General features: G+C 38.4%; 1 protein-coding gene across 1 annotated transcript; it reads right to left on the minus strand.

Moving 5' to 3' along the window:
• Positions 1-21,696: 21,696 nt before the first annotated feature.
• Positions 21,697-52,903, minus strand: LOC139712833 (dual specificity protein phosphatase 6-like). The gene is made up of 3 exons (XM_071624624.1): positions 51,815-52,903; positions 43,925-44,299; positions 21,697-24,219 (listed from the first exon to the last, which is right to left on the minus strand). The coding sequence occupies exons 1-3, from the start codon at positions 52,209-52,211 to the stop codon at positions 23,810-23,812; spliced, it is 1,182 nt and encodes a 393-aa protein (XP_071480725.1). The 5' UTR covers positions 52,212-52,903; the 3' UTR covers positions 21,697-23,809.
• Between the last annotated feature and the right edge of the window lie 8,045 nt (positions 52,904-60,948).

The raw sequence follows: 60,948 nt of genomic DNA on the forward strand, positions 1-60,948 counted from the left end.
TAAAAAGAGACATCGTGGTCATGGTGGTACAGAGCTAAAAAGGTATTGAAAGCCTATATGCGGTGGACTTGACCTTTTGTGCTGTTTTCCTGTTTGAAGTTTTGCATATAGCATTCTGCCGCATTTACCTGATGCTCGTTACAACAGCAACGGTTCGTTCCTTATTTTGTGTGTCGTATTTTCGCGCGCGAAGCAGCGTGAACCCGTTTATAAATCTTGGAGCGTTTCCTTTTCAATGCGCCGTCTGACTTACGTCCGCCGTGGCTGCACGTTACCGTGGCAACCAAGCAACGAATGAGAGGTTTTCGTCAAAAAGAAACAGAAGGAATATCTATGACAGGAAAAGAGAGGGGTGAATGAGAGTGAGAGTGAAAGGGAGAGGGAGAGGGAGAAAAAATAGAAAGAGAGGGAGATGAAGAATGCATCCGAGAGATAGTGCAAGAGAAGCCCTGTTTATAAATGTCACTAAAAATGTATAGAATCACGTTTGCGCGCTGTTGAGCGAAATGAACAGGATATAAATTATTGATTTGCGGCCCAGTCTATATAGATGTGGTCATCCTATATAATCCGAGCGGATCAAAATATAGAGAGGATACAATTCCTATGTAAAGTACGAGACGACGAAATATCTATGAAGCTCCCGGCAATTTAACAGCAATAAGGCATGAATCACAGAAGGCTACTATTACCTCGCCTTCCAAAGCACTTTCAACTATCTATCTATCTATCTATCTATCTATCTACCTATATCTATATCTTTCTCTTTACATATACATGTATATACTGTATATATTATATATAGCCAAATAGTTGTAGTTGAAATGTATTTACTCGCGCCTCCACCTTAGTCATCCTGCCTTGTTTCAAGCCGTATCACAGTCCGTAATTTGTCGCTTGACTATGATGCTTAATTGGCGTCCGCAATAAAAAAGAATGAACGAAAACTACTAGTAATCATTCAAAGCAAAGTGCAGATATTCAAGGTATACAATAGAGATGGGAGAGCCACTGCGATCAAGTTCCCCTGAATTTGGTGCACATCAGAATCACTGACATCAATCCTTTAACCAAACTGCTTCCTTAACCATACTGCTTCCGATTTTGCAAATGGAGGACGGTCGGTGAAGTCCCGATTTATTTACGGTTTTTCTTTCGGTCGTCCTTTCCATCAGCAGCTGCTATGAATAGGATAGAGAATATTTACACGTTCCCTATGTACGCGATTCTGTATTCTCTGTATTCTTTGTGTAGAAGTTCAGAGAGATTCCCGTACATTTATTTTTTCAAAACAAATGTTTTACCCTGACCATGCATGAATATATATTTTTTTTTCATGGTGTTGTTTACTTTATAGAGTCATCAATGGACTGTTTTCCTCTGAACCCCCTATATAATCATATAGATCTGATTAACACCAACACAGGCTATTGTGTATAAGCTTGCTGCCTCTATTTCCCTGTTTGCAATCATCAGTGATTAGCATGTTGACCATGAGTGTGACATGATACGTGAATGGAGAAAGGAAACAAATTCCTAGAATAGGTCATCGAACGTAATCAGGCGATATCGGATAGACTTACTTTGTTTAGCAATTCAGGGATGCTACCATGGCAACGTAGAATCGATACAGCCCTCTCACGAAGAAGTCGACTTGATGCAGGACAGCCGTTGTCACGCACACACACACACACACACACACACACACACACACACACACACACACACACACACACACACACACACACACACTAATTAATTATCTCTTTGAATGGATTTCCATCATTTAACATAACAAAACATTCATCTTGAATGTATGCAAACAATATACAATAAAAAATTATTGATCAAACCCAAAACATAATCAGTGGGGTGACCCGACAATCATAACATACATCTTAAAGTTATACACACACAGAAATACCCTCTTTACCTACTCCCTTACCCCCCCCCCCCCATGCAGTTCCAGAGTTTATACTTACATCCCAATCCTACACTTCAATAAATCATATTAAATGATATACAATTCCATGATGTATTCATGCCCAATTATATAAAATTATATGATATGAAAATTAAATAATGTGATCACAAATCATAGGTGTTGGCAGTAAGCGACAGGAAAAAAAAAAAATAGGTAAATTTGAACCACTATAAAAACTAATGTATCTCCTTAAAGGCCCCACCGCGCACTTCATTCACTAAACTATTCAAATATTCAATTGATTAACATACAATGTACTCCCACTTCATTAAATGCAAACTTAATTTCCCTCTCATGACTGCCAGCTTCTTTTCCTCTTCAATATTTTCTACTTTTCTTTTCTGAATTGTGTCACAGAATGGTGAAGTACCTGTACTTCTTGACTTCAAAATAGTATTTCAGCAAAATAATGAAAGAATTCACAAACTTCATTCTCACTGAACTACCGGACAGTGCTACACAAAAAACAACAACAACAAAACAACAACAACAACAACAACAACAAGAACAACAACAACAACAACAACAACAACAACAACGCTGTCTGCCCAGTGCATATCTCGAATTTTCACAAGATCGCTATATATCATAACTTTCCTTGTATCTTTAACTGTCTGACATTGCAAAAATACATGTTCACAAGTTTCTGTTTCTTGGTTACAAACTGAGCTCAAACTATTTGATACAAAACAAAATTCTAACAATTGTTATTTAGTATAACTCCATGTAATAATTGAAATTGAAATTCTCTGTGTTTACGGAGGGGGGGGGGGGAATGTTCATCCTTAACGAAAAGTGTAAATAATCATCTGCATAAAGAACTTGTTTCATCATGTTTCATGTTTCTCAAATATAAATCCTTTAACACACACAAACACAAACACAAACACACACACACACACACAAATACACACACAAACACACGCACACACACAAATTGCAGATAAATCATTAATCTCTGCAGCGTCAATTCTGTATATGATTATCAATCAATACACTCTTATTTTGTTTGTGTTGTTTTTTTTTTTCTCTCTCTGTCCATCGTCCTTGAATTCCTTGAGATGCCATCGGTGTGGAGAAGCTTCCGTTGTCTGTCCGGTCGAGCCAGACGTTTCCGACGGGAGCCGAGTTTTGAGGTCCATAATTACTGGTAGTGGTATTCGGGGCTATCTTTCGATTGATCTTCCGGCAAGAGAGGTTTTCAAATGGAAGAGGAAGAAAGGTTGTGACGACGAGTTCAAATATTTGGGTAAGATTTCTGATATAAACGGCGATGTTTTCATTTAGCTGAAAAAAAAAAACAATAACAACAACAACAAAACAAAACAAAAACGTGGTTCCAGGTCATGTATACTCCATTTATTTTCCCCACCAGCACTGATCCAAAGAATATCAAAATATGGCAGTGGTGTGTCAAGCTATATCTCCTCATCCTGCAAAGTGCGAAACACGCTTAATAATTTGCATATGTTCAGTTTAAAATGCTAATTTTTTTTTTCTGCATGCATGCACTGTTAAACTCTTTTCTCCCTTCTCTCTATGTCAGATATTCCCTTCTGACCTTCGTGTATATTCGTCTTGGTATAGTCCAATGTTTAACGTGATGTATTCCATCCACTGCACATGTAAAACTAGAAGGTGAAGTGTGTTCTTTTTTTGGTCGTTCCTACTTCAGTTCTGATTAGAACTTCTATTTTTCTTACCATGTTATCCGAAGCCGTCATCCAGTCAAGCACATTGCTTATAGATGACGGTTTCCTCAACTTGTACCTCGAAATACGTTAATTCTTACACATAATATGTCATTTCCTTTTGTGTAACTATATGTGTTACGAGAAGGATTAGAAGTCTCTGTTTTTTGTCATTTCCATTGTGTATTTGTGTGTATTTTTTTTTGTACAAGTGGACAAAAGAAAAATCAAACTGAAACTGAAACTAAAAACTTATAATCATTATGCGTTACAGCGCTGTGTAACTGGTGATGAAAACGAATTTCAGAAATAATCGCGTTCTATTATGAGGTCATACGTCCCTGATGATCTTGGATGAATGCGTATATAGCTACCAAGTGTTAATTCTTTCCAGTTGAAAATAATCTACAAATTCTATATAGCTGGTCTGACCACGGAGCTACAGTTCCATTGTCTGACTTAAAGGCATAATTTACCATTTGCAGATGAAACAAAAACCCAGCATTAGTGCTTTAAAATAGTTCTTAAATGTGAGTTAGGGATAGAAACAACCACTATAAAAATTTGAATCCGTATAATCGATATTAAGTATTGTTAAATACACAAAATGTAAACAATAGCTACAATTAAAATGTTTTCAGACTAAACCGTCTACAGTTATGGTTTATTGAAAAAAAATACTGATATCTCCTTATATTTTAGGCTTTATTGCAAATTTTATCATATGGCAGGACGTTCTGTGATACAACAGACCTACACATTTACATCAAATGTGATGTCTTGAACATTTTTAAATCACTGCTCCCAAAGGTAAATAGAACCTTTAAACTGGGTGTTAATTCTTATCCACAAGGTCAGCCGTTATTATAAGTCACAACGTGTCAAGCTCTTTCAGAATGTGTGTGTGTGTGTGTGTGTGTGTGTGTGTGTGTGTGTGTGTGTGTGTTTAAAGAGTAGATTACGTCTTTCACCTTTTATTTCTCAGATCTGGGAGAAGTTCAAACCACTGCGAACGTAAACAGCTCGGTATTTATAGGAAAGTTCATCGCTGCGTGTTTAATGAGTCTGTTGCGCCACGAACTTGATTTAAACATGACCAAATAGCATAAATTCTGTCATTCAAGTATATAGAGGATGCGAGCGTACCAACCTGTACCATAACGAAGATCCCTATTTTTCACCGTACAGAGGTCGATCAACTTTTACCATATTTTGTTCTGTGCTTGGTGTCTCGCCGACCAATAAAATTTGATGGACTATCCTTACTGCCGTAAAATTATGACAATTGTCTTTTTTGTTGATTTGAGCCATATTAAATATTTCTATGATGATTTTGTTATTTTTTTTTGAAAGTTGCTTGTTTTACTATTGACTTTTTTTTCGAATGAGATGATTAGATCCGATAAGAAGTTGGGAAAATTAAAACAACAGGTCAGGCCTATTACTAGCAACCTATCTAAACGCACAAAAGGACTTATGGATTGTCCTGTATGAGTAAATAATATTTCAGGGATAGAAATAAATTCCCTGTGCCTTGATAGGATTTGCCCACCATGCCTGCTGTCTTGGACAACTTGTCTATTATATACCTTGAAAGATAATCATGATATACACTTGCATTCCATGCGCAAAAGAAAAAAAATAATATACCATAATGACATCATAATCAAATGGCATGTAGACGGCAATAGAGGTCCCTGTTGTACAATGAAGAAAGATAATATTCACTGATATTCAAACAATCGTAGTTTTCTTTATTTAATCCAGTTCACTGTTTATTATTTTTTTACAATCACCGATCTGTTGCAATCAGCACACTGAAATGTTGGCTTGTTTTTGTTTGTTTGTTTGTTTACATGTAATTGTTTATGCGTCTTCCCTAAAAGCGATACTGCATCATCTATTTCTAACTGTTTTTTGCTACCCCCCCCCCCCAAAAAAAAAAAGGGAAGAAAATAGCCATGCATCAGCAAGTACAGTGTATATGCCTACATGATTATTAAGTCTATTTAGTTGAAACGCAAAACCATTTGGTATTTTGAATCTGTTCGTTTTAGTTCTTCACTAATTTGTCTTTCCCATTTTTTTTTTGTCTTGTGGGGGGTCCTTTAGCATTATTCTTCCCTTTCCCTCTCTTTTAGCTTTTTTTTCCCCGTTTTCCATCAATACCTTTCCTCGGATTGTCCTCATTGATCATGCAGCCAGCACACGGGAGTCTAGCGACCATCGTTGAATGTCACCAAGTGAATTTTATGTCAAAAATATCCTATAACCTCTCCGCAATGCGCACAAAATCAAGCATTTTACTTGCTTTGTTTTTGTTTTTGGTTTGTTTTGTGTTTTCTTCGTCGGATCTCTACATACGGCCGATGCATCCTAAAGCCAGGATTTATCAATAGCTAACTCTATATTTGAGGAAGATATTTTATTGCCCGCGTTCCTCGGCGGTTTCACACACGAGCAGACGGATGGCAATATTTTGGGCAAATGAAATATCAAAATTTTTTATACAAACATGGCTTTAGTTGCGTCATACGCGGAGCAGACAATCACTTCGGTGATATATTCGGTGAGATCCACTTATATCCGGGAAGTGAGGGGAAAGCGATGAATTCTCCGGTAATCAAAACAGGCCTCCGTCGAAAAAAAAAAGAAGAGGATAAAACCAAAATGGCAGTACATTGAACCGTTTTCTCGATACTTTCAATATCGCATTCCAATATTTTTTCAGACAGAGGAAAGAGAAAGAGGTTGAAAAAGAGGGAGAGGGATAGAGAGAAATGGAGAGAGAAGGGATGAGATGGAAGAAAAAAGAGTTTGTGCATAATAATATGATTGTACATAGGTACATTAGCGTCTGTATATAGAAGGTATTGAGTGTATGCCAATGCGTGTGTGGATCCCGGTGTGGAAAAAAGAGACTTATATGTTCTTGAAAAAACCATCTACTCTGAATTGGCCACAATGATTTTGATGATGATGATGATGACGATAATGTCGACAAAGGAGACGGTGCCGATGATGACGACAGCGATGATTATGATAACAATCATAATCATAATTAAGCTGATCGTGGACAACAGAAAATCAATACTAACTGCGCCTGGCTGAGTATAATTTTCTGCTCAAGGTGTGATTCCTTCGTTTTGGATATATTCGAAATAGTGACATTTTGTAAACATATTTTGTATCCGATTTTTATTTTTTTGGCTTACATAATCGATCTTTCAGATCATAACATAGTAGATGATGTCTCTTAAAAACAGATTTTGCTAAGAAATCGTTTTCACGGTAAACGCAGATATTTAAAACTCGTGTAGAACACTATACGTGTGTACAAATCAACGTGAACAACGAAATAAGACTGGGATACCTTATTGTAGTGAACTGCCCTCTCTTCCACCCTACCCAAGCAAAACACAACAGCAATGATACAAACCATAAAAAAAAAAACTAAATGGCGTCTATAGCAGTAAAGCAACGACCTCTCCATAACCGTCATTGCTGATATATTTATCATGCCGAGATCAGTGACTTATGGCGGCTGTCTAGTCGAGACTAATCTGTGAGCCCTGAGCTCGAAGGCTGGGATCGTAGAAACGGGCGATGATATCGTCCGAGGCTTGCTCGATGAATAGCGACTGACGTCACATGACGTCAGCGCGAGGAGGCAGTTCTTCCAACCTGAAATTTGGAGGGTGAAATTAAACCGCTGAGGAGGAGTCGGTTGGGACATTGAGGGGACTAAAAGGCCTGGATGAACACCGTTCAAGGAATGGCTCTCCGAACTCGGTGAGCTGGGACACGGGGCATCTCTTTCTCTTCCTTAGCATTATTGGCCGGGGTCATGAATTTAGTCCATGGATGTCCTGCCGGCAAAGTCTCATTTTATTTAATGTCATCACTCTTGCGATAGCGCTGCAAACCGAGCTTAAAAGATGATGAGTTCAGCTTAACATCAATAGATAACGAAGACATTTGGTTAAGTCGAACACAGAATGCATTTTTGTGTGTGTGTGTATGTGTGTGCGTGTATGTGTGTGTGTATGTGTGTATGTGTTTTTGCTGCTGTTGTTGAGCAATTTTTGGCGACGTTTCTTTCCAGTTCGTCACTGTAGGGCATCTTGTGTAAAAGGATCACGTAGAATAAGGAGCTGGATAGGTTCGCAAACAACACGGGATTGGGGGAAATACCTTCTTATTTATTTACGAGCATTTTCAGGTCGGAGGTGTCATGTTTTAGGACGAAGACACCGCATTCTCCCTTCCGAAGCGAAGTGAGGAGGCGGTCATGCACCGAAGCGTTTACAACCATGGCAGCCAATATCTCATCGTAATGCCGTATTCGCCAAGTATCTCACTTACCAACCCATTCCAGTGAAATTAACCAACAAACAATTACTTAAAGCTACTCTTAATCATTTGCAGACTAAAAAAAGAAGCTTTAGTGCTTCAAAATAGTTATAGAATGTGAGTTAGGGATAGAAATAACCAGTGTAAAAATATTAATCGGTATAATCAATCTTAAGTATTGTTAAATGTACAAAATGTGAACAATAGTTTTATTAAAATCATTTCTAGAATAAACTGTCTACAGTTATGGTTTATTGAGAAAATGAGTGATATCTCCTTGTTATTGCAAAATTTGTACAGGACTTTTTTGATACAACTGAACGATACATAATATGAATCAAAATGTGATAAATCAAAAATTTAAATTCACTGCTCCCAATGGCAGGTAAACCCGCCGACAACAACATTACTCTACAGGTTCAAGGATGCTCTAACTGGAGATAGACAAATTTGGATAAAATAAAATGATTTTGACATTTTGTTTTTTTCCAGTTATCTATGCTTTAGGAGCTCCGCTTTTCAGTAGATCACACTTTCCATTGCTATATTCACTTTTTTCACCATTGCAAAGTATGCATTGTTTCTATGATTCATTCGTTCAATTCATTATTTTGCTTTATGATCTGGTTTGCTTACAAAAATTGTTAACACTATGATTTATCTGATGTATATGCCTACTTGTTTACTTTTATACTTAATCGAATTACTTTTTTTGTTGAATGGGAATAAAACGCAGTTGAATTGCATTGAATTTATTGAATACATTCCTTTCCAATACATTGATTTGCTTTACTCCGGAAGTCCCATAAAGAAAATGAAAAAGAGTAAGAGAGAGGATGGGGAGAAAGGTCCCTCCAGCTTTCTACGATTATGCACTAGACTATAGCACTGTATAGAGTGGGACTGACAAAACGTATTTTCATTTTTTCTTCTTTTTAGTTTCTTGCTCGCTAACTATATATAGAGCGAGTGCATTCATTTAAGCATAAAATGTGAATAGTGTATCTATATCACGACCCAGCTTTAGATATATGCTTGTTTTTTCATCAATCATTTTCAAGACGTTTCGAATATGATAGTACAGTATCCAAAATAAAACAGGGAAAATGCAATTATATTTTCATTAATATATCAGGAGGCCTTTCGTTTTCTGACTTTAAACATCCCAATACCTACTTTGGGGCTCATTTACACAGGACTATACCAATACTGAACAGTGACTATGGAAGAAAATAATCAGATAAATAAAATCAGAGGAAGGACAAACATTTAATGGAAGGAAACCTGAAAATGCAATGCAAAACTGTTGCACAACCTCCTCCCTATAGGTCAGACATCACAATGAATGTCTGTTAGATTCCATTAGGAATATAGAGACTGAAAAAGGGACAGATAGCCGAATGTACAGAATACTTTAATGGTGGGAGAGTAAAATGAAGCTTATGAGTACAAACAAAAACACTAACACACGGACAAAACAGAACTAATGATCTATTCCACATGCGTGATCATTTTATCTGAAATGGAGAAGCCACTGCTGACTCGTTCACGTGAAACGCCATTTTGTTTTTAAATGATTCTTTTAAAATAATAGGATCAAACAAACAACATCACAAAAGTTTCATTTAAAAAAAGATAAAAAGAATAGCAGTTTTTAGGCGAAGACATCTTTATAACAACATCTTTTACTATGAGTAGATGCCACCGATAGTACAGTTTATGCGAAGACACATGTCAATTTGTATACTTTGTTTACAATCATATCATTCCATAACTTTCTCGGTGATGAGTGCGATTTGAATGGAACTTGTTATGTTCTCTTCATAATTTGATTTTACGCCTTTTCCCAAATATCTCTCCAAGTATTGAAGTGGCGTTTTATCTCAAACAACAGATATATATCTTAACCTGGTGGTCATTTACCATGATACTAGATACACATTCGTTACACAATATGAAATAATATTATGTCCAAACAACAATTAAACAAAAAGAAAGATTTCGAGGCACCCACACATACACCCCACACAACAACAACAACAACAACAACAGCAACAACAACAACAACAACAACAACAACAACAACAACAACAACAGAAACTGTATCAACTAAATGCTGAATGGACAAGTGTCACAACCGATAGAGGATTAGGAAGAGTATATTTCTCCCTTCTCTCTCTCTCTCTCTCTCTCTCTCTTCTTAAAATCACATAATGGAAATATGGGAACAGTGACAATAATGTATACAGTAGCCCAAGAAGATTCACCATGTGTCATGCACAAGATTGGTAAATCAAGCTTCTGAGTGATTTCATCTCTACGTCTATAGACAGATGTTACTCTATAAAGACTGATATTAAACACACGGTACTTTATAGGACCCTTATTTTATATCAAATTCTTAAAAAAAAAAACACACACACACTATACAGGACTCCAAACTTGAATAGATAATATTATTTAAAAAGAACTAGACATAAATCGAAGATCGTTTTGATTTCTGAACATAGTCGAGTGGTGGTCACTACATTTCAATTTCTTGCCTGTGGAACCCAGTATTTCTTGATTTATGGAGTGTAGTGTATGCCGCAGAAGCGAAAGTTAATAAAAGCATCGATATTTACTATAACTAAGAGAACAACGACGACGACGACAACTATATAGCCGAAACACGGCGAAGCTTCCTTATCAAATCACCCTCCTTCCTAGCTCACTTTTCCGTCTTCCTCAAATACAATAATTTCCCCCGTTTCTAAGACAAAATGATTAGATTATGTTTGTCTGTATCTTGCAATACAAACGTAAACCTCATTGGTTCGACCTTTTCAGATGGCATTGTACAAGATTTTTCATCGCTGGGAAACTTACATTTTATTTCAATATTTACATCTCTTTTCTCTCTTTCTCTCTCTGAGGACGAATAAGCGATGTCCCAGAAATACCCTCGATCGTAGAACATTATTATAAACCTTGATTTATTTTTTGCCCCCATTTTGCCCTGCTGTTTTACTATAACGTTGTCTTTACTGTTGTTGTTTTTTTTTAACCAGAAATGTTTGAACAAAATAATCTCTTATACATCTATAATCTCTTGGTAGGAAAAGATAAGAAGAAAAAAAAGAAAATAAAGGAGGAAAGGACAATTAAACGACATCATAATGAAAAAAAAATCATTACAGTCAGATCACAAAAGAGGGCATATCCTATAAAATCATTCTTTGTCATTGTTCTGTTATGATATCATTACTTGTCAGATTGTTTCTCATTTTTCTCCTCCTCCTCCTCCTCCCAATTCTTCTTTCCTTCTTCTTCTTCTCCGTCTTCTTTTGTTCTCTCTCCCCTTTCTATCGCTTCCTCTCCATCTCTCTTGTTCTGACCAGTACCCCTTTGCTATGGAAACTCTGATAATAATTGTGATAAAATGTAACTTTATATTAAGATTATGTGGAAGTAGGCCTATATCGCCCGCAAGCTGGGTTCGATTTGGGGGATTTGCGATTGATTGTTCGGGTTGAGGTTTTATGTTCACTATATATATCTGTACTTGTATATAAAACCTCTCTGGTTTAAACGGAGAGTTTCTAGAAACGGGCCCCCATTACTTATATTCATATCCGTGTGTGTACCTGTGCGTTTATCATTGTGCATGGGCGTGTGACACAGCCGTCTATACGCGCGTACAATGTACACAAAATCATGTATTATGATTGTATCAATATCCGTGAGATTCCAATTAAATTGATATGCGAGTATACCGGTAATGATAATATGTGTGACTGCGTCTGAATTAACAATCTAATTGATATGACATTGTTTCAGTTCCAGGGACCCATGCGTGTCACGTCTTTATGTTTCTTTTGGGTTCTTGCACGATGTTATTCTTTGCGATATGTTTCAATGAGCGGAAGCAATATCAGATTCCGAAGAGGTTGTCATGGTGCGTTTGGCTATTACTCTTTTGTTTGCTTTGTTTTCACTGCAGTTCATGTATCATCCAATGATAATAAATAACAGGTATCGCAATACTTAAAGGGATCGTATAGTTTTAGTTGAGACCTAACTTCAGATTTCTAACATTTTTGGTGAAATAATGAGATACCTCTTATGAAATATGAAAGAGCATGTAACTCCTAGAGAGATTCAAGGTTTATTTGATGAAAATCGGTTTTCAAATGGCTGAAATATCCAAAACAGAGGAATCCTATGAAAGGTGGGACCCACCTTTTATCAGGATTGCTTTGTTTTACTTTATTTTTGGATGTCTGAGCCATTCCAAATCGATTTTCATCTGGTAAACTTTGAAGTCCTTTATTTCCTAAGTGGTTTCTTTGGTATGTACCTCGCAAAAATTTAAAAGCCCAATCCTCATCTCTTCCAAATATTATGTATCATCCCTTTAACTGCTCTGTTTGGAAACACTCGATAACCATCCGCGCGATTGTCCGCAGCAGACAAGTAGTTTCACTACGTCATTAAAGTATTCAAGTAGCTGCAGTTATACCTTCCTGTTACATGAAGATTGTAATCTCAACCTCACTCGACTTCGTGTCATTTGCACTGCTGGCGCGCTCAAATGAATTGCCGGTTACCATGGAAATGACAATAAAAAGCGCATCGACAAGATTGCAGAGGAAGGATGATAATATCTGAGAAACAGCAACAAACAGACACAATATTGCTGGGAGCGATGAATATTATACACTCACTTTAAAGTAATTGAGAAAAAATGTTCTGTATAATAGTGATATACTACAGTATAAACGATAGAATGAAGTGAGAACGGGACACAAACACTACCTTAAGTTTATCAAACCGCTCCTGTATAGCAAGGGGTTTTTATCATTTTGCTTACAAGTGAGCGCCACGTCAGTGAAGGCCTGAAAGGGCAGTTCGACAACATATTCAAGTTGACATTAGAAAAACAAACAATAGTAAAATAATAACTACTATAGCGTGGTGTCTGGGAGTTTCATCAAAACCCGACGTGAAATAAGGAAGTAATGTATTATCAAAGTTTCGTATGTTGATATTGAGCACTGATTGGTCGCATAATAATGGCACAGTTATATTCCATGCAAATTCATAAGCTCACATTGACTTGTGCACAAGTAATATTGCCCCTGAATATTGCCATGGTTGATGATCATGCTTTGGGTTGATGACAGAAATTATACGTTCCTTCCCCCCCCCCCCCCCTAAAAGACACCATTGCTATAGATTATTGCCATAATCATATAATAGCAATTTGAAAGGAGGGCAGCAAGGGTTCTATTTTGATTTCATTTCAAAAGAGGAAATTGAGCTTACATTTACGTTTTGTTTGTCTGTTTCTTTCTTTTGTCAATAGGAGATAACCGTGAAAATGTGAAGTATCACGAGTCTCCACAAATAATAGTTACATCGGTCACGATCGTAATTTAGCCACCCCCCCCCCCCATTTTTGCTCCTCAAAGCAAAGAAAATAATAATAAAAAAACAACAACAACAACAAACTTCCAGTCGAGGTGGGGGGGGGGGGGGGGGGGGAGGGGGAGAAGGAATTGAGGGGGGGGGGGGATCCGCGGCCCCTGACCTGTAGTATTATCATTATTATATCACCGTCTCACTGTTGGATGCTTAGTAAATTAATATCTTTGTATTTTCCAAGACATGTCATAATGATATGATAGAAAATACTGATGACAATATTGATATTCATAATCAGCAGCATGCAGTCAAAATACCAAAAAAAAAAAAAATGCAGGAGTAGCATTCCCTTGTGCGAAGAGGTTCTTTTTTTTTATTTGAATATATTATAATACAGTGTATATGTATTCATGTTATTAAGGAGGCATAAATACCATCTTGATGCTATGAATTTGCACAGTTCACCGCAAAATTTACTGCACTGCTCAAAGTTGAAGGGCTCAAACGACACATCTATTCAAGTATAGAGTTGAGCCTGGTTTATCAACAACAAACCTATTTACATGAATGCATGAATACATAACGTACATATTATTTTCATGAGCATGCGAGTATGACAATCATGAATACAACACACAAAGATCTGTACAGATATATACGTGCATCTATACATCATACACGTACATAATCACGTTTCCTTGATTGTTTTGATGAAACTTCATTTTGACAAGACGGAAATCACATCGAATAAACTAACATTATTACGCACGGTATAATTTTGAAATGAGACCCAAAACATTAACTTTGCTTGATGGGGACCCTCCTGCATGGTGATTTGATTTTCTTCGTATTTCACTGTAGCTGTATTTTGTCACGATTATGTTATAATCTATATCATTTATTTATTTGATGTGCAAAGTTAGCCACGATAAATGATAAACATTAATATGCATCTTTTCTCGAGTGATTCTTTCATTTGCGCCATGCAAAAAAAAAAATGAAATGAAATGAAATGAAATGAAAAATGAAAAAAAAAAATGTTCAAATGACAACCAAAAGTTAGAGCACGTTAGAGCAAGTCGAGAATGGTTCTCCCATAATTTCTGATATAGAAAAAATATCGGAACAAAGTACAAACTGCATAATCATGTAGTTCATAATAGACTTATACTTTGTCATTAACCTTTGGTAACAAATTAAATTTTAGATTCTTATGAAATGAAAACATTGTTCTTTCCTCTGGATATATGAGCAACCTAGAATGAGACAGATCGTTCTCAGATATAGAACTTAATACAAACCTGTGCTGTTGTCGTTGTTTGTTGGGAGGGGAAACACAAGAAGAGGATATGTTTTCGCCGTATTTGGACTCTCACATTGTGAAATAAACTATGAAGAGCCGCAAGCCTGTCTGTACTGTCCGCTGTGTGAGATAAGCGCTCGCCACCGGAAGGTCAGCCAACATCCGATGAGTCATAAGTGTACCCACATCCACCGGGTTTAAGTGCCACCATCTCAGTCACGTTATCTGGACGGACTATTTTTAAGGGCGGTTCACCCTGAACCGAAATGAGAGGAAAAAATTGTTTTGACTGGACTCGGTGACATTAAAGACGCACATCAGTGATGGGTGTGGCCAACGTATAGAAAGATGTGAGATGAGGCACGTCACTGGCCCATGTATCCTGCCATTGGAGGGAGAGTCTATGGAATCTCGAACCAGCTGAAAAGAAATATATGTTTTTTTCCTTTACTTTGTGAATGGGTATCTTCGTTTGCCTTGATGATAAAGGACATAGCATATTATAATCCTTCATAAAAATATGAAGATTCGCCAAAGAAAATTGATAATCACTCATGTCCATCCTTTAATGTGACACACCCTCCCCTAAAACAACAACAACAACAGCAACAAACTAAACAAATAACAAGGAGTAATCCGTATCGATGCCGCAATAAGGAACTCCTACACGTTGTACTTTGAACATCATGTCAAATAACTTCTAAAGTGTTTTTCGTCATGACTTTCTTTCTTGCTGAAATTAAATGGCAAAGCTAAAGTTGACACCGAACCCTGATTACATGCTGCTATCATTCATCCCATATTGCGGTGCATAAATTTCGGCATGAAGTGCATTTTCTTGCGACGATGGGACAGCTTGTAGAAATCGACGGGGACTCAAGCCCCCATTCGAATAGATTCAGATAGGATTTGTTTTTTAAAATGGTATCGTAGATGATATAACTATACTGTAACACTGAAGCGCATCTTTTCAGAAGATAGTCAGTACTCGATCATTTCAGCTTGGAATGTAATATTAATTAGGCTAGGATTTTAGCGCTTGGAAATTTAAATGAAATTTAGGAAGCGTTCCATGCGTGAAAGCTAAATGTTCGAATAGACCTATATATCATAGGCGGTTATGAATTTACATAATCATTGTCAGGCCTACAGTGAATGATTCGTGTAAACACGTATGAATCAATAACATTCCATGACTCTCTCAGTATTTGTGCGATTGCGGTCAAACTTTTACTGTCCTGTTTGTTTGTTGCCCTGTCATCTTTGGACTAGGTAAAAGTTAGCCCGATATATAAGAAAGAAAATGGAAACTGATCGAAATCGGGTGAAAATCAAGGAAGTTATGAAATTGTGAAGTCTCGGTAGATTTCACGAAACACTTCCTGAACAGTCAAAATGAATATGCAGATAAGTGAGTTGATGTTATCGCCCCTCAACTTGTACATAAAATCTTGAAATTGCATTTTTTTTTTCCTCGAACGCAATTATGCTCCAATAACATATCCTAATATATCCGACTGATCATTATTAACTGAAAGCCATTCAGTCAGGAATGATGTTATGCTTGAAATATTTGATTTTTTTTTCAGTTTTCTGTACACGAACAATGGACAATTGTGAGGTGATGACATCATCAGCTCATTCTTTTTTTCCATATTCATACCAACTGTACGAGAACTATTTTTCAAAATAGTGAAACTTCACAATCTCATAACTTCCCTAATTTTTATCCGATTTTGATCAAATTTTCACTGCTGTGCTTATAAGATTTTACTCTTTCTTTTCGGACTAACTTTAACTGGTCCGGAATTGATTTTCGAGTTAATTCGAACATGCTGTGAGGTGTTTTTCTCTCCATAAGGTCGGCTCACAGGTCAAATGCGGGAAGTCGCGCGAGTAGCCCTGAAGTTAGATGTCAATCCAAGCAACCTCCAACCATGGAGCTACAACGTCCAACGTCCAACCTTCAACACTTACAATCGCTTTATGTCGTTTTGTTTCCTTACAACAGTGGACATTCTCCACCCAGACATGTGTGTTTTGTGATTCACTCTGGTCACGTGTCCATCAGGCGATGCGTTGTACATTTTCGAACACTTGACTGCCATCATCCATCGTTCTCTGGTACATTCATGATCACGTAATACAGTACGTGTATAGCTGTCATCATGCACGAACCCATTTTCCTTCGTGCTTCATACCCTTAGTTATTACGTCACGACACATATTTTGTCACAATTGTGTGTGTGTGTGTGTGTGTGTGTGTGTGTGTGTGTGTGTGTGTGTGCGCGTGTGTGTATGTTAGTGTGTGATAGATACATTACATAATATACCAAAGTGACCGTCCGTCATCCTCATCACTCCCCCCTCCCCCCGACGCCTGATGTGCGTTCCGAGATGTGTGATGTAACGACGATCACTTACGTTACCGTTGCCATAGCAACGTTGTCACAGTTGTCTTCGACTACCAGAACTTTATCGCTGAAGTTTCTTCTTCTTCTTCTTCTTCTTCTTTTTAATCGAGGTGAGCTACATTGAACATGCTGTCAGGAAATTAGTTTCGGCGTGAGATCGTGCTATTTGTTGCTGAGGGAAAGGGGAATGTATGCATGCCTATCTCGTGCCGCTTCAATGTGTGACAATCTACTCAAGAGTACATGTATGAGGTGCACACTCTGGTATTGAGATTCTCCTTTTCTTCTCTTCCTTCTCTTTCTGGTATGCTCTGCACCCCTTGATGCCATCAATTCCGTTTACTAGAAGCAAGTGATTGATAGGAGTTATGTTTAAACAATAAAAATTTTACTCGGCGGCGGGTGGGGGCCTAAGAAAAGAAAGTTTCAAATATTGAAATCGAACAATCTCTTCATCTAGAAAGAAGTCGCAGTGTTTTTTATCGTCTCTGTTTAGCTTTCTGTGAAAGTTTCATAATCTTCCAAGTGCATCCGAAAAGAAATTCTCTGTACAGATTTCTACTTACACTCTGCATTATATAGTGAGTATAAATGCTGAATTATTCTGTCTTCTCAATGTTTGAGTCACCAACCATACTTTTTTTTTTCATGTATACAATGATATAATATCATAACAACATACTTTGAACCTTGCTCTGCTGCAGATCTAAACTGGGAATAAAAAAAGTGCAGAGCCGTAGCTCGCATTCGATCGTGGGTGGTTCCTAAACCAAAACCCAAAGAGAAATGTGGATTGAGTGAAAGCAGCAACATTAGTAGAACAAATTAATGAAAGTTTGAGGAAAATCATCGGACAATTGATGCAAAAGTTATGAATTTTTAAAGTTTTGGTGTTGGAACCGCTGGATGAGGAGACTACTAGAGGTTATGTGTGGACAACAATATAAAGAAAATATACAGGGAATTCCACAAAATTCATTTTTCATGAAAATTACACATTCTATCAACTTGGTACTGACATATGTTAAGGGTAGTAATTATTCCCCTGCTTTCTGAAAGCAGTCAGTCATGTGCTCTTTCATTTGCTAGAAAAGTGAAAATATGTTGAATTCTCTTTATTTTCATTATTTTCTTTATAATTGTTGTCCACACATATTATATCATAAACTCAAGTAGTCTCCTCATCCAGCGGTTCCAACATCAGAAATTTAAAAATTCATAACTTTTGCATCGATTCTTCGATTTCCTCATACTTTCACTGATATGTTCTACTAATGTTGCTGCTTTCATTCAATCCACATTTCTCTTTGAGTTTTGGTTTCCTTTAAAAAAAATGTGCACACATGCGTGTGTGTGTGTGTGTGTCTAGAGATGCACTCATCCTCCAGTAAAGCATGTGTATGACTCGCAATTCATCTGCCAACCACCAATTTTCTCCTGTCACAAATCCCCTCTTACTCCCCCGCCCCCCTCTCTCTTCCTTTTTTTTTTCTCAAACAACACATGACATTACATGTTGACCAAAAGACACAGCTCATGAGCCATGCACTAGCAGTGCTTCCTGCATTGTTTGATCCACATGTTCAGTTGTGACGTCTAATTCTGTGCAAATGAAACAGATGTTTTGATAATTTTGCACATCATCATGCATTCTCCATGCCCCCCCCCCTCCCCCATGTATCAGTCTCCAGAGTATGTTAGTATATTTGTTTTGTTTGATGGGTGGATAGCCCATGTTCAGCTCAACTATCTGGTCTTATACATCCTTCTCAACCTCACCCCCCCCCCCCCCCCCCCCCCCCCCCATGTACTGCGTATCAGTCCCCAGAGTATGTTAGAATATTTGTTTGTTTGGATAGCCCATATTCAGCTCAACAAGTTTGTCTTCCATGGGGTCCAGTTTTTTTATGCTAGGTGGGACCATTTCACCAGGTGTTGCACCCTGCTCTGTGCAATGAATGAATGCATGAATGAAGCGGGATCTTCTACACTGGACTCCCATTTTAACGAAAAGCTCCGGACCGGCAGTTTTCTTTCGTTTTATGAAAATTTCCTTATAACCGAACAAATAAACAATAAAGAACATACAGCTGATATTGTTGGAGCCTAAATATATACTTTGTTGTAACCGGAATTTCGTTATAACGGTGTTCCTTATAACGGGAGTGCACTGTATGTAAATGTGTTGTGACTCTCTCGCACACAGGACCTCCATTTCATGTCCTATCCTAGGGATGTATGCACAGATGAGTACATGTACTCATTGCTGAATAGCATTGCAGTGATGATGATCACTGTAAACACATGAAGTGACCGCTGACCTCCAATGACAGAACCAACACAAGGTAAAGTCTTCATTTTTGTATAATTTTAATCTCCATGTTGCCTTTTCTCCTTCCTGTCTTCTTTTCGAGAACTGTACAAAAGATAGACAAGAATAAAGTTGATGTACAAAGCGTACACGCCCTTAATTACTCTTCCGTGTTAACCTTAAGTTGCGTCTTGTTTATACAAAATAAACTCTATGTTACATATATCTCTTTTTTCCGTCCATGTTGTCATCCGTTAATACTGACGCGTACAAATCATTGCTAGTACTTTGTCGCGTAATCAGTGTTGATCGTTCCCAGATCCATCGATACACTTAAATTCACACCACATCCAAAATGTTCTGAGTGGCGTAAGTCTCGAATCACCTGTTAGTTTCTCTCTCTCGCACTCTCGTCAAAGTCAAGAGGGTTATATAATGAGGTAAAATATCACTTGGGTTCAACAGACAAAACAAACTTGTTCAAGAACATTGAAAAAAAAAAACCAAGAAAATGAGTGAAAACTTTTCCCATGACAAACATGTACATTTACACCTGAGCACACAAAGGTGCTAAATCACACATAATGTTATCAATACTCAAAAGAAATATTACACCCTTCGTACACGCTTAATTTGATCTTCAAAAATATATACTCTTAAGAATATACAAGAAAGCTAATTCAGTGCTATACGCATGTACACTTTTTTGCTTTATTTAAACAATGCAAACTTTGCTACAAACCTACCGTATTGTTCCAGAAAAGCTCATTTGCAAAATATGCATTTGTTCTATGACAATGAATACAGTTAATTTTACGCATAGTCAAATATTGATGGGTGCCTTTGACTTTGCCGGCTATTCGACCCCCCCCCCCCCCCCCCCCAAGGTTTGCTTCTATGAGGTTGACTGTATTTTGTGCCCAAGTTGGTGATCTTTTCATGAAATATGGAACTGAATTTTTCTTTTGAACTGATTTCTTTTGATACTAGCAATGTACAATGGTATAAACTGCACACACTCTTCTGTATTAAGTAGACAAAAATCTGCCTGCCAATTTGCACCAATTCCCCTGACAAAATGGGGAAAAATAAAAAAAAGGAGCAGTACTAGAACAACTATGTGGAATGCTCTATAAACAACATATCAAAACAATTAGAAAAAGAACCAATACTTATCAAAACATTCATAATTTTGAGACAAAAGTACGTGAGAACCTGGCATAATCCTGTTTGCACACAAATCATAATTTGCATATTATGTTACAATACATGGTGGCAAAAAAGCTGGATTCTTCCATATATTTATGGAGAATAAATGAAAATGAGACATTCTGAGGAGCACGAGGTCCTTCACAGAGTCTAATAAACTATCAACACTCCCATGTGTCTGCGACCTGAAAATACTTCATTCATACTCCTTCGAAAAGATGCACCTTTTCCTTTAAAAAAAAGGGAAAAAATATAGCATGACCAGTGCAGCAATGGTGGCTAATCGCACGCTACTTGTGGTATTTATCATAACATAACGTGAAATGGGCGTAACTGATGTCCAGAACAATACAAGAAAAAAAAAAAAAGAAAAGAAGCAAGCTGTAGCAGTTAACTCAATCACTCCCGCCGGCATCTGGTGCTGAATTGAATGTTGAAAGCATTTTGATGGCATGGGCTTGAGGGGGTTAAGTGTCCTGTGTGTAACTATCTGATTTGTAACCAAAGTGGAGTGGCTGGCTCTCCGTTTGTTCACTGTCCTTTGGAGGAGACAAGAGTAATTTGGAGGCGTCTTGAGCAGTTCTTCACTAGCAATCCTTCTGCAAATCACGCTATAGGCCGCCACAAAGAACTAAACTACTAAAATCAGTACATACATAGCTTGGCTGAATACCCTCAGAGGACAGATTTCTCAATCTTCAAAATGATTTCAGAGTTCAGCTTGGATACAAAGCTTGTTCACACATACCTGGCTCTCATTTCATAAGAGGTGTCGTGATGATAGCAGTTCTTGGGAGAATCGCAACTTCTTGTAGCAATGGCCAGTCAGGAAGCAGGATTCTTGTCACTTCCACAACGACTGCCATTGCAGTAAGAGTTGCTATTATGGCAACCTTTTGTGAAATGGAGCCCTGATGTACTTTCCATCACAACAGCTCAGAGATAGACCTATTGCTACACTTGTTCTGATATCTACTTTTACAGCACTACACAGGGACTAAACAATCCACTTACTGCTAGCAGTATCTGTGCCTGATGCGGAACAGCTCCTACAGTCCCAATGTACTGCACTGTATGCTAATGTTGGTGATGTAATCTGCCATTTTGACAAGATTTCTATAGTCACAGAAAACATTTGCAAATCTCTAAAATGTATCGTGTAATGAGATGTAAACCTGGTGTTCAATGCTCATTGTTAAAAACTTTTACTTGACTGACATGTCCTTTTGTGACAAGTGGAACATTTCTGTATCTTGACCTCATTTAAGAAATAAAAACGTGAGTGGGGTCCTTATTCTTATATACCACACCACTCATCGGTTAAATACCTACTACAAAGTTTCATTAAGTTTGTTGGTATACCACACTGGGAATACTCTGGTTGATTTTTCCACCAACTATCTACACTTGCAAATTCAAGCCCTGAATACTCTGTAGTACATACATCTTGCATGTTTTTTAATGTTTCTTTTCAGTTCGTAATGCATAGGTAGATACACACATACACACAGTTGGAGAATTGTAAGTAGTTATCACTGCATGGTCATCAATTAAGCAGACTATACAAAATAATTTGCATTTCTTAAATAAGCATCATCTGGTGAATAAATTATAAATCTGGCGATATGAAACACTGTATAAAAATACCCCTTTTGAAGCGTGTGTGGCTTGATTATCAAGATTTTGACAGCAGCAAAATTTCTACTTACCACTTATTGAGAACTACAGCTACTTGTCTTTCATAGCCTATCAAGCCTCTTTGTGTCACTGAGAGTCAGCATTTAGTGTGATGCTATCATTATGTAACAGCTTGCAACAAATTATGAGACACCATTTTCCTATGACTTTTGCATTGAATCATATCATCTTTTTTTCTTTTTTTTTGAGAAATAATGGCTACTATTTTTTTTTTGCTTAACTTCTTATTACTTTAGGCACATAGGGATGCTAGAATTTCAGGTTTCATCAAAAAGTATCCAATAAATATCTGTACAACATTTATAATAGACTTTCCCATCACTTATTCATATCTACACGTACAAAATAACCTATTATTCTTTTTTTCTTCTTTTTTTTTGTGTTGATATCACCCTGATATAAATGAATATTCGTTCCTTCTCTATCCACTAACTGAACATTGACAACATCAGCTGCACACAGGCTACAGCCCTTTCCAGCTCCTCTGATTTACATCTTCGTGCCAATTACATGGACTGAGGAGTGATGGGCTACAGCGTTATCAAATGCGTCAGTTTGATTTGATGATGCGACGAATCAAGTTCGCACGCTTCGTCTGCTGAACATCAGCGAGACGGTAAGTAGCAGATGCTCCAGTCAGCTTGGCACATGTGGTTCTAAAAGTGACCCCAATATAATCTATGGCATCTACGATGCACGTTTGCATCACGAAGAGACAAGAGCTCTTCCTGCCGGAGACACTGAGTTGAGAAACACACAATTTTGTATGTGTCGGACTATGACATGAGTGACATATGAATATGGTTGAGTTGTTTCTAGGATCAATCAACCAGTAAACCTGATTAAGTGATACTACAAATGCAAATGTATATACATGGGGGGAATCTGTTTACGTATTCTTCTCTTCACTACTTCATGTAGTTCCACACTAAACTGTGAGCTTTACCTGATTGAACACAAACACGTCATGGCAAGAGGTATTCTTTAGGTCAGTATCATACAAGCCTGGTATATCATTACACTCACAGGACCAACCTGATCTCTATGTGGAAGTCAAATTGGACTTGCTCACACATGTCTCAACCACTAACACTGCCAATAGTCTTCATCCATCTACCCACTATATAGTATAGGGGAAAGCATGTGATAGGAGAGTCTATTGCAACCCGTCAACCTCAACTCCTTGTCAGATCCACAGTGCGTCTTGTACTCTAACAGCATGGACGGAGGGCTCCATTTTCAAAATGTTGGGACCATCTCGACAGATCTAAGAGGCCAATTAACACACAACGTCTACCACTGATGCATCACTCCTTGACAGCGCTTGTGAGCGTTGAGAGATGGGTGGAGGACCATGTGTGGTGGTTGGGGGAGCAGGGTGGAGGGGGGAGGGGAAGAGGGAAGAGGGGATCCGTGGGAGGGACGGGTGGAAATTGAGTTTTACACGGCAAAGTCAAACTCCCCTCGACTGTCCGATGAGCATGTGCTCGCACTGACACTGCTGGCCGGAGTTGTAAGCTCGCTGCATGAAGACGAGGATGAGGAGGAGGAGGAAGAGGTGGTGGACATCCACGATGGATCGGGGCTGAGACAGTGGCAGCCCTCCACTGAGCACCGGCAGGAACCACTGCGGCATGGGCTTGTTGACAGCTGCTGCTCAAAGTCCTTCAGCTGCCCCATGAAGTTGAAGTTGGGTGAGATGTTGGACTTGCGCTTCTTGACAAAGTCGTAGGCGTCGTTGAGGGACAAGCACAGTTTCTGCATGAGGTAGGCCACGGTTACCGTCACCGAGCGACTGACGCCAGCCAAGCAGTGCACCAGAATGCCACACTTTGAGCGGCGAGCTTCATCTGAAAAATTACAAAAGTGGGATCTATATAAATACATAACAATTGACATAACACAAGTGAAATACTACAAATTACGTTGATTGACTTACAATCAGTCATGACAGGTTGTGAACATCATTAACATAACAAAAAATTATTTCAAGTGCAAGTTTACTCAAAGTAGAATAAGATTAAAAATTTTGGTAACATTAAGTGCAGATTGAAGTTGTTCCATTCAAAATAATCCTACAATGCAGCATTTTTTTTAGTTCTTTTTTTTCATTGTTTTGATGAAATGCTCTTTATCCTCATGAGCGCAATGATAGTGATATCCAGATAAACAGTGGCTTGAATTCTTTCGGGTATTTCCACTAGGCACAACATGGTTGGACTACAAATTTGATTTCCCAGAGAAAGTTGGACAAAATGCCGACAAATAAAGCCACCAATTTTAGCTGTACCCGAAATATGATCTGGGGGTAGAGCCAGCTTTTCTGAAAAATTAAGCAAAGTGGTCCTGAATCAGTTACACAATTGATTTTTGCCCAAGTGAAACACGAAACGGGCGGCAGTATAATACTGAGAGCTCCCTGGCTGAATTGGAAATAATTCACTGCTTCTGTAATGGTGTAGCATTAAGGAAAATCAGCGGAGGCTCTTCAAATGACAACTAGCTCAGGCAGCATTGCAGTAATTGACGGAGCGTACAATTGAATTATCCGGCACAGATATCGGATGCAGCCTTCTGAGAAGCACAAATGAAGCAAAGCGGTAGCTGAAAATCCAACCTAGTTCACCTGGTTCCAGCTACACGTTATATTTGTTTGTGTAGGTATATATGTATGTGTTTTATGTGGTGTCTGTGTTTTTGAGGAAGGGGTCACATTCGAGGGATCATCTCTTGGTGGTGGTGATTCACTACAGAGAGATTTAGAAAAGATCGCGGGTAATTACCAGCCATGCAGTGCACACTGTTAAAATTTTGTGTCAAATTCAGGGCACTGCAATTTACTTGATGACTAAAAAGGTTAAATCAAATTTGTGTACTTTCAGAAAATTACACAAAGGTAGGATATAAATTTGCAAGCCAGTCTGGCACTGTCCATTGTGCTCATCCCCCCCCCCCTTGACAAAAAAACAAAAAACAAACAAAAAACAAAAAAAAAACCAAAAAAAAACAAAAAACTCCCCCACAAAAAAAAACCAAAAAAAAAAAAAAACCCCACATCCATAAGCCCCCCCCCCCCAAAAAAAAAAGAAAAGAAAAGAAAAAGAGAATGAAAGAAAACTGGTATACATTTCTAGTATTCATGATTTGGGAAAAATTTCAAAGTGCGATCCATCAAAAAGGAATTCCCAATGTGAAGAATTTTCCCATGCATTTTACTTTCACAAATCTTGGCTCCTCATGAGATTTGCAAAAGTTTCATGCACACAAACAGTTTGGGTTTTTCAGTACAGATGTATAATGTGTTACAGACGAATGTCTGACTGACACTGCACAAAGACATGTTGCTGACAGTAATAGTAGACTTAAAACATGACATGGAAATTAGTTTATCGAGTGACTATGGCAGTTTCTTGACCATGATCACTCCCTTACCAGGGAAATGGTTATTTTCTGCAAAGCCTTCCTCATATCTTGATGCTTTTATTTCAAGAATATGCCTGGTATTGGGACAGAACTTGACCCATACTGTGCCTACACTCAGCAGGGAGAAATTGGCACATTCCGAATCATTTTCTCCCTCTATGCACATATAACTGGTTATGGCATGTTCCAGAAGGCTTTGAAGAGAATTTTTGACTACATTATGATTAGAAAGTTGTTTTTGAAAAAAACACACAAACATAATAAACCATCAAATGTTTCATCCAATGGGTTTGGCAATGATAGAAAAAATGGGCCTAAACCTAACCACCCCCCCCCCCCCCCGCCCCATGACTTCTACTGAACTTGCATGACTGTACTTCCTATATTCTTTGCCCTGCAGTCTACACAATGGTCTGATAAATCACTTGAAGGTGAATTTTCAGGCAGACTCAATCCTAATCTGCTTCTTCAAAGGTAACGATGGGTAGACTACACAATACCTTGCATTCTGTGATGTATCTGCCATACTTTGTATGAGGGATTATACGCTGTGAATAGAGCCCCCACCCCGCGATGTTGGTCACAGCATGAATTGATCTAGTGACTAAAAATTTAGAGGGGTATGACTTTGACAGACCATTCAGACTCAGAGCAGATTGTGCATGATAGCTTCCACGTTACATCTTCCTTACCAAGATTTAACTGGGCCTGTGAACATGATGGTTTGTGATGAGAGATGTAGCAGTCTATACATGCGACTAAAACTGAATTACATGCAATCATCACGCAAATGTGACTCTTTATGTGTGTGTGTATGTGTGTGTTCACATGTAAGTATTCGGAAAATCTTATTTTTATAAAATACAGAAAATAGCTCATTTCTATTGAATAATGAACAAGAAAAACTGCCCTACAGCCACTTATTCTAAAATTAGCTCAAAACAGCAAATCAAATCCTCAACGAGTCCAAATGTACGATGGACACAAACCATGTATCTTTGTACTTATTGTAGTGCAGTTATGACAATTGTACTTGACAGAAAAAAAAAAGAGAGCAGTTCCTTACCGTGGGAAATAAGTATCACACAAACAGAGCACACATGTAACGAGTGTAAATTTGTACATAACCGGTTATGTGTCTTGGATTAAGAGTCCACTTGTTTCAGGTATCGGTTGCCTGTTTTGATAATCGTCCAAACCATTGTTTTCATAGTATCGGGGGATGAGAAGAGATTCTTGCTGAAGTGAAACTGCCTTTAAAATACAACATGGTGCACATGGCTCTGTAAACCCACAATGGAAGTGAACATCTTCAGCATACAGTATTCAGAATCTGTTTCAGTGGCATCAATAGAAAATTCCACCGCAAGAACAGATGAGGGCGTGCGGCCCGACACTCATTTCCTCAGATACCAATTCATTCGGCAGCACACTTCTGGCACCAAGGATATGCATCTATAGGGCCATATGTTTCATTTCTATTGCTAGACCAGCTACACACAATAAAATCTAACAGCATTTGAAACAATATGGTAAATATGCCAAGGATTATAGGTGTTGAAAGAAACTAATGCAGACTTAGTAATGAGAGAATTATAACTGTGGGCTTCTTTTTTTAAAGCTTCTTATTGAGCAGGAAGTACTGAGATCCATTTAGGATGAGATGAACAAGCGATCAGATAAAGGGGGGGGGGGGGTAATCTGGGGGGACTGAGAGGTGGCAAGCCAGTCAACAGCATGTGTGCCAAGTCAGTGACTAATGCAGGAGTATGGGACAGACAGGAAACAAGTGCTTCCGCCATCAGGTGGCCACTCAAATGCAAAGTTTGGTTACATGTTACATATAAGAGCTGATACATTGTATATCAACAGAATTGTTATGTATCTTCCTATTTACCTCCCCCCCCCCCAAAAAAAAAAGGGAGGGGGGGGGGGGTGACTGATACAAACATGGAGACATATCTGTGCCCCACCAAACATCAGTTGATGCATACACAAAAACGTAGGCCCATACAAATGTATGACAGCACTGTGAGATGCTGAAGTCCATACAGCATTTCTGCATGGACATACAACCGTACCACGTAGATACTGAATTCACACATTCCATGCGATCTCACACTTTGCACCATTCAGCTGAATATGTTTGGGGTACATGGGGTTGTTTGTTTTGCTGGCCTTACAACTTCCTCTCTGTGTCATGCGTAAGCTAAAAATATCCATTAGACAAGCGCAGCTCCGGGATTTAGCTGAGATAGTTCATACCCCAGGGACTGAATTTCATCAGAGCTTTTCAAATTTCATCCATCATGCTCTTGGGAAAGACACTATCAATTGCATTCAGTATACTTTTGTTGTTGTTGTTGTTTATAAGAGCGACGCTTTGCAAGCTGAATAAAAAAGGTTTTAAAGGACAAGTCCACCTTCATATACATAAGGATTAAGAGAATGCAGCAATATTAGTACAACACATCAGTGAAAGTTTGAGGAAAATTGGACAATCCATTCAAAAGTTACGAATATTTTAAGTGTCTGCGCAGTTACTGCTGGAAGAGAAGACTACTACAGTGAATGATGTCACATGCGTACAACTATACAAGGAAAATAAAAAGAGAATTTCACAAACCTTTACTTTTTGAATAAAGCGCACATTTCTTCGACTTGCTACTGACATATGTTAAGGATGATATTATTCCCCCTGCCTTCTGAAAGAGAGAAGTCGAGTGTTCTTTTGTTATGCGAGAAAAATGGAAATATGTTGAATTTCCTTTATTCTTTCTTTATATCGTTGTACTCATGTGACATCACAAGTCATAGTAGTCTTTTCATCCAGCCGTGACTGAGCAGAAACTTCAAAAATTCATAACTTTTTAACGGAATGTCCGATTTTGCTCAAACTCTCACTGATGTGTTCTACTAATATTGCTGCATTCACTCAACCCACGTGTTAATGAAGGTGAACTTGTCCTTTAATGACATGATTACCTGCAGGTACAGACAACTCCTCTATCCGACTTTCAATTATTTATGAGATGGCAGTAAATTCAGAACATTTCCTTGCTCCTTCCATTCCTAAAGGTGGACACCATGTACACTGTAACTGTGGACTAGTACAAGTCTGTATGTGTTTCATGCATGATAGCATGTGAGTTCTAATCAGAAAGCATTAATGAAAACAGATGGAACTAGAAATGTCGCTATGGTGACTGGTATGCCTCCGCCATATCACATGGTTCTCCCAATAGGTCTACAGACAGTACGGGTCTTGAAAATGTGAGACAACAGTTTCACATAATTGGCAAAAAATTGAAATGACATGTCGGTCACAAATGTGTTGAGTGTTTACTTTCCTTGAACTAGGCTTCATTCGGATGGGTGGCTAAATTGGCTAAGAAAGCAAATGTTTGGGATTTTGGCACAATGAGTGGAGAACTATATGTAATATACATATAGCACACACCAAAAAAAGAGAGAAAAAAAAATGAAGTATATAACATTTAATGCCACATGGCATAACTGTGAAAGATACATTAATCAACATGGATGCCTATATCCTGCAGGCATGATCAAATGCTGTGGACGATTTTTGTCAACTATCAGCTTTCTTTCAATTCTTGTTTAATCCACATTTTGCAAATGACATGATGCATTAAAATCATATCTGTTTTTTTGAAACAATAACCAAGGATATATCAAACTCATCAAATCTCTATCACTGAAGGGCTGAGAAACAACTATAGTTCACTGTCTTCACATTTCTCTTGACAAACTTGCAAGTCACTTTTTCTAATCAATCTTGCCTTCTTCTTTCAATACATCTTTCTGTTGTTGTTGTTGTTGGCCCTGTTGATCCACATACAAATATGGAAATTTGTTAGCATTTCAGCACAACCATTGCATTTTCTGGACTACTGTTTTCTGTCATTCTGAATACAACGTAATTGTCATACCTCAGGCACCCTTCGGGGCAGACGACTAGAAATCCAGGAGGTAAGAAACAAAGAAGTGGCAACAGAAATATTATTGAGCACTTTGTACATTGGAACCCATTCCTCTCATTGTCACTTTCGATTGCTCTGAGCTAAATGATCATGTACATGTATGCCATGGTTTCATACCACTGGTGCGTCTCTCCTCCCCCCACTCTTTCCCTGCTTTTTTTCCTGATTCTTTCAAAACATCAACCCAGAGTACAAACTGCCTCACCGAACTCACAGTTACAGTTACATCCCCCCACATGGGAGTTGAGATACACATTTAGCAGATTATTGTTTTCACTTACTGCCATAGAAATGCAACGGCACAACATCTACTACAATTACTGACTGCTGGGGAAAACTGCGAACACCAGTTTAGTATTGATTACACACTATCAGTGAGTCACATTTGATGTGTTTCTGCACAACACACTGGTTTCCCACTCGTGGCAAACCAATTCCATCAATGATGATTACAAAGACGACTTTATGAAGGGTGCCACGCAAACATCCACAATAACACTCCCTGATGCAGGGAATGCCATTTCCTTTATTATTATTTTCTGAGCACTTAAAGCATCGAGGGCCAAGTGACATATGACAGTGGGTGATGCAGTGTAAACAACCTTTGAAGAAGAATTCACTGCAGTCAGATGAATACTTGGAGTCACAACCAGCTGAGTATCACTAAATCACCAAGCATTCAGTTCAGGGGGTACATACACACAAATTTTATATTTCATTTTCTATTTGATTCTATTGACTCTTATACCGCATTCACTCTTTAAAACTACATGATATTCATTTATTTTTGTTTGACATTTTTTCCCATTCCCAATTCGGCCTACTGTTTATAAGGTTTGCACATACATCATATCAGATGCCTCTCAAGATAATATGAAACTTGTCAATGAGTGGATATATATTGCACAAGCATAGTGTGTGAAGCAGAGTCTCCATAGGAAAGCCAACTTATATCAGATATTAGTTAATCATGATCTGCCCACACCATACTTAATCAAAACCTCACCAAAGTATGATGTCTAAATACAGTGTATGATACAAGTTACCTTTTGTTCAACCCGACTCCATTGAAATGTAAAAAAGAAAAAGAAAATGTTGCCTATTCAACTGCCTACAAATATACAAGTTTAGCTTCTCATCATCATAAAGATGTTTCCGTCACACCAAGTAGGCCCTCCTGCTGTTTTATGCCGGACATAAAACCCCAACCCCATAAAATCTTTTTATGGATATTTATAAAGAAAAGCCACAAAATTGCTAGTAGAGTTGTAACAATGCATAACCATTTTTTTGTGTGTGAGTATATGTGTGTCCCTTAATAGAAACATTAATAAGAGCCGTTCCACACCCTCCATCTATCTTTTTTTTAATCAATCACTTACTTCAGCAAGAAAATTGTAGATTCCCCTCTGTTCTGAGGCTAAAAGTAGTGCTTGAAATGAATACTTGTAAATTGGTCATTTCTTTCCTTTTTTTTTTTCTTTTTTTCTTTTTTTTTTTTTGGGGGGGGGGGGAGGGGGGGGGGGGGGGGGGTAAGGGGACAAAATATGACACATATATGTGCCTTTGGATCACTGAAGACCAGCATCTCGGCAGCAAAGTCCAACTATTTTTTAAACAAATTCCCTCCAAATTTTCATGGACAAGTGCCAGTGTGGCAAAAATTCTAATGTTGAATGTACAAATGCTTGTCTTTAGACTCCAAATGTAATGTATACACAGATCCAAAGTTAATATATAAACCAGCCATGGCTATTGCTGTTGAACACTCATACATTAAAAATTTTGAAGGAAAAGAAAAATGGCAACTATGATGTATACAAGATCACAGAGAAGCCTTCTTTTCTCCCCAACATGTTAGTGGGCGCTATGTAGATCTATGAAACAAACACAGTTCCACATGAGGCACTTTCATGACATGCATTCATGCTTTGATATGGGTATGGTTGACATACGCATTCAGAAAGTAAACAGTGCATTGTATGAGAATGAATAAGGTATGCATTGCATACATTCCTTTCTTTCTCTCTCCTCCTCTCATAAATCCTGAGTCAGGGCAAAATGTTGCCGCACACCTTACATCCGGCCTCCTGGACCACGACACGTCAATATTGAATGAGTACCAGCCATGAATAATAGAAGGAGAGTAATTTGGCTGCTTTTCTGGCTTCCTAAAAAGAGCCCCCCCCCCCCCCACATAACCTCGACCGCTTGTTTTGTGTTTCCATGTGCGTCATGAAGGCATGCTGCCATAATAGCATAGCAAGCATCGTCACAATCGAAGAGCACATTTGGGTACAGGTGAACACATTGCACAAAATACAATGTCTGTGTGCATAAACATGCACATTAACGACATGACCTCTTGACTGCTCAATATTAACAACAATATAATGATGTGTGTATCTTTTCCAAACATACAATGCACCCTTATACAAGATTTGACACTGAGATATACATGTAGGTCTAAGTGAAAATCTTGCCAGTCGTCCAAACAATCAGATGCTAGATGTGAATAAAAAATTACAAGGTAACTTTGTACATTCTACATTTCCTGGATAGAAATGCATTGTATGCCTAACAGAAACGTTTTCCTTTTTTCTTTTTTAATCTGAATATCAGGGATTGGGCATGCTGCATACAGTACACTGTTTGTCCATACTTGATACACATCAGTTGTGTGTAACTAGTGTCCTCCATTGCACGTCATGCACAGACAGGACTACAGGACATGCAAAAATGTACGCTGTATGTGTACACTAAGAACAGATCTACAGAAAATTTCCCAGTGAGAAAATGAAATTTGTGACTTTTTCTTTTTGTGTACAAATGAAGTGGAGAGCTGCTCAACATCTTTGTCACACAGCGTTGCCAATTTGTCCTGCCCTCTACACTTTAACTATTCAAAAATCCCCCCCAATTTTCACTGATTTACTTTTCTGATTTTTCTGTTTTCATGCAAAGCAACATGATATCAGGACAGAATTACCCTTTAATAAGGGTAGTGGTTTGTCTAATTTACAACTTATCTAAAATATGTCTACACTTATCTCTATAAATAAAACTTTTGAGATTAAGAAGCAATGACATATTTGCCTAAATATCTTACTTGTGTTGGTATGTGTATGTGGTTGCTACCAAACTGCTATGTAGTGAAAGCATGTGAGGATGTTTTCAAATTTAAGAAGTTGCATACTTTGGTGCCTGACTTGGATGATGCCATGCACTTTACTTGATTCTACTCTGTTCATTAGTACTGTGGAGAGGTGTTTTGCTTTAAAGGGGGTGTACAGTTCTGGTTGAGGTGAAGATTTAGCTTTTAACGTTTTGTGAGATATTCAGAAACCACTCTATGAGATGTCAAAGAGCATGCAGTTCTAAGGGGTATCAAAAGTTTATTCGATGAAAATCGGTTTTGAAATGGCTGAGATATCCAAAAACAAGGTGAAACAAAGAGATACTAATAAAGTTGGGGCATGTCACCTTTTATTATTAGCACTTTTTTGGATATCTCAGCCATTTGAAAACCAATTTTCATCAAATAAACGTTGAATCCTTCTTAAAATTACATGCTCTTTCATATTTCTTAAGAGGCTTTTCATTATCTCACTTAGGAATGTTCAAAACATGAATCCCTACCTCAACCAGTACTGTACAGTCCCTTTAAAGCACTGTGATTACTTTTGTTGTGTGCCAACTTCAGAAAGTGCTAGATAAAAATACAGGATGAGTGCGAGAACGGTGTGCATTGTGATATTTGACAATGTGGTGTTATGTCCATCTTAAAGGCGCATCTTCAGTTTAGAGTGTGTAGACAGGAAGTAAAAGCTCAAGACAGCAGTGGTTTTTCCATCTTCTTCTCTAATGCGCTGCAACATATTCGTCTTGGATGGAAGTGTATTGCTCATCCTGCAATAGTTTTTATGGTCCACTGCAGGAGGTTGTTCTGACAGAGACCTTGAAGAGGGTTTAGTACCGCCTCTCTATGTATGGCATACAAATTAATAGCTAGAGGGTAAAGTTCAAAACTACATAGGAAACCGAGCTTCCTCATTGGCAGACAGAGCAAACAGAGCGGGTGGGAAATGAACCGAAACCGGTCGGTCCTCCCTGTGCACAGCAACACAGGATTTGAGCCTCCCACTCAACACACATGCATGCACACACTCTAACAATACACTACAGTTATAGGGCTTTTGTGCTGTGGTATTGCTCGCTGCCGAGAAGTGTGTCGTTGTTGTTGCTGCTACACAAGCCTGCTTTGCACTCCCCTCCATACAGGAGAAAATAATCCACGCCGTACAGTATACAGTTGTATATGCGTGCTGCGATGTCATAGGTGCATGTGATGGTGACTTGACATTACCCAGAGGGTTCAGAATCAGGATGCTATAAAATGCACACTCAATCCTTTCTTAGGATTTCATAAGAAAAGGGAATTGATGGGTGTATAGACAACTCTGAACAAAGACACACAATAACACAGCTGCACAGATAGCTATGGATGTCATATTACAGGCTACTCTCCTCAAAAATTGAACATCATTTTCTTTACAGGAATGTGTCACACTCTATGAAGTCTTTAGAAAGAATACACTCATCATCCATACTATTTTGAGGGAGAAAACTACGGATGACCAGTCACAAGTCATTCCTGGTATATTGAGACTGTCCTACCCACCCCCACAATAGCACAAGTCAGTATATTACAATGTGTGTCCCAATTTTTCTTCCAAATTGAATCCAAACTCCAAAAATAGAGAGGAATAATAAAAAAAGGAGTAAAATAAGACAGTGAGTGTCTGTGGTACATGGAAATATTTTATGTACTTGAAAGCTATTCATGCTACTACCTACTTGTACATGACGTTTAAAGGTGGGTGTATTAGCAGTATGTATTGACTTGCCCACGCTAACTGTATCTACTTGTACTGCCACCAACTCACATAACAAATGGAACGAGACATGAAAACTCGTCACATTGAGGACGAGTTAGGTGATACGCTTGTGGTCATCAGATGACGGTCATCTGTGATCGACAAGAAAAGAATGTGATATAGGCACCTTGCAGTTATATTGAGCGTGCATGCGAAACCGTTTCTGTAACCACTCGGCCACGGGTCATCCACGGAAATGGTAAGACAAAAAAACAAACAATGTATAGATATAACAGGGGGGAAGTCAAAACCCACTCAACTAACGTGGCCGTGTGAACATCTATTGCATTGCTAGACGGAAAAGCGGCCTTGTAACGACTGAGGTCGCTATGCCATTTCTGGCAACTTGGGAAAAATACGTCCCGCAGACATAAAACCTATAATCGGCTGGTTTTGATACCTTGCCTTTAATCACAATTTTCAGTGTAATGACGTCATCAAATTACAAAACAATGACATCGTCTTGAAAGACAATTGTTCGAAGTACAACACCTCAGTCGTCGTCATTATGCCTACATACTATGATCGGTTTGACAAAGTCAACCTGCAAAATTTTGCTGCAGTCGAAGCAATGTGGTCTCCAACACACAAAAAAGAGGGATATGGCGTGTGTGTGTGTCTGTGTGTGTGTATAGGTGCGTTTATATACGAACGTGATTTCTACATGGATGAATATGTAATACAAAATTGAAGAAAAAAAAAGTAAAATAGCTAAGTATTTTGTTTCGTGATCTTGTGGGGTTCGAACCCGCAACCTCAAGTCTCTGAGACGTCGCCTTTATCCACTCGGCCATACGTCTCGACGAGAAAATATGGGGAACGTAAACTTATGTATGTGAAAGATACATGAGGAATCGTTTTGTCCACATTCCATTTTCATTTTCAGTTTTAAACTGCAAAATTGTCAATCTGATGAGAAGATTTCAAAGAATAAAATGCATGATTACTGCAGCTTATTGTCTCAGCTACAACATACTAAAGTTACAGAGGAAATGAAGCAAAATCAGCTGAGATAAAGGTGCTTAAACGTTGTTAAGTCAATGCATGGTTTAAAAAAAAAATCACCTCCCATAGACAATACACGCAAACTTGTCCGATTTTGCGTCTTTACCTTTAATCACAATTTAAGGTATGATGACGTCATCAAATATCAAAAGCATGACATGGACTTAAAAGGCAAATGTTCAAAGTACAACATATCTGAATTTGGGATAATATTGAGCTTAAACAACAGAGATACGAGTAAATGAATGTCAGAAACAGTACCTCAAAAAAATTAATTCCACTTTTTTGATTTCAGATGATGATATAATGACGTCATGAGTTTTCCTGGCAATATTGGTACTTGAAACGTTATTTCCAATTCATATGCTTTTGTAATATGCAATAGAAATATAGGGTCACCAGACGTTTTCAAGAGCTATGGCGACATAAACAAAAACATGTTTTTTCACTATATTTGCAGAAAGACGCGCGCGCGGAATTTCAACTTTGACGCCAGTGCATTCCTTTGTTATAGGTCAAAATCGATCGGAAATCAATGGATATTGTTACTCAAAGTATCAGAAATCCAAATCAGTCAAAAAAATTGCATTTTCATGTTGGTTACGCCCTCTGCGCGCGAAATTGCGCGGACGGACGCGCACGCGAGAAAATGTTTGAAACGCTTAAAATTGTCTGAAACTTCGAGATTTCCCATTGGGAAGTCGTTTTGAGCCTTTTAAAATTTTGACGCGCCCAAACGCGCGCGTAATGATGACCTTGGTAACTAGCGTCAAAAAGTAAGATAGAGCCTGACCTGAACTTTATGTCCACCGAAAATGATGCAAAAATGATATCTAGTTATGAAGTTATGATCGATCATGTGACAAGGTCCGAAAATCACAAAATGGCGCCTAGATGACGTCATAGATATGTTACTGTCATGAAAACCTTATTGTGCCCAGATATTGTTATGAGACATGTTGACTGAAAATGTCATGTCGTTCCGTAATGTCATTGTTGAGATATTGACGACACAAAATGTGGCAGAAAGAAAGAAGAATAAAAAAAAGAGAAATTTTGACAATCACAATAGGTGATACGCTGATAGCGTATCACCTAAAAAGCTGTGTAGATTGTCATATGAACATCTACTGTAACTCTAGTTATCTGAATACTGTATAAGCTGTTACAAGCTGTGAATGAGGGGGTCAACAGAATATTCGGCTTATACAATATTACCCCAGCGCACAGTGACATTTTCGCATGTTGTTACATTTGCGGTTCAACAATGATTTGCTAAAATAACTCATTTTGACAAAACCAGCATAAATGTACATGTAGGCCCTAGATATTGGTACAAAATTTTCACAGGCTCCGATTGTAAAGGAGAGGGGACCACAGTTATGTTTCCAGGAGCCCAAACGTGAATCTGGATGGTTTCAGATGCCAAGCCGGGTAACCACAAGCAAGTTATTAGCACTGTATGGCAGTTCCAAGATTATTTTCTCACTTGCCAGTTATTCAAGAAACTTTGGGGCACAAAGAGGTCGCTGCGCCTCTCCCATTTTTAAGTATGGTATCACAAGGCTTTTGGAAAACTTTGGAAGAATATGATGTGCAAAAAAAGTTTAGTAATTTCCCGCTTATTCACAGTAACTCATTCTAGTTTGTGACAAATATGAGTGATTAAAAAAAAAATGACTCCATTTCACTATGAATTGACCTCGATGCATAAGTCTTTTAATCTGCCAAAAGGAAATGCCGACTAGTAATCAATTGAAAATTTCCGCTCCCGCGACTATCAGGCTTCAAGTGTCATGCACTGATGGCAACCGTTCAAAAAGTATGCAATCCCATGCACACGGTCTTGGCAGTACATTGTACGACACATTTGATACTCTTGTGTCCAGCGAAGTTATGAAAGTGATCGCACATGATATTCCAGCTTTTTTGGACATCTCATGTGCCTACAAATCTACACCAATCACATAATACTCTATGCAGAGGTTCTTGCCTGGGTAAGAAGTTTTTTTTTTTTTTCCAAGTCGAAAGTTCGGCACTGATAGTGATATAACTGAAGCTACAGCAAAAAAAAAAAAAAAGGTTATCGTAAGCAGATCACAACTTCCTCGTTAGTCACAGACAGGAAATCTGCTTTCACTTCAGGAGGCAGGGCCGCAGTGGCTATGATCAGCGAAGGTGTTAAGTATCTCTTTCGATACACTGAGCCCATGCCATAACTTATCATGCCAGCACTTTATAAAACAAAAATCATCTTCACATGGTTTAACCTCTTTTTTTTTTTTTTTTCGTCAGTACTTACTGTACGGGTTGCCATTTGTTTTTGCTCATAAAAAAAGAAAACAAAACATACTCTTCAAAAGAACACGAATGTTGAATTTGTCTGAAGGAGATGCTATATTTGACGGAAATCGAAGATTGCTATGACTTGCTGCATCTTCAGCAGTTTCAAAATAAATGTGAAATCTGCGATATCTTACATGAAATAAACAAACTTAAAAGCAGACTTTTGTGATGAAATTTGACGCAAAATAACCCCGTTGTGAACTGAGGGATTCCAAAAACAGCCAAAATGGGCAATTATCTTATAATCAGGGCAATTTTTACTTTGATCACTACATCATCAATGATACGCTGATTTCCATAAAAACTCTTTTCTTCTTTACTGGTTTCTCACTTAAAACAAAAAGAACCCCCCCAACTACAATATCAACATAATCTGTCTCTTCAATAGAGCTTCTTTTTTGTTTGAGAGAATGAACTGTCATTATGAAGAATAATACAAGTAGAAGAATTAACTGAATCTTGAGCAAATACAGGTAAAAACAATAGTGAACATATGAGTTGTACATATACCATCCAACATGAGAACTTGAAGCTGTCAACTTGGCCTGGAGTGGTCATAAGAGTGTAGTGTTGTTGAGTCTATCTGTCTGCCTATCTGTTTTGTTTGAGAAGTTAATTGCTGTCACTATTTGTTGAAGAAATATTTTCTCACATCTTCCAGTGACCATTAGTAATCAATTGCTCTCATAGCACACAACAGAAGTACATTTGTATACAAGTTCAATTCACTTTTTATTGTACATTTTTGTGTGTGTTTTTGCACATGAAAACAAGTGAACATTTTGGCAAGCAATGCCACATTCACATGATCAAGATATTTGACTGTGCCACCAATGACAACAGGATGCCATGTTGGAGTTTAAACAGATAACAATGAAATAGTTTTTCAAGTCTAAGAGCTGTCTGATTTTGCTCTGTTTTTGGCTACCATTTTCCCATTTTTCCTTCATTCCTCACAAAGCCTCCCCTAACAAAGATTATTAGACTCCATTTTGTCCTTGTTGCATGAAGAGGCATGATTGATCTTGTACAGGCCAGAGTTTGAGTGCATGATTTACTGCTGTGTATCTGACCAAACAGTAGGATTTATGAAACAGTCTTGAGTACAAATCAGATGTGATTGATGTACAAGACCTGTATGCTACAAAGGTGCGAAACTCACCCTCCCTTCAAACCCACTCCATATATACAGTACATGTGTCTTCCCACGCCAAATGCAATAATGCAAGGCATGCATTTGAAAAGAATCCCTCTTTCATTCCACAAGAAGCCTGTTGGTCTCTTGCTGTGCTTCTCAGAACCTTCTTTCACTTCAAGATTCCCCGCTGGTTCCTACTCAAACTGGTTTGTCCGTTATCAGTCCAGTCACTCTTTTGGGAATGAACGCAGTGAAACACAAGACAAGCAACTGCAGCTTTGCAAATCTGTGAATCAACTAATGTTGTAACAAAGACTACAACAATCAGTACCACATTTTCTTCCAATTTAGAGAGGCTGCACATATTCCACTATATTTCTGCAGTATTTTAGCATGCCATTAGGATATCATGCAATATTGTACAAATTCAACAGGTATTCTGAGGAATTCTTTTCAGTGATCAGCAATTTTTGTTTTTGTCATGACTCATTGCAACTAAAAAGTGACACAATAACAACAGAATACTCCACTGCTTGGCTCTTCCTGGAATCATCTAAGAAAAGATAAAAAGCGAAGACCTTGCTAAAGCAAGCATGCAATGTACATACTGCCAGGGCCATAATATTATGCCGATGTTGCAATGGAAATATTGCACACACCCGACATTTAAAAAGACTGCTGCTGGCGAGACCCCGCACAAGAAAGTCTTTTAACATGGATGAGTTTCTTGGAACACAGCCAAAACAGGAAATGAAATACAAGAATTGATATCGCATTTAGTCTCTGGATCTGGGAGCGCAGCAGTGGCCTGCAAGACTTCCTCAACTGCATTTTCAAATGGAGGGACTTTTTCCCCCTTCCTCTTTTTCTTCCACCAACTACAGTGAAAGAGCAATATGCAGTGAAATCATACAATGTATACCCACAAAATGCACTGTTCATCTCATGTCCGCACAGGCTTGTAAATACTGCATGGAGATACCTCATGACAGGTCTAATGAGATTAAAAATCTTCTAGTCACAGTGAGCAAGTGATCCATTTATGCAAACTACTAGTATCCATGTGCATACTGGTAATGCAGCATACCATTTGAACAAGTCACAAATGCACTATTCCAATTTACTGAAGGTCCTACAACAATGTACTCAGTATCATGTAGGCCTACACAAACCATGTACATTGTGTACTGTATGTAACAGCAGATTCAAGACATTACCAGTTTTTGTAAGAATACTAAGATTGACTATTTACAAATTGTTAAATGTCTGCTTGACAAAAGAAGTAAAGAAAACACATATTTCTTCACAGAAATGTGAAGTAAAATCAGAATCCTTTCTTTAAAACCAGTATGAAATGAAAATTAAAATCCTGAAATCTCATTTATTGTTGTAGGCCCTACTATCTCTCAGAATTGGTATACATGTAGGGCCTATATTGTAACTGAGATGGTCAAGAGGAGGAATGAATTCCCAAATATTCACAACTTTACTATCATTTTCCAAAAGAACTATGGGGGATGCAGAACCCCCAAACATGGGCACATCACACACAAATGGTATCTGGAGTCATGTGACTCAAAATCATAATTTTCTAATGCTGGTGAGGTGAGCATAATTGCCATTTATATAAGATCAACAGAGTTTGGGATATACACTATTGTATTTTTTCCCCGAAAAAATGCACTTAAAAGATGGCATGTCACAGTACTGTGATAATTCAAACAAGAATCCCCTGACTTGCTTGAATTCATGTTCCATCTGTTTGAAGATAAATACTAGGTCATCAAACTGTACATGTAGTTCAATATTCTCATTTCATCATAAAATGATTGACACGAGTCTAATGTGTGCAAAACATTGGGCATTAGTTTCAGCTTCAAGGCAAGCAAGGCAGCAATGAGTGGTCAAAGGGAGAGACAGATGAGCAAATGGATAGAGGGAAGGACTGATGGGTGGATGGACAGGCTGGTGGACAAGCAAAGAATGTGTTACCTGTGCCATGGTAAGCAAAGGCAATATAACAAAAGCCTAACCTGGAACAATGCAGACAGGATATAGTAAAAATAAGACAAAATGTGACCGACAAGAGACAAAAATAACACGCACTTCAGACTTGCCTACAGATACAGACCTTAAATAACTTAGAGTAATTGAATTTATGCTGTAATAATCCATTCATACTTTATGGGTTCAGGCAGTCTGGAGTAATTGAAGCTCCAAAGTGATTGCAATTTGGCCTGACTTGTGATGGCTCATTGTTCAATCCTGTGCAGCAAGGCAATGTAATACCAGTCTAAATCCTGTTCCATTTGCATGCGTACTCTGGTGGCAGATTACCAATTTGGGGTGGAAATGGCTGCATACGACCGATTGCATGTGATAGAGGAGTACAGTAATACAGCTGCAATTTAGAGCTGGTTTGACTATTTGTGCTGACGGCCAATATTGGCAGATTGGGGCATTTTCCCAGTCTTCTATCATTTCAGGCAACCTCTCAGCCTCCAAAGCTATATTTCCCTTCAAAATAAGACAAGCCACAAGGATTGGCATACAATATTTTTCCTCTTTATCATCAGAACTGTTCACCATGCCTCTTCATCTGTTGAGGGAACTCTTAGGAGGGGGAGAGAGGCATTAATCATTTCTATTCTTTAAGCTTCACTCTCAGTGCAGCACCTCAATTGTAGGCTCTACATGTAAGCGTAGATTTGTGTACGTCACAACATCCTGGAGCATACACGTTTTTATATAGAAGTACACTGTTTTTCAACTACATCTTTTCGCACACTGTCAGCCATATTGTCACGATTCATAATCCCCCCCCCCCCCCCCCCCCTCACTGTTATGAGCTTCAATGCAAATCTGAAAAGAAAGCTGGGAGGTGCCAACACAAAGTGCCTCCGGATATGAAAAACACCAGAAATGTGGGGACATGGTTGAACCACTCTTTCAGGGTGAAATTATTAATAGGTTTCTATTGTTCTTTTATCCTGGGGCAGGCTTGGAGAACAACCTTCCTTCATTGAAAAGCATGAACGGAATCTTGGGGATCAAAGAAGGATTCTGTTTGATGGCAGAGTGGGAAGTCATTTCAGTCGTTCACAGTCATAGGAGAAAGAGAAAGGGAATAAAGTAGATGTGGTCGTTGTTGGGTTCCCCCCCCCCCCATCACCACCACCAATCAGTGTGCACACTGACTTCAGCTACTCTGATCCTTCAAAGCACAATGTCTACAAAATGCACAATAGTTTTACTGATGTGCCAATTGATGTGAGCAGAGTAATAAAACATGTATATCATCAATACACTACAGAGGCAAGTACAATACGAAACTTTGTCAGGATATACGCCCTCAAGTTGCTTTAATGTTATAAATGTTATCACCTGTCATTTATATCTTATCACACTCTGCCAGGCTTGAGTAATACAACATTATCAGATATAGGACCTACATCGGCAATTGTTACAAGTACATCAGTGACAACTGACTTGGAACCTGTGTGCCATCTTGCGACATCATTGTCATAATCCACTCCTTCCCGATATGAGAACCTGAACAAGAATTTAAACTGCCCGAGCATGCCATGCCTGTGGCATAGATTTCTGAGAAGACTATCTCTGCCATTGCTGAGAACCACTCGCCTTGGCCAAAAACATCAATACTGGACTTGAATGGGTCCCAAACGTCACTCACAATTCTAGGCAAACAGACCGAAGCTTTGTCCACCTGCCAGGCTGCATGGCATGTGTGAATGCACAGGGGAGAAACATGAAGAAAAGCCTCCACAGGTCAAGGACATTGGTGGATCAAGATCACTCAGCAGCACAGTAGCAGCTGCACCCGTCCTTGCCACCACAGATTTATGACCTGTCTCCCATCCTACCCCTCCCCTAGACCCTTGCCATAAACTAGAAAGGGGAAACACTGTAGTCAAGAGCCAAGTTCACTGTATCATGTCCATGCAGATCTAGTAGTTACTACTGGTAATGCCAAACTAGGTTACTTCTTGTGGATTGGGCAGTAATATCAATGCAATCCTTAAGGTTTTTAAATCATGAAAATCAGAAAACTAAATGTAGTACTCAGTATAGAGAAGGGAAGAATTCTGATTTACTTGTGTACAAATGCCTCATAGAGCTGCTGCTTCACTGCTGTATCTTGTGTGAACTGCATGCGCCATCATGTGGTACATGGTCATAAGGTACAATACTCGCTGCATGATACAATGGAATCTGTTTGATTCGGAAGCAAGTAAAGGTGATTTTTATCCCAATTTCTATCATGGGACAATGTGATCACATTGGCTCTCAAGTATTGTTATGTTTTGTCTTTCCACAAGACCTTTCACTGGCCTTTGCGTGAAATTACTGTTACTTCATTTAAATTTACATTCCTACATTGTGATATCTTTGAGACATGCATGTTTTCTTCCGTGAGCTTGATCAGACTTTACATTCAACAGCATCTTTGGTTTTTCCTCCGGAGATAATCATTTGTTACAAACATTTCTTCTCTACTCTTGATATATTTTTGCATTTGATAGAACACCAGCCACATTAACATTTTTCATGAGAATTATCTCCCCCCCCCCCAAAAAAAAAAAAAAAAAAAGAGGAAAGGACAAGTTCAGGCAATTGAAGGATACCAGACAGGCAATTTTTTTGAACTTGGCCTTGCCCTGCATCTTTGAGCTCTGATACTCACCAATGAATTCAATCGCCTCTGGAAAGAACGCAGCTAGGTTCTGGCTCCAGTGGTCCGAAATGGGAATCTGCATGTACTTGATGCCGCTGTCCTCGAAACAGTTCGGGATGTTGGGCGTGACATTCAGAACATACTGTATCCTCAGTTTCGACAGTAGTTCAAAGTTTTCAGAGTCCTGCTTCGTCCCCAGAAACAGGTAGGGGAGGATTTGGGCTGGGTAGTGGTTATCCAGTGGCGTTTCTGCTTCAACCAGGCCAGTCGTCTCAATTTTCAGTCTATCAAAGCCGAGGTCCGTCAGTGAGTTTTCATCTGAGTCACTGTCTTCCGACGTTATGCAGAGATGGGGGAACAGTCTGTAGAACTCACGGAAGCCTCCTACAAGACAACAGGCATAAAGCAGTATTAGTGAACGAATCATATATGTAAAACAGAATACCAGAGATATTACAATCATGGGAAATCACCCATGAAAGCCTATAGATCTACTGAGTAAACATCATTACACAATACACACAATACTTTAAACCAATCACACATCAAACAAAATAAAATACACTGTCGATCATGCACATATCGGTCAATTTAAATTACTTTGTACACCTTCCAAACTCAGTCAGTGTCTAGTAAAGACACAATGAGAGAAACATTGGACAATGCACTATATTAAAGAATCTTTCTTAAATATAAAGTCTTTCTAAAGAATGATTTTACACTCTTCAAGGATAATGGCATTGCTACTTGTACAGTGTACAGTGAAAGCTGAAAAGATCTTGAATTGTATATTACAACATTCCAAAAAGTTACTCACCCACCAAACCTAACAGCATCATAATCACCACTTCATCAACATCATGGTAATCAGAGTAAACAAAAGCAAACAATTAACAACACACACACACACACACACACACACACACAAACAAACACAGTGAATTGCCTAATCTTCTGAATCTTCATCATGAACTTTCTCTGACACTAGATATAGATATTACAATTGTAGCAGAAATGAAGAGATTCCACAGAAAACTGGAGGTAGAAAACTCAGACAAAATGTGTATATGTACAAATTAACATGTAAGCTTTTTATGGAGTAAAACTTGTGAAACTGTGATATATATGTACATGTACTATGGAGGGGAAAAAAAAGAGTTTAGCATTAAGGCAAAGTGACATCTGTTTTTATACAGAGTGATGACATACATGTAGCTGGTTTGGTAAATCTGCAGGAAATACTGCACTAGTAGTGTAGTACATTTTGTACCTTTGACATTGCTCAATCATTTGCTAGTCATCTGGAAAGTATACTGACTGAAGATATGATAGGGAAGTGGTAAAAACAACAATCACCCATGAATTTCAGTTTTCACATTGTGTGAGGTATAATCTGAACTGCCTATTGTCATCTGTATGAACAAACAACTTTGTAAGCCTTGTGGCTGTGTTCTCCAAAGGTGCATGTCCATGAAAATCCAGTGTGGGGGCGGTAACCGGTAGACTGTGCACAAATTAAAAAAGAAAAAGAAAAAGAGGAACAGTGATGAAAGCAGCTCAGACTCGCAGCCCACTAATCAATGAGTTCTTCAAAAGGGGTATTTGCACGTCTAGAACTGCATGAAGCCACTTTAAAGGACTGTCTCTTTCACCACCCATCAGGCCAACCAAAGGGTTTACAGAATGGATTAGCCCATTCTTCTACAGGACAATGGGAAGGGAAAATAAGGGAGTGAAAGGCCAAAGGAAAGAGGGAGAAAGAAAGCATGAGAGGAAATGAGACACTGTGAGTTCGCATTTTCGCTTCACAATGTAGCCTATATAATACCCACCCGTACTAGGCAGCAATCTGCAATTTTAACGATTGTATTCTTACATGTGGTATCTGGTATCAATTTGATTCTTCATTTTGAAAGATGGTTTCAACTTTTGTCCTTCATCCACATTTTTAATGGCAGTATTACAGCATTTCAAATCTATCCAACATACATGTACGACCCACACAAAGAGCACTCGGTGTAATGTGCTGATGGGGATACATCATTACTGTCGAAAACAGGTTTGCAACACGCTGAATTGAATTTGCACAACATACTCAGTATGCAATGAACCACTTCTTTCCCTCTGCGGATTTCATGCGTGACCTCGCTACCTTTTCTGTAAGGGCAAAGCATGCATGTACACATTAGGCTTCAGTTTATGTCTCCTACAGCTACAATTGTACAGTACAGTACTACGTGTATAGTGTACAACTGTATACTATACGGATAGGTCTATGATACCTGACTAGCTACAAAAATGTGAAGTGTGTAGTTCTTCTCTAAATATCCAAAATTGAACATTTTTAAAGGGATGGTACAGTATTGGTTGAGGTGAGGATTCAGCTTTTACTAGTTACTTTTTGTAAGATATCTTAAGAGACTTCTCATCATTTCAAAAAAAAAAAAAAAAAATCATCATCAAAAAACATAAGAAACCTGAAGCACAATGTCAAACGAAACTGTCCCATCCCTTTTAATAAGGGGATAGAATCCACCAGGGCCCATGCACAGTTTTTTAATATGTTCAACATTGGCAGAGACTCCAACCTAAAGCACCTTCTGATCTGGAGATTCTCCCGCCTGAGACCCCTAGCAAACGGGAGACTCCAAATTGATGTGTGCGAAGCGGGAAGTTCCTAGGGTTCTAGATGCTCTCTGGTGCTATCTAAGGCTTATTTTTTCAGCATGCAATAGCAATAAGTAAGAAATCCTTTCCAACGGGAGACACAGAGCCAGGGCGGGAGAAATTAAATATTAAGCGGGAGACCGGGAGATTCTGCAAAAATTGGTTTTCGGCGGGAGATCTCCTGTCGAAAACGGGAGAGTTGGAGTCTCTGCATTGGGAAATATTGCAATATTGCATCAAGGCTTATCTTCCACTATCAAGCATTATCAAGCAAATGTTACTAGATTGAAACTATTGTTCATTTATCTTTGGAATTCTTTTTGAGGGCTACATACACTTGCTGTGGGCAATATTTGTTGAAATAAACTCTACATGACCGAAAGGATGTCTCATCCTTGATGTTCCACTTCCACTTCCTATACACTATGTTGTGTAAACAGACGAGATGATGACAACTTTTTCAGTCACTACCAGAGGAAATATGAAGGTGCAGATCACTACGTAAGTCCTGTCCATATACGTACAGTAACAGTATCAAACTGGTGATGCAAAAATTTACTGCAGTCTAGAACTCTTGTGCCCACACAAATACTAGACACACACATGCACACCACAGTGAAGACTCTGAACCCTCATGAAAGAGCAAACTGCGTGGGAAGGCGGAATATATGCAACGAATGGAGAAAGAGATAATTGGGATGCCAGCTATCCTAGCCCGGGTAGCACATGGCAATGACATTACTTATGCTGTCAGTGTGTGCGCGGGGAGCATAGGAGAACAAAAGTTATCTTTGTGTACTGGAGGTGATGTAAATCTGCCATACTCAAGACCCCTTCTACTAGTCCTAGAATACAGTAGACCTCCTGGCTGAAGTTACAGTTTGTGGGACCTTCAATGACCTCTTGAGGGTCAAGTTGACTAGTGTCTAGAAATTATAGAAAGTGAAATATTTGGGAGAGTTGTTTGCCATGCACAAAAACAAACATTCAGCATTATGAACCTTTCAGCAATGTATGGGATTAAGATATTCAACAACATGTTAGCAAACACCACACTACCACGTACATAGATTGCACTCCATAAAAGCCTTGCTTGACTGCTTGCAACCATTGCACAAAATACCCCCCCCCCCCAAAAAAAAAAAAAGAGAGAAAAAAAAAACCTGAAAAAAAATTGGCCTCTTATGCCACAAAATACAGTTTATACAGTCTATCAGGGATGCCATCCTTGTATAAACAGCATGACACTATTCTGAGGGATGAGAAGGAATTTTGTTGTTGTTGTTGTTGTTTTCCGCCAAATAGTACTTTTAGCTTTCTTGCAATCAGCGCTGCAAGCGACAGACGGGTGTTTATTGTAGTGATGCAACTTGGGAACAGTATTTTCCATGAAACCTGCAGTAGTTTTGACAAAAACAGCATCAAATTGTACTGCAAGAAAAAGGAATCAGTTGGCGTCTCTGGTGAATTTGTGCATGGTACTTTCCAATGAATTCAGAAAATAGAATACCCTTGGTACAAAATGGGACATACAATTTTGCAAGTCTGACAATTTAGCACTTGCTAACACTATAGAGCTACATGATGTACATGTTGTATAAAGGTGATAGAGACAACCCCTTGTGTTCCCTTTCCCCATGTTGAGCAGGACATTGGCATTTTCCCTCGCCATTGCTGGCCTGATGGGAACGGAACCCCGCTGCAGAGGAAACAAGCTCTCGTTTTTCTTGACGACCAACACGACAGGAAATATCAACTCAACACGGACAGGACGAGGGATGAACTTTGGTTATCGCGCCCGATGGAATTCCTCAGAGATTAAAACCAAATGTCAGGCACACCGGTCAACTGACAGAGTATGTAAGCCAGCTCTGTGTCCTCGCTGTATGGAGACAATCAGTTCCAACATACGAGTGTGTGTCTCAGTCTGTGGTATAAGCACGGGAGTGTGTCTTTGCTGCTACAAGTACTGTTGTATAGATACAGTGTATGATCAGTCAGATATTGCACACATTTAAATACGCATTCAGCATTAATAAAATCAATTATCATTGATTAGTTTAAAGTAGTTGAGGTGCTTGAACATGAATTATACAAACTAGACATGAGAAAGAGGCAAAATGTAAACACTGCTAAAAAAAAATCAGTATTCATACCTGAACACACTGAATCAGTACATGATGTCCACACACACACACACACACACACATACACAAAAGTACAGTGAAATGCACAGCAATAAAATTCAGCACATCTGATCAGATGTGGGGAATCAATCCTAAGTTGACAACAATTCCACTATTTCTCACAAGCTAATAAAAACATAAACACACTTATTTGTATGTAATTTGGATTGTAATATACAATGTAATTCTATACTATGAGGAGTAACTGCTATACTGTAAAAGTGGAAATTTTCGTGCATTTCGCGCAACCAGACGCTAGCACGAAAATAAAAGCACGCAAATATTTTTTGCGTGCCATATGTTCCAGTACCTGATGCAGAGTAACAGATGCAGAATTAAAAATAAGCGAAACTCTTTTTACCTGGCCGAAATATTAGTCGCGCGAAAATATTCAGGTAGGAGTAGGTGAATGTATTTAGATAGCACCAAGCTTTCTCTATGACCTCTTCTTTCAATGTTATCTTCTTCATAACTAGGTAGACATAAGGTATAGCTGTGTGACATCAAATGTAAAATGGACAAAGTATAAGTAACGACAATCATTGCTCTCGATATACAGGTGCATGTACAGTACATACAATTTGTACTATCAACACATTCTATTGGATCAATGACCAACTTACAACCTTGTACTGTACAAACTAGCCATTTAATTGTGAAGGAAATCAATATTCACCTTTACAATTCACAACTGTACATTTAAAAGACAGACTACTGTACACACTGTATGATTTTATCTGCTGCTACAATGTATCATACAATAAGTATAACAACACATACTCATACAATTGTACCTATCATGTACATGTATCTGTAAACATTTTCTTTAGAACAGAGCCATAAAACCTGATTGCCATTGGTCTACCTTTTAGCCTTTACTGAAGGTTCACAGAGTATCAATATGTCATTATTTCCTGTTCTTTAGGATTATTTTTTTCTACTTTTGAGTGTTCAGCTGTAGATGCATAGTAGCCATAGATTTTTGTTTCTCTCTCTCTCATCCTCTCTCTGGGAAGATGCATAAAGGTGTACTTTTGAAGAAATTATCAGTAGCTGGTTTCTCCAGTCTTGAGTCAATGTTAAATCTTGATCAATTCCACTGTTTCAATCAAGTGCAAGTACAATACACTGGCCAAACTCTGATATCTCTTATATATAGTCCAAACAATATTTCAGTACATATTGCAGTTTGATCTTCCTCAACCACTCTATTTTCATTAACAAAGTGGCGCATGAATATATTTAATCTAGAACTTCTAACAAGGAAGTGGGAATACAATTGTAGTTAAACAGACATTAAACAGGTAGCATCATAAATTTGATGAATACATGGAACAAAGCAAATAAGCAGATCTATTAAGGGTTTGTTTGGACAATCTAGCATCCAAAGGTCACTGACATACATTTGTAATGTACATGACTGTGCACTTGAACATCTGAAGACTTGCTCAATCAGTCCCTCACAATTTCATAGAAAACGTTTTGTTGTTGTTGTTGCTGTAGCTGGGAATGACCAGATAAAACATGGTGAAACATTACAGCAATACATGTACTAGGATCTCATGAAAGAAGACATCACCTGATAAACCGGTCATATTTCAGTTTCACACCATTTCATTGTCTGTTTTTTCTTCTTTGGGGTGTGTGTGTGTATGTGTATATCGTATGTATAATCTATGTGAAGGGGTTACTTTGTATCTGTCACTCTTCCTCTCAAGCATTTGCATCCAATATTGAATAGAATGCTTAACATTCCCAAGTTTGTGCATGTCAGCCATGGGGTCATATAATCTGTATGTATACATTGATGAGGGAAATGATCAGTTTACAATTGCCAGTGAGGGTCAAACACAATTCCCTGATATTTCCTTTGTCATGATGCCTGCAAACCACTTATCAAATATTCATCGGAGTCTGATAAAGTTCTGTTGACTGTATTTATGTGTTGTGAGCAGGTACTCTAAGTTTCGGCTGGATTGATGCAATAGCTGAGTGTTTCTCCTCCGTGGATTGGACTGGATATCCCATCAAATGTATAAGATATCATTGTCTACTGTCAATTGTGTCATCAAAATTTTAATACCTGTTCATATTACAGTCCATTATTACTTCCAATAGGATCACTCCACAAAACAATATCATAGAATCTATGGGATACTAAACCAACATCACATCATAATATCACACAATCACAGTTGCTTCGGCTAAAAACATCACAGAACTAATAAAAGAGAGGACATGTGACATTCTACATGTACATTGTACATTATCTCTTTCCTTTTTTTTTGGGGGGGGGGGCATGGCATGGGGGTGCAAGACACTGTCTGTTGTATGCATTGTAATCAAGGCACGCATAGTTTTCAAGCGAACTAGATCAATGATGCAACTGACTGACATATTAATTGCCCTACATCAACGTAAATAAGAATTTAAATAGATCATTGATATTCTGTTGATGCAGCTAACAGATGCTATACACTATACAGTATATTTTCAAGACATGAGTGATGCATTGTTAGCAACTGATCCTATATGCGATAATCATGATGATATTGATAGCATCTACTACCAATGACTTTAGAATGACATTGCAAATATACAAGTACCATCATTTTAATCACTTTCTTTTTAATAGCATGCAGGTTAAACATCATGCATTCATACAACCTGGGGATTGACATATTGTATTAGTAATTGTCTTTGGATAAACCCAGGCAATGAATGTGGTATCCTGGTAATGTGGTGAGTGCAACTCATCATCAGAATTCAGATTGTAGGAACTAACATTTAGAGTTTTATACTATCAATACTGTAAAAGTGGAAATTTTCGCGGTGTTGACATTTTTTTGCGCATTTCGCACAACCAGAAACTAGCGCGAAAATAAAAGCACGCGAATATTTTTGCTTGCCATGATATATTCCTGTGCGTGATGTCTTGATTCCGCGGAATTAAAGACACGTGAAACTCTGAGTCTTCTGACCCGGCCAAACGCGCAAAATTAGTCGCGCGAAAATATCCACTTTTACAGTAGGTAAATTAACATACCTCGCAAATAGCTAACACGATAGCCGACTTCCTTCAGTCGTCTGAGCAGCAAAACAAATGGAGCGTCTGAATTTGCATTTATGTCGCTGGAGTTCTCGTCATACAATATTACTGGGACTTTGCTGGCCATTTTAACGAAATGGTCCTTTCCTTCATCACCTTGAATTAAGCATTTTAACGACAAATTCCCCTTCTGCAACCGTCGCAAGAGGATACCAGGCAGGCACACGTTCAGAGCGCCGTCTATATGGGCACGGTAGTAGGATGAGTTGGGTCGGTAATCCATGAGGAGGACTTCTCCGGACACGACTTGTTCCTGTACCCATTGGGAACATGCTCCTAGAAGTTCGGGGTCTGCCATGCCAAGCAAAGTCGCGTCTGGACTCTGCGCAGGCATTCTGTTGTGCGACTCCTCCGTGGAAAACAGTGTGACCCTGTGTAATCCAAGTCACAGGAGAGAGAGCAAGTAGGCAGTATCCACGCTATCAATGAAGTCTGCTAAAACGTGGAAATGTGTCGGTGTGCGCGTCGATGGCAACTACACACAGATGTCCGAAGTATACTAGTAACGATAAATCTAGTAGAGCTCCGTCTCATTTAACCAGTAGAAGAATCTGTCATGGGTTCACGATCCTTCCAAGTGTGGTACCAGATGACTTAGTAGTAGATTCCCCTTACAGATACAGAGAACAGCGTAGACATCTATGAAGAATTAAACCGTACAAATACTAGCTGGTTGTCTCGCAGCAAAGTACGCGTGTGTAAATGGGTGCGAAGCGGTGGATTCACATGGGGTGGGTGTACACGGCTCTTCAAGTGTAAACATCCAAGAAGTTGGAGAGGGAGTTTTCCGAAGTGTGCGAGTTTACTCTTTCCTTTCCATGAATAACTGCAATACCACTCTCATTGAACTACTTCATGGCAGGTTGTATGAAATCCAGGCTAACACACGTAAACTCCGTACATAGTTTGCACTTTTGGTACATGATTACAGGGCAAACTTCTGAGTTTGTGATTGAACGCGTTGGTAGTGGACTGCAGGTAGGACACACTTCGGTCAGACGTTCCTCTCCTCCACACGCATGCAACCCAAATGGATGCAGAAACGAGAATAGAAGATGTGTGTGTACGAAACATGTCCGCATCCAAACACGATCAGCACACACGCACGGCGCACTTTTTGATCTCGTATGATTGACAAGTAATTTGATCATGATCGGAAGTCACTGAAAATAGGATTACCCCCTGACCAATCAGCGACAGCGACACGGCAACGTCAGGTAGGTTCGGAATCTGCAACCATGGCAACTACTCGGGTAATCCAATATAGTCCTTCCGGAGTCGTCCAAACCAGCTTACAGGTGGAATCATCTCAGTCAAAAACGAGCGTATCATCGTGCCATAATTTGACTCGGCAATTCCAGATTATCCCGCTGTTATAGCAAGTCGAGTTCATCCCAGTTGTTCTGAGATCAAATCGTGATATGTGAAAGCGTGAGACAAACTTATATATTTGAATAAACAAGATATACAGTTGTTTTACTTTAATAATTGAAATCAAAACTTTTGAAAAAAATACATAACACAAAACACGTCTGGTATTCCTCACACAATGAGTTGAACCACCAGTTGCTTTTATGAAGCACTAAGTTGTGATTTTTTGTTGTTGTTGTGAGATCTGAGTAGGAATGATGAAATCAAGATGAATGTCATTTCTTTCTCATTGTCGAGGATCTTCAAGTTGGTTGAGACTCACCATGCAATATTTTGATTATGATGATATACTAGTAGTATAGAGGGGATGAGTTTGAGATTTTTTTCTTTAATTAGAGTAGGAGTAAAACTTGCTTGTTTATTATAAACTGTGTATCTTGTGATTGACGCTTTTCCCTCTGCAAATTAATGTGTCATACTTTAAAAAGCCTCACCTGCAAATTGTCACAACTATACCAACCAGTAATAAATGGGAGCATTCCTAGCATTTACTTTTATGACACACTTAAACTGTAATCAGGTACTCAAATTAAATGATAGTTAAACAGAATCGTTTAGTTGCTACTCTGAGGTTTTTTTTCCCATCATGCACCATTTCCCCCCTTTCTCTAGCTGTCAACGTAGAGAGAAACATCTGATATTTGATGCTGGAATTTATTCTTATGAGTGCTGTATGATGCATGATTTTTTTTATTACATTATATTTCTTCTTAATATTGTTTTCTCCAAAAAGCCTACTGCGAAACAGCAGCTACTGCTGAAGTATTAGATCTGAGAATAATTTGATACTGAATTTGAAAACGCTGATTAAATCATACCACAGATAATATATACATACACACACATACAGACACACACACACACACACACACATACACATATATATATATATGTATATATATATATATAGAGAGAGAGAGGGGGGGGCATTCGTCAAACGTCTTGACAAGAAGGCGTGGGGCGCCGAAAATTTGAGTAAAATACTGGGTACACATTTATTAGGCCTAATTGGTCAAAATAAATCACGAGTTTGTTTTCTATCTATTTGTGGATCCAATATGTGAAATCTTTAATATACTAGTATTTTTAGGCCTATTATATATATATATATATATATATATATATATATGGGTTCTATTAATTCAGAACCACGTAGTAGACAAGCACATCTGTGAAGTTTGAAGAAATAGACGATCCGTAAAATAAGTTATGAATTTTTTAATGTTCAGTTAAAAACCAGGTGCAGTCATCGCTGGATATGATGTGCCATAGAAGGGGAACGGTATACAGAAAATACACAGATAATTCCTGATTTTCACATTTCTAGCATGATAAAAGAGCTTTCCCCTGCTTCAACCGAAAGCAATCAATACTCTCTGAAATATATTGTGCGCTACTATACTCGCGTATTGGTGGTATGCATGTATACACTAGCATTTTTCTCACGATGCGCCATGCATGCAGCGATGACGGACGCCGACGTTAAATCAACTCGTTTCACCCCGCGGTACACAATGGACGAGTCCAGTTATATTTACCCGCGCAGTGGGGATGGTCTCGCGGGCAGACATTTACATACGTGTGAATTGAAAGACAGCTTACCAGTCTTCCTCCACAATAATGTGTAGTTGACAATAGTCAGTGTGCCATTTCCCCGGCCTTCTTCCATAATCCGGGCAAAGAGGTGGATACATAGAATAAAGACTCTAATCTTTCTTCACACACAATGTCCTTTGAAAAAAAAAAAACAACACACAACAACAACAACAGACAGACACGTAAAGTTGTAGGCTACTGCAATTATTTTGAATTAAATACAATGGTGTTGCTCTACTCAATCGATTATTCTCCTGCGCAGTTCTATTCTAGCAGACGACAGATTATACTGTGTCATATGAGATAAGCTCAGTCTCACTTTTTTTTCTCTTTTTTTTCACAAGCAAGAGAGGACAATAATTGTTGGTGAGTTGCGAAATGCCACCTGCGCATATCTGGCCGGCTTTGCTGAGGTCGAGTTATCGCGAAACTTGACACTGTTCACTTTATTAATTATATTATGCTTTATGTTTAACAGTTTACATCATATTTTGGCTCCTTCGTGAAAGGTCAACAGCCCCGTGTCACGTCGAAAAATAAATGTGATATTGGCGATTCTACTTTCACCACAGGCAGAAATTAGGTTAGACAAACACTTAATGAAGAATAATTCTAATATATCCCTATGTATACTTGTTAAGGTAATCAACACTGATTAGACCTGGGCCTATTACAGTTTTATTTCGTGCTGTACTTAAGTTAATGAAAAGTTAGGACTATATCATTATATATGTGAAATTATATTTCATGCAATTAAGGGCATAACTGCGAAAAAAAGTCACAAATATGTAGATGAATGAAGTACCGTCCTTGCAAAGCCTCTGACAAATTGTGCCTGTGGGACTACACCAAAGGTGTTGTCTAATCAATCATTCCGATCAATTCGGCGAACATCGGATCGGATTGATTAGTACGCGGTTGTTTTTTTTTTTTTGCTTTGCCTTTTTATAGAGGCCTTGGCAAATAAATCGTTCAGGATATAAACGCGAATCGGAAATCGTTCGGCCTGTTGCGACGTGATGTAACTGTGCTGCGTGTCTGTTTACTTTTTGTATACTGGTATACAGTATTGTATTGTTTCGGTTGTGATTGTGTTTCTGTGTTTGCCCGTGTGCTTTCATATTTGTTTGCTTGTAGCTTTTAACATGAAATGTCAATAGATGGGCTTTTGTTGTTGCTGCTGTCGTACAGTTGTCGTAAGTCATCTTTCTTATTATAGATTCGATGTTATTTACCGTCAGTTAAGAAGTACCAATATTCCTTGACGGTAATTTTGAAGAGTAAAGGTCACAGCATAATCGTTCGACATCATGCTGAAACCAATATAACAGTCTGTTGTACAATATTTCAGCTTCATGTTATCTGCTCACGTATACACGGCACACGGAAACATTGACGTTTTGTTCTGTTTTGTTTTCTAAAGCTGATAAATTCAGGGATGGAAATCGACCTTTATCGTCTCAGGTCTATCGTCCAAGGTACATCTTGTTCCAAGAGTTTGATTACCCCCTGAATTGACACGACTTCATGCACATAGATGCGATTCATGTCTCAACGAGTTTCTTTACCTGAATTGAAGAATTTGAAAAAAAAAAAACACCCCACAAAGTATATAGGTGAATAATGTTGCGCATGTCGTCGATGAGAAGAAATTGCTCCCACATTCCTTCTTATTAAAGGGATAGTACAGTTTTGGTTGAGATGAGAATTAGGCTTTCGAATTTTTGCAAGATACCAAGAAAACACTTATGATATAGCACAGAGCATACCATTTTAAGAGGAATTCAAAGTTTATTTGATGAAAATCGGGTTTGGAATAACTGAAACATCTAAAAACAAAGTAAACCAAAGCGATCGTTATAAAGTGTGGGTCCCACACTTTATTAGAATCGTTCTTTTTTGGATATCCCAGCCATTTCAAAACCAATTTTTATCAAATAAACGTTGAATTCCTCATAAAATTTCATGCTCTTTCATATTTCATATGAGATTTCTCATTATCTCACCTAAAAATGTTAGAAACCTGAAATTAGGTCTCAACCAGAACTGTACGATCCCTTTAACAGATATAGGTCCTTAAAAGTAATTTTGAGATTTTACAGGAACTTTCTCCCAAACATGTACCTTGGAAAACATACCTGACATTGATGGAGACCATCGTTCGTTCTACGAAATGTCAGTGCATTTTTTTTTTTTGATACCGTATATCCGCATTCTCGGTCAGTGACTAAATCATCGATACTAACGAAGCATTTATAGGCATATCATATAACAGCATAAATAGGCCTATTGATACACGATTCTCAATATTCAATTGTTCTCTCAAATTATGGAATTGGCTAAAGTTGCTTCTGATAATCATTGCGGTTTTGTCGTATTAATTTTTTTGTAGATATGTGCCGTGTGAACATCACAGTTATTGAAATTACTCCCTTTCTATCAAGGAAATATATATTCTTAATTATGCATTATCTTCATAAGGTAATATTGACCTAAAATTCAGATCAACTGTGTCGAATTACAAGTTCTTTATAGGAAGGCGACAAGAGCGATCAGTACACTGTAGCCCGATTTCAGGCTAAATGTGTCTGCGTGTAAACAAATGGAGATATTGACAGCGCGGCGCTCATGCGAACACACTACTTTATTATGCGCCGACTTCCTTTTTTTGTCCGCCGATCGATAGACGCCAATAATGACAAAGTTGGCGGCTTTTCGTAGTCAGTCGATGATATAGGCCTGAGGACACGGCTGAGTGTCCATCAAAGACTATGGAGTATCAAGCCTTTACATAATCCTGCAATTAACCCCCTCGAATCAATCGGAAGTGTGATGGATTATCGAACAACGAGATATCTGCACCATCGCCCCCGTACTCGCTTATCGCTGTTTATAGTGAACGACGGCTTTGCCAGTGCGCGCTCAGAATACAATGTAAGAATAGCCTGTGGATTGCTCTAGAAATGGACCTACTAATCCATGCCACAGAAGACTCCCTCTGACAATTTATGACAACTCCACCCTGATGTTTGTGTAAAGATCGGCATAAAAATTATGATCATCAAATCATGACAACAAAATAGATTACGGCAATATAAAAATGAAACAAGCAAATGAAATCATCTCTCATTTATATGCATCTAACTATGGTAATACTATACTCATGTAGGGTCAACGTAAATAAGCACCGAATGTTTAGTGTTTTGGGGTATCCTATATCCTATAGTAGGCCTACATGTAGGCCTATATATAACCTTGATAACATACATGGGCACACACATTCTCGGGTTGGATTTGAACCAACGATCTCCTGATATCCGGACAGGCATCGCATTCACAACAGACTATACTGACAAGAGCCAGTGCTGCAGTTCAATCCTTATAGCTCGCATAATATCCAACAGCGGCTATATTTATAGGCCCATCCGCGTTCTTCGGATAACATTCAAATTGATGAATTCATAACTTGACGCAAGAATTCCTTAATTTGTTTCCTATAGGGTCGTTTTGTTAACATCAGCTGACAAGATATCGACCTGATTGAAAAATGCCGTCTTCGGATGAAAATTAGACATTAATTAGCCTTTCTCTTATACAGAAAACAGTTAGATTATAGTCTAAATACATCTACATTATCAATTTAATGTCGCGATCAAACTATCTTTTTTGTAGGGGGGGGTACAGTTCATTTGGATTTTAGATACTGTTAACAAAAAAAAAACAAAAACACGAGAGTAATGTTAGCACCATTTTATGCAAAAAGACATACTCCCATTGTCAACACATTCTAATTAGTCGAGTCAAATCACCGTATTAAATATCTAAAAACAGCTCGCAAGAAGTCGCTTGACTGAAATGAAGGTCAGAAAGGAATCTTGCGAAAGAAATCCCTCATTTCAAACTAATGAATCAAAATATTCCTCCTCATTTATTTGTCCGACTCGTTTGTCTGTAACATCACTATAATCATAGATCAAGCGGCAGAATATGTAAGAAAAAAAGTCAGCGCCGTGGGAAACTGTTATCTTTCTACCTGTGATGACGACATCCATGAAGGCCTGCCTTGTAAGGAGATATAATTATATTACATGATGTCAAGAAAACAAACACTAGTCATAATGAAGTAAAGATCAGCATAAACATGCACAACCACACAGCATAGATGGAAATGACGAACATTTGCGAACAACGAGATTAAAAGTCTAAAAATATTTGTGTGTGCGCCTGCAGGCGGCCATGCAGTACTTTATATTTAGCTCCAACATTTCTTTTAATACCGGCAAATATTTCCATAAAATTGTGGTTATATATCAGCATTTGCTTCATACGCATTGTGTGTGTTAAATTTAGCTTCGATGTTTCTTGCGGTTTCGGCAAACGTCCCTACCAATTATTCCTCGAGAAATATCATAGGAGGAGGGAATATCCATGAGATCATGCGAATGCTTCGCACCCATGTATGGAGAAGCGTTGTTACATGTAAAGGGTAAGGTGCAGCGAAAAATGGCAATTTACTGAATGAACACAGGATTTAAAAAAAAAACAGGAGAAAAAAACTTCTGTCACTATATACACACTCTCTCTCTGAGAAACAAATTCATATCATTCTTACAAATTCCCTTCATTCTTAAAGCACATTCCTTTTCACTCTTCTAATTCCTTTTCCTTTTCCACTCCCGCTCCATCTTATTGTTTCCAACCATTTTCGTCATTTTCTAGACTAAAATAATGATGATAATAACAATAGCTCAATTCTTTCTACGCATCATTTACCGTGAGAGAATGAAGCACATGCTGCTGATGTTATAAATTTCTTCGGAATTCATAATGATTGATACCACCAGGACATTTTCGCGATATCACCTGCCATTATAACTAGCACATGATGGGTATCCCCCCCCCCCCCCCTGCACCACCACGTACAATTCGTGATCTAAGGGGAAAATGGTTTCAATGCAAGACGAGGATCAAAGTTGCGCAAAGTCTGTGATAATCAAGTGGGATATCAAAAAAACACACACACGAAAAGAAACGAAAAATGACGAAACGGTATATAGTAGGTGTTCTGTGATGTCACAACGAACAATATACGAAGACGTTATTCATGTGCATTCAGGTCAATCAATAACTGTGTTTAACGCATCGATCAATGATACATCTGCGTGGGTGAGCAAAGAATGTGCTTTGTCATGTTACGCAATATGGGTTTATCTCATTGATGGCCACTGTATCGTCTCACTTATCGTTGCTTACTCTTTCTTATATTTTTAGGAAGTCTCGCACCATTTACACCAGAAAAAACAATCTCGACAATTCTGCGACCTTCCGTGAACGTCGCTAAGCTGGCTGTGAGTCGTCAACGAAGCTGATGCACTGACAGTTTCGGATTTTTGATGAATCCCTAATTATTGCTGATTGATAAACATGACGAATTGATAAAAGAGGAGTTAACAGAGGCATAATGACGGCATCTGTAATGACGGTCACGAGAAGGGATCGAAAAATAACAACATCCTGTGCAACTCACCATGATCATGGAGTGATTAAGTTTGTTAATCAAGATGAGATTTAGCCTGATTATTTACGATCTTTGATCACGACCCGTACACAGAGTATAAACATGCACTGTAAAAACATGGGTGTTAGATTTAACACCACGGGTGTTAAATCTAACACCGATCAAACTTCAATAAAGGACCACACCCACAGGTGTTAAAAATACACTGTGATGGTGTTGAAAAGTGTTCACCTGACACTTCGTGGTGTTAATTTGACACTGTACCTGGTGTTATTTTGACACTGTACTGGTGTTAATTCAAAAATGACACCACATGGTGTTGATTTGATATTTGTTGGTGTTAATATCAATGGTTTAACACCCGTCCAGCTTCAATAAGGGACCACACCAGCTGGTGTTACTTTGGTGTAAATTTATTTTTACATTTTTTCAAAAATCTAGTATTTTAATGTAAAATTCTTGATCGTCTTGTTTAAATTAAAAATCAACAAGAAGTGCAGCTACTAAGAAACTCTTCAAAAAACAG

Source organism: Diadema antillarum, unplaced genomic scaffold, assembly GCF_040938485.1.
Source record: "Diadema antillarum isolate AM-2024a unplaced genomic scaffold, OU_Dant_1.0 seq00001864_RagTag, whole genome shotgun sequence".
NCBI classification, from domain to species: Eukaryota; Metazoa; Echinodermata; class Echinoidea; order Diadematoida; family Diadematidae; genus Diadema; species Diadema antillarum.

Bases quoted from the DNA above. Each gene is read 5' to 3' on its own strand.
- LOC139712833 (XM_071624624.1), bottom strand. From the start codon at position 52,211: ATGCCTGCGCAGAGTCCAGACGCGACTTTGCTTGGCATGGCAGACCCC. The intron at 44,300-51,814 runs GTATGTTAATTT...GTTGTCTTGTAG, and splicing joins TCGTGTTAGCTATTTGCGAG to GAGGCTTCCGTGAGTTCTAC. The intron at 24,220-43,924 runs GTGAGTATCAGA...GTAATTTTTCAG, and splicing joins AGAGGCGATTGAATTCATTG to ATGAAGCTCGCCGCTCAAAG.